Below are 72,089 nucleotides of genomic sequence, written 5' to 3'. Positions count from 1 at the left end.
TTGCTGCCGTGGTGCTCCTTCCCTGCGACCGAAGCCTCGCGCCAAGCTCCCCTGCATCGCGCGAGTCGCCGAGCCCCTGCCTCCTCCATCGCCCTGTCCCAGCCATCCTTCTCCTTCCCTCGCAACACCGCGGGCATCGAGCTCGTCGCCCCGCCTCCAGGGTCCTCCCCTGCCGCCACCTGGTCCCTACCGGAGCTCCTTGCCGCATCTCTGCCGCGCCGCCCTGTGGCTTCGCCTCCCGCAACCCTGCGACGTCGCCTCGCCCTTGTCCCCCGTTGCCTCACTGCCGCCTTTGTCGACTGCTGCTTTCACCTCCCCTGGATTCAACTCTTTTCCAATGAACAGCAACCGCGTATGTGCAGCACCACCAAGTTTTGCCTCTGTACACTCATTGGGGTTGACCGTGGACGTGTGACTGGTGTTACTTGGATTCGTCAAGGACGCCAAGACCCGAGGCCTTTCGGTGTTGCTTTGTTTTGGAACGCCAAGTACCTCGACGCTGAAGGCCCGTGTACAACTACTGACACCCGTGGATTTCACCAAGTACCTCTACAGACGACCTGAACATCTACGTAACATGTACAACTACCACCGCCGTGTACCACTACTTCCACTACCGCCGACATGTACGACTACGAAACGAGAACGACTACTTCCCGCGACGAACCGTGAACGTCTACTTCCACTACAGTCGCGAGAACGACTACCTTCACTACGGCCCGTGAACCACTACTTCCCTCGACGAACTCGCTCCGCCCGAAACGCATGCTTCAAAGGTATAACCACCGAGATGACCGACCGTGATCGAATGCATGTGTTGTATGAGATGCTCATGTTTGCACCGTGATCGAGTTGTCGCTTGCGATGCCCCTCTTTTGCCATGCCACCATCATGTGGGACACCCGGTAACCGGGATCACCCCACCACCTTTTGCATGACACTCATCCGCACACTTCTCTCTTGCATCGGTATCTCAATCGAGTTACCGGAACCGATATGTTGTTGTGGCATCATTTTCGGATATGTTGCCGTGGCACCATTTCCGTTTCACCGCCGTGGCACCTTTTTTTCTTTCCACCACGGTGACAAATGCCTCGTATCATGCTCATGTTAACGTTTTCATAAACTTGCATATAACTTGCATATGTCATCCGAATCATGTTAACAACATTTAAATGGTTAAATTGTGTTTGCATTAAATTGCTAAATAACATATGGGGATTTCCGGAATTGTTGTTTGTTGTTTCCGGCCTCACTTAAACTTGCCTAAATAGTTAGTTTAATTATGCTTCACCTCTTGCCATGTTTAATAACATTTAATATTGTTGAGTACATAACCGAGAGAGAACTAAATAATTGAGGTGGTGTTCCGTCAATATGCAACTCGTTGCATATTGAGCTTCACTTAATTTGTAGTATTGTTTGTTGCACTTTGCCATGCCATGCCTCATTAAACCGGACATGCATCATACTTGATTGTGCATCATGCCATGATTATGCTTGTGTGTTTACCATGTTGTTTGCTTCTTTCCGGGTTGCTTCTCTCGTTAGCTTTTGTTTCGTTCCGGAGTTGTGAGGATTCGTTCGACTACGTCTGTTTGTCTTCTTCATGGACTCGTTCTTCTTCCTTGCGGGATTTCAGGCAAGATGACTATTACCCTCGATATCACTTCTATCTTTGCTTGCTAGTTGCTCCGTTCTATCGCTATGTTGCGCTACCTATCACTTATTTACCGTGCCTCCTAAATTGCCATGTCAGCCTCTAACCTTTTCACCCTTCCTAGCAAACCGTTGTTTGGCTATGTTACCGCTTTTGCCTAGCCCATCTTATACCGTTGTTAGTTGCAGGTGAAGTTGAAGATTTCTCCATGATGGACAGGATTATTTTGGGATATCACAATATCTCTTATTTTAATTAATGCATCTATATACTTGGTAAAGGGTGGAAGTCTCGGCCTTATGCCTGGTGTTTTGTTCCACTCTTGCCGCCCTAGTTTCCGTCATACCGGTGTTATGTTCCTGGATTTGGCGTTCCTTACGCGGTTGGGTGATTTATAGGACCCCCTTGATAGTTCGCTTTGAATAAAACTCCTCCAGCAAGGCCCGACCTTGGTTTTAACATTTGCCACCTAAGCCTTTTTCCCTTGGGTTCTGCAGACTCAAGGGTCATCTTTATTTTACCCCCCCCCCCCCGGGCCAGTGCTCGTCGTGAGTGTTGGTCCAACCTGTCAGCCGCCGGTGGCCACCAGGGGCAACTCTGGGCTGGCCTACCGAAAGTTTGGACAATCCGGTGTGCCTTGAGAACGAGATATGTGCAGCTCCTATCGGGATTTGTCGGCACAGCGGGAGGCTTTGCTGGTCTTGTTTTACCATGGTCGAAATGTCTTGTAAACCGGGATTCCGAGTCTGATCGGGTCTTCCTGGGAGAAGGTATATCCTTCGTTGATCGCGAGAGCTTATCATGGTCTAAGTTGGGACACCCCTGCAGGGTATAAACTTTCGAAAGCCGTGCCTGCGGTTATAGGCAGATGGGAATTTGTTAATGTCCGGTTGTAGATAACTTGACACCAGATTCGATTTAAAACGCATCAACCGTGTGTGTAGCTGTGATGATCTCTTCTCGGCGGAGTCCGGGAAGTGAACATGGTTTTGGGTTATGTTTGACGTAAGTAGGAGTTCAGGATCACTTCTTGATCATTACTAGTTCGCGACCATTCCATTTGCTCTCTTCTCGCTCTTATTTGCGTATGTTAGCCACCATATATGCTTAGTCGCTGCTGCAACCTCACCACTTTACCACTTCCTACCCATAAGCTTAAATAGTCTTGATCTCGTGGGTTTTGAGATTGCTGAGTCCTCGTGACTCACCAGATACTATCACAACAGTTGCAGGTGTCGATGATACCAGTGCAGGTGATGCAACCGAGCTCAGATCAGAGCTCAACGAAGACCTTGGTCGTTGCTATGTTTCGTTTCATGTTGATCAATAGTGGAGCCCAGTTGGGACGATCGGGAATCTAGCAGTTGGGTTATCTTCTTTTCTTTTGGCTTCGTCCGCAGTCAGACTATGTGTGTGTACTCTGAATGATGTATGATTTATTTTATGTTCATTGTGTGAAGTGGCGATTGTAAGCCAACTCTTTATCCCATTCTTGTTCATTACATGGGATTGTGTGAAGATGACCCCTCTTGCGACAAAACCACAATGCGGTTATGCCTCTAAGTCATGCTTCGACACGTGGGAGATATAGCCACATCGTGGGTGTTACAAGTTGGTAATCAGAGCCATCCCCGACTTAGGAGCCCCCTGCTTGATTGTTTGCTGGCAATGTTGAGTCTAGAACAAAAAATGTTTTGAGTCTTAGGATTATATATATCGGAGAGTAGGATTCTTTTTACTCCTCAGTCCCTTCGTCGCTCTGGTGAGGTCTCCTGACGTAGATGTTTTGACTTTCCTCTCCTCAAATTTCACTAAATTTTTTTAGGATCACGCGGGTATCTTGGAATCGTTCCGATGGTTTTGTGACGAGAACATTGTTCTTGGTGCCTCCTGTCTATTATGTGGCATTGACCCGGGGAGTTGAGCTCTGAGGTGTTGTCATCACAATTTTATCATTGCAGTTCTGGAATACCTGAGTTTTGCCGACATCGAAAATCTCTTTTATGCAGTTGTTGGTGAGATAACCTCGTCGTCACCCAGTACTGGGGAGTTCGGGAGTATTGCCATAACTCGTATAACGGATGCTTTTCGAAGGTTGAGGTACACGATTTCCGAAGATTTCTTGGTTATGTGTTGACGGATGGATACAGCCTGGATGTAGGTATTGTTAGTTTGGGTGAGATATATTGCTTCCCCTGTATCCCCAACACCAGATTGCATAACCAGAAAGTTTCAGGAGTTTTACAGGTGGGAATTCAAGTAGCTCCTAGAATATCTTTTCGACAGATGCATGATATGAGATTGGGGTTCGACGTCTAGTGGTCCGCCTTTCCACGGTCATTTTTACAGTGGTCTCATTGTGTCTTAAAGAACCCTTGGCTATGCTGGTTTGGGGACACTTCGTATGTCATGTGCACTGCCTTGTACATGATGGTGCTGTACGATCGAGTTCGTGTGGGCCCCACCACGAAAACTTCAGACGAAATCTCTATCATATGTTTGTTCCGGCTTATTCTGCAGGCCAAATCCTTTGTTTTGTTTTATTTGTGGTATTCGAGTTGCTTCGAAGTCAAATGTTGAATCCATACCTTTCCTAAATGGTGTTCTCATATTGCTATGTGAATTCTAATCCTTCTTGATCATCGAGATTGTCATGTCAATTCTTTCCAACCGGTGCGCTTCTCTTCGAGATGATCCCATCATTCTCCCCATCCGCAAGATCAATTCTAAGTTTTCTCAACGGTATCCATTCCATCTATCCCAAGTTGCCTTTGTTTTCCCGCCCTCCCACCCTTTTTCTTCAAGGACTCAGATTTCTTGATCATGTATCCCTTTTATTTGTGAGAAGTCTCTTCATTTGTTTCTTTCAATGTTCTTATCCGGTGATTCTCAAGAAGATACTAACGGAGCTTCAAGTTTATCATTCTTCGTTCTCTTTTCTTCTCTGGTGGATTCAATTCGAGCTTTTGTCAATCATATCCTTTCCTCGTTTCAAATGTTTTCTCATACCGATGCACCTCGTAATTGTTCACCTCTTTCTATTCTTATTCGGAGTGCTCAAGATATCTCGGAAGATTCGTGTTTCCATTCTCAATCAGTTCAAACTATTTGGAGATTATTATCTCATTCAAGTCATTTAATTCAACCTGCGCAATCCCCCCTTTCAATCAATCGTTCAATATTGTTTTCCTTTTGAGTGGGCCCTAACCCACAGGTCTTTTCCCAGGATCTTTCCTAACTCTTCTAATTTTCCAGGAGTCATTCCCAAATTCTTTTCAAGTGTGACGTAAGAATGAATTTTCATCAGTAACATGCCTTCTCTAAGGTCGCTTTCAAATTCTTTTCAGCTTTGGCTCAACCTTTCCTCTTTTAATCCTTCCGGAGTGTCTCAACAATTTGGTGGTGTTTCTCATCATCATTCTCAACATTTAAAGACTGACGAAGAAGAGTTTCTCTTAAATCTTGTTCGTTCTATTGAAGATTCGTGGTTCTAGCTTCATACCATCCTCATAATTGTTTTCGATCGTGACAATTCTTTTCACCCATCCGGAGCATTTCATGAGTTGTTTCCATTTCTTTTCTCCGGAGCCAATCATCTCAGAATTATTCATTCTCAGCTTTCAACTCTTGTTCTTGAATTCTTACCGGTGAATCATTCAAATATCATCTAATCAGTTCATGATCTCTTCGTTCTCATGTATCTAAATCCCCTCAAGTATCTTCATTCGTTTTCCAACTCTTCTTGGTGAATTCTGCCTTTGCTACTTTCATTTTCAATTCTTACGGTGGTTTGTTCAAGATTTCTCTTCCTTCGTTATCGTATCAATTCATTCGTTCTTTTGCTGTTTCAATCCTACCGGTGGTTGTTGAAGACCTTCTCAAGTTCGCGCTATATCTCTCTTAATTCTTTCTACAAGAATAAGTAGTATGCCAAATCCGTTGCTTGTCATCAATTTAAATTAGTGAAGGATGCGCATAACGTAATTCTTATTATTGTTTCATCCAAGTGATCTAGTTTCCTCTTTCCAGAGTTGTTCATAATGTCATTTTTCTCGGTTCGAGATGCTTCATCTTTTCTTTTCTGGAGTTCCAAGTTTTCTGCATTATCTCGTCGCGAAGCTCCATCTAAATCATCGCAAGGCTTCACCTTGTGTTTTCAACTTCCCTTTCTTTCTATCATCCTTTTATTACCGGAGTTCTTCATGGAGGCTCTACATGGTGGTTCGTCAAGGATTCTTTTCATTCTTCAATTGTTCTTCAAGATTTCTCTCGAAGTTATGACCCTCCAAGCTATACTCAAAAATAAACATGGTGCTCAACACATGTTTTGTTTTGTGGAGTTCAAGTATTCTTCTTCTTGCATTTCAAAGTGATATTCTTTCTACCTTATCTTTTGAGGTGGTGTTATGTCACTCTTGACAATTTCCTTCATGTTTCATGATTCAAGTTGTCAAGATTGAGGTATTTTAAATCCATCAATCTCTTCGTTGGAGTTATCTTGGTATAGATTTCACCTAAAGCCTTCCCTAAGGAATGTTGTATTTTGGTGCTTCTCAATGATCCAAGTTTTCCTCCTATTCTCTCGGCAAAAGCAGTTTTCATCTCTTCGTTGATCTCAAGCAAGCAATTGTTGCCGTTAGTGGCCGGTTGTCACCTCATAGTTTTGAGATGTTTTCCATAAGCCCACTACAAGCTTATTTGTTTCGTTGTTGGTTTTCCAACAACTCCGTTATAACCTTCTTGGAAGGGTGCTTTCCAAGCTCATTTGTGGCAGAAGTTGGCATTTTCTTCTTCATTCTGCTATTCCAATGATCTATCTTCTATTCTTTCTTCCGGAGGCATTGTGATGTTGTGCTCTTCACCCATCACGTCGTTTTGTCAAGTTCATGTTATTTTCTTGCTTATCCATTTAACCTGAGTGTTGTGTTCTCATTCAATTTCTTTTTCATCTTATCAAGTCTTGCATCTCTTTTCTACCGGAGTGTTGTCCGAATTTGTTCTTCCTTGTTCCTTGTTTATCTCGTTTCAACCAGAGTGGTTCCAATTCCTTCTTGTCCATTGTACTCGTCATTCATAGCTTTGCAACCTCCAAGGTTCAAATGGTGTTCCTTGTTTCTATTTTTCTACCGCAGTTCTCTCAATTGTGTTCAACTCCGTTGTGTTCTTTCTTTCAACTTTTCAACCTCTCAAGGTTCTTTGGTTTCACTCATTGGTCGAAGAAGCAACCTTAGTTTTACCTCTTCTCTTCCTCTTCCGTGTCTCTCCGGTGCCATTCTAGATCTCGGGACGAGATCCTCTCGTAGTGGTGGAGTGTTGTGACGCCCCGAGACCGGAGCTTCAGAAGACTTCCAGTTATTTCGAGTTTTGTCGTGTGATTTGTTTCTGTTTGTGCATTCGTCATGCCATCTTTTGCATTGCATCATGTCATCATGTCATTTAATTTTTTAAACTCAACTAAATAAATTGTATGGATTTTTCGATCCATTTAAATCGAGGGAATTCACTTGTGATTTCTCTTTATAACATATTAAAGCCTCTCAATATTATTAGGGAGCTATAATAAAATTATTCCATTTATTTGGAATTAACCATAACCCACTTGCAAAATAATTTCGTTCCTTTTCTGCTTCAAGTTTGGTCTCCAACCTTGCCATATATTCTTTTATCATATTCTGGAGCTCCACCAAAAATCCAAACATTTTTGGACCTTCCTTTTATCAAGTCCTAGTTCAAACCCATTTGAATTAAATTCAAATGAGTTTGAATTTACATCTTTCAATCATGCCTCTTTCTATTTTCTTGGAACAAGTGTATTTTGCGAGTTCGGGAAAATAATCCCCATGCGTGAATCTTTCCCCTAACCTCTCTTTCTTTTCTTTCTTTTCTCTGTTCTGTTTTATTATTCATTAGTGAGAGAGAGAGAGCCCAGCCAGGCCTCTTAGGCCCGACCATCTAAGTCGGCCCAAGGCCCACCTAACCCTCCTAACCCTAGCCCCAACCGATCCAGCCCCCACGCAGCACTGCTCGATCTCATCTCTCCCTCTCGTTCCCTCGCGCCACCACCACGCTCCACATCGCAGCCAGGGACAGCGCCCGATCCCTCTCCTCGATCTTCCCCTTCCCCTCCGTCGCGCCGTCCCTCAAGCTTCTGTGCGCCCAACCTCCTCCCTCACCTGCGGCCTGCTCCTCGCCCTTCCTTTTCCCGCGCGCCACTGCCCGGCGACCGGCCGCGCCTCCGGCCACCCATTCCTCTGCCGCCGTGCCATCGTTCTGGCCGGCGAGCCCATCTCCTTCAGCGGCCCCATCGCCGTCACGCCCCTTGCCGCCTCCTCCGCTGGTGGTGACCACCAGGAGCTCCACCAGGAGCCCGGAGTCCCCTGCCTCCTCTTCACGAGCGCCCGTGCATGCTGGTCTCCTCTGCTGCCGTGGTGTTCCTTCCCTGCGACCGAAGCCTCGCGCCAAGCTCCCCTGCATCGCGCGAGTCACCGAGCCCCTGCCTCCTCCATCGCCCTGTCCCAGCCATCCTTCTCCTTCCCTCGCAACACCGCGGGCATCGAGCTCGTCGCCCCGCCTCCAGGGTCCTCCCGTGCCGCCGCCTTGGTCCCTACCGGAGCTCCTTGCCGCATCTCTGTCGCGTCGCCCTGTGGCTTTGCCTCCCGCAACCCTGCGACGTCGCCTCGCCCTTGTCCACCATCACCTCACTGCCGCCCTTGTCCGCTACTGCTTTGTCCTCCCCTGGATTCAACTCTTTTCCAATGAACAGCAACCGCGTATGTGCAGCACCACCAAGTTTTGCCTCTGTACACTCATTGGGGTTGACCGTGGACGTGTGCCTGGTGTTACTTGGATTCGTCAAGGACGCCAAGACCCGAGGCCTTTCGGTGTTGCTTTGTTTTGGAACGCCAAGTATCTCGACGCCGAAGACCCGTGTAAAACTACTGACACCCGTGGATTTCACCAAGTACCTCTACCGACGACCTGAACATCTACGTAACATGTACAACTACCGCCGCCGTGTACCACTACTTCCACTACAGCGAACATGTACGACTACGAAACGAGAACGACTACTTCCCACGACGAACTGTGAACGTCTACTTCTACTACCGTCGCGAGAACGACTACCTCCACTACGGCCCGTGAACCACTACTTCCCTCGACGAACTCGCTCCGCCCGAAACGCATGCTTCAAAGGTATAACCACCGAGATGACCGACCGTGATCGAATGCATGTGTTGTATGAGATGCTCGTGTTTGCATCGTGATCGAGTTGTCGCTTGCGATGCCCCTATTTTGCCATGCCACCGTCATGTGGGACACCCGGTAACCGGGATCACCCCACCACCTTTTGCATGACACACTCATCCGCACACTTCTCTCTTGCATCGGTATCTCAATCGAGTTACCGGAATAGATATGTTGCCGTGGCATCATTTTCGGATATGTTGCCGTGGCACCATTTCTGTTTCACCGCCGTGGCACCTTTTTTTCTTTCCACCACGGTGACAAATGCCTCGTATCATGCTCATGTTAACGTTTTCATAAACTTGCATATAACTTGCATATGTCATCCGCATCATGTTAACAACATTTAAATGGTTAAAATTGTGCTTTCATTAAATTGCTAAATAACATATGGGGATTTCCGGAATTGTTGTTTGTTGTTTCCGGCCTCACTTAAACTTGCCTAAATAGTTAGTTTAATTATGCTTCACCTCTTGCCATGTTTAATAACATTTAATATTGTTGAGTACATAACCGAGAGAGAACTAAATAATTGAGGTGGTGTCCCGTCAATATGCAACTCGTTGCATATTGAGCTCCACTTAATTTGTAGTATTGTTTGTTGCACTTTGCCATGCCATGCCTCATTAAACCGGACATGCATCATACTTGATTGTGCATCATGCCATGATTATGCTTGTGTGTTTACCATGTGGTTTGCTTCTTTCCGGGTTGCTTCTCTCGTTAGCTTTGGTTTCGTTCCGGAGTTGTGAGGATTCGTTCGACTGCGTCTGTTTGTCTTCTTCATGGACTCGTTCTTCTTCCTTGCGGGATTTCAGGCAAGATGACTATTACCCTCGATATCACTTCTATCTTTGCTTGCTAGTTGCTCCGTTCTATCTCTATGTTGCGCTACCTATCACTTGTTTACCGTGCCTCCCAAATTGCCATGTCAGTCTCTAACCTTTTCACCCTTCCTAGCAAACCGTTGCTTGGCTATGTTACCGCTTTTGCCCAGCCCATCTTATAGCATTGTTAGTTGCAGGTGAAGTTGAAGATTTCTCCATGATGGACAGGATTATTTTGGGATATCACAATATCTCTTATTTTAATTAATGCATCTATATACTTGGTAAAGGGTGGAAGACTCGGCCTTATGCCTGGTGTTTTGTTCCACTCTTGCCGCCCTAGTTTCCGTCATACCGGTGTTATGTTCCCGGATTTTGCGTTCCTTACGCGGTTGGGTGATTTATGGGACCCCCTTGACAGTTCGCTTTGAATAAAACTCCTCCAGCAAGGCCCAACCTTGGTTTTAACATTTGCCACCTAAGCCTTTTTCCCTTGGGTTCTGCAGACTCAAGGGTCATCTTTATTTTACCCCCCCCCCCGGGCCAGTGCTCGTCGTGAGTGTTGGTCCAACCTGTCAGCCGCCGGTGGCCACCAGGGGAAACTCTGGGCTGGCCTACCGGAAGTTTGGGCAATTCGGTGTGCCCTGAGAACGAGATATGTGCAGCTCCTATCGGGAATTGTCGGCCCAGCAGGAGGCTTTGCTGGTCTTGTTTTACCATTGTCGAAATGTCTTGTAAACCGGGATTCCGAGTCTGATCGGGTCTTCCTAGGAGAAGGTATATCCTTAGTTGATCGCGAGAGCTTATCATGGGCTAAGTTGGGACACCCCTGCAGGGTATAAACTTTCGAAAGCCATGCCTGCGGTTATAGGCAGATGGGAATTTGTTAATGTCCGGTTGTAGATAACTTGACACCAGATTCGATTTAAAACGCATCAACCATGTGTGTAGCCGTGATGGTCTCTTCTCGGTGGAGTCTGGGAAGTGAACACGGTTTTGGGTTATGTTTGACGTAAGTAGGAGTTCAGGATCACTTCTTGATCATTACTAGTTCGCGACCGTTCCATTTGCTCTCTTCTTGCTCTTATTTGCGTATGTTAGCCACCATATATGCTTATTCGCTGTTGCAACCTCACCACTTTACCACTTCCTACCCATAAGCTTAACCAGTCTTGATCTCGCGAGTTTTGAGATTGCTGAGTCCTTGTGACTCACCAGATACTATCACAACAGTTGCAGGTGCCGATGATACCAGTGCAGGTGATGCAACCGAGCTCAGATGGGAGCTCAACGAAGACCTTGGTCGTTGCTATGTTTCGTTTCATGTTGATCAGTAGTGGAGCCCAGTTGGGACGATCGGGGATCTAGCAGTTGGGTTATCTTCTTTTCTTTTGGCTTCGTCCGCAGTCGGACTATGTGTGTGTACTCTGAATGATGTATGATTTATTTTATGTTCATTGTGTGAATGGCGATTGTACGCCAACTCTTTATCCCATTCTTGTTCATTACATGGGATTGTGTGAAGATGACCCCTCTTGCGATAAAACCACAATGCGGTTATGCCTCTAAGTCGTGCTTCGACACGTGGGAGATATAGCCGCATCGTGGGTGTTACAAGCTCAATCGGATCTAACTGCTCGGCGAATTCCGAGCTGACACGAAGATCGCTTTTGATGACCTGAGAGGTCATTGTTGGAGCGGTGGCCGAACAGGCGGTCATAAGGAAACCACCTAGCCCAATAGTTTGGCCGGCGGCCAAAGCCCCCTTGACGATGGTGTCGTCTTTAAAGACGGGAAAAGGCATCCTTCCTGATCGCGGCGGCACAGAGGAACTCTCAATGAAAGCACCAATGTCGGTGTCAAAACCAGCGGATCTCGGGTAGGGGGTCCCGAACTGTGCGTCTAGGCGGATGGTAACAAGAGATGAGGGACACGATGTTTTACCCAGGTTCGGGCCCTCTTGATGGAGGTAAAACCCTACGTCCTGCTTGATTAATATTGATGATGTGTGTTACAACAGTAGATCTACCACGAGATCAAGGAGGCTAAACCCTAGAAGCTAGCCTATGGTATGATTGTTGTTCGTCCTACGGACTAAAGCCATCCGGTTTATATAGACACCGGAGAGGGCTAGGGTTACATAGAGTCGGTTACAATAGTAGGAGATCTACATATCCGTATCGCCAAGCTTGCCTTCCACGCCAAGGGAAGTCCCATCCGGACACGGGACGAAGTCTTCAATCTTGTATCTTCATAGTCTTGGAGTCCGGCCGATGATGATAGTTCGGCTATCCGGACACCCCCTAGTCCGGGACTCCCTCAGCTTCTTTAACAGAAGCTTATTTATACGGGCTTCATGCCCAACACATGTGTCACACTTCCGTATGTACCTTTTATTCACCACTATATGCATCGATATGACTTAAGTTTTGGCCAAGATGGGTTGCCTGGCTCCTGTGCTTACCCCTACATTCCCGACTGTTCGGCTAGGTGGTAAAGGGAGCACCTCTGCGATTGTTACTGCCGGGTCAGCCGGATGTGTACCTCAGACTGGGTGAAGCCGATAGTTAGCATTCTTAAGGGAATATTCGGTCGGTGAACTAAAAGACGATTTCTTACCTATTTTATTTATCTGCCCCCAGATGTTTTTTTGTTGTTTTCGCAGTCCGGACATGCACTTTAGGGCATTCCTCCCAGGCAAAGGAACCCCTAACGGAACTATTCTCCCTGGAAGATGTTTCTTACTAACCATGTAATATAACATAACTAGTTGGGCACTTGTCTGATAAAGCACTAATGACCCCTACGCCTGGTCTCCACGCATTCCCCGGTTCTTATGTAACCGCGAGGGTATTCGGACACACTCCGGACTATTGGGTCCCGAGGTTGAAGAGAAAAGGTCCGCTATGACAAACGATCTACAATCCGGCTAGAAGACATTTTACATGTCATCTTAAATTACATAGTCAATTCGACTGATTGTATTCCTCTTCAATGCCATCTAATAGGCTGTCTAGTTTATAGTCCTGCTGGGAATACTTTGCGGCCAACTCTACTTGGCCGTACACTAAGCTCACAGGGATCTCCTTCCCATCGGGCCCCGCAGGTCCGACCTTGCCCATGTGGTTTGGGTCAGCCTTCGTGTACCGCGTCTTCACCATGGCCCGGGCCTCCGTGGCGCCTTGACGGCAGGACGATATCTTCCAAAATCGGAAGGGCCGCCGCGCTCCCTGAAGCCTCTCTGCAAGCCCTCCAAGGCCTTCGGGCAGGGAGACAGATGGCCACAAGGCCTGGGCGACGCCTTTCATCATCTGCCACACTCGTTCGTGTAGTTGCAAGAGCTCGGGAAGAAGGTCACCCATAGAACCGGGCATTTCCTCTTCAGGACGGCCTGTGAGCATACCTATAGACATACCTCTGTTAGTCGACTTCCTCGCCGAACTCTTTTTCAAAGTTTGTTCATGCACTTACTAAAAATGCCGCATCGAAGCCACCGATTCTCCTTAACAGAGTCAGGCAGCTGGGCACGAACATCCTTTAGTTTCTCACCCAGCTGGGTGTTGGCATCTTGGAGATTATTTTTCTCTTGCCTCACCCTTGTAAGCACATTCTCGCCGGCCTTTAACCGGCGCATGAGCTGTTGCTTGTCCGGATCTATCCCGGTGCCATCTGCAGTATTATTGTCAGACTTATACAAACACCGCACTTCACAAATTACTTATCTTTTGAAGCATATATTACCAGAGGGGGTCTCTTTGGCTTCCCCCGCTGCGGCTAGTGCGGCCTCAAGTTGGGCTTTGCACTCTTCTAGCTCCTGGGACAGTTGGGTATTCTTTTCTGTAAGATCCTGCATAATAAATGATCCTTAAATCAGTTATTCTAACTATTTCAAGTCTCGGGGGCTACTGGCATATATAATTGTCAAATTTTCTCACCCGTATGTCTTTTACATACTGCTCCGTGGCTCTGGCTAGACCATTTTGAGCGGCACGGAGGTGCGCATCTCCCGAATTAAAGGCATCCAATGCCTCGAGGGAGAAACATGCGCCACGAAGAACTGTCCGGCGACGCCTGTGATTCATGGCACTCTCCACCTCGGAATTGGTGGCAGATAACCTGTCGGCATCCTCTGTCGGAGGAGCATCCGACGCAGGCCTCGTGTTCGCCTCCGCTTCTGGACCTAGCTTTGGAGCCTGGCGAGTGGAGGATTGATTGGCAATCTCTCCGGATACAGTCCGGCGAGCGCTCTTCTTCATGAAAAAGCACGAGCGTTAGTATGCCTCCCGGGAATAAAACCTGGGATTAAGATGACACGCCATACCGTTGCACCGGCGTTTCAATATGGACTGCACTTCTTTTTAGCCTGTTGGGCCTTGTTGTCCCTTGTTGGCTAGCCGTCACAGGCTCGGCCTTCCGCCTCAAGGACTTCCCCTGCGAAACACCATTGGTATACGGTGATCAAAAACAAGCACGGATGGGTCATTTTCAAAGTATTGGGACTTCAGTCTCAGTTACCTGCAAGGCTGGAACTATTCCGGGCTAATCGGCCGTAATGGCGACCAAGGCATTATCGATGCTCAGCTGGTGAAATACCCCAGCAATCGGCTCCACTGATATTTCCGGATCCTCTTGGGAGGTCGGATCAAGGAACCGTTCCGGATCCTCGGGTTGTGGAGGCAGGCTGTTTATGTCCTTTACGGCACGGCGCAGTTCCTGCACCGAAATCACAAAATGAGATACTTGACTATGGGAGTATGGATCATATAGGCAAGAATATATGTCCGCTTACCCAGCTTGGAGGATTGTACATATAAAATCCGTGCTGTGGATTGACGCGGAGAAATTCCTCCTCTTCTCCCTTGTACAATGCGGACAAGATCTTCATCAGATCGGCGACCGATCCCGACCCCTTACGGCCACAGCGGGTGGCATCATCCTCCCCATTGAAATCCCACATGGGGTGGCCTCTATACTGGAGCGGCTGCACCCCCCGCATAATGCATGTGGCCATGACCCCGTTCATGGTCAGTCCGGAATGAGCTAACAACCTTATTCGGCTCATCAGGTAAAGGACGTCCCTGTCATTTTCCTTCTGAGGGCTCCGTGGACGCCAGCTTAGGCGTTTCTTCAAGGCAGCGTTATTGAACTCAGGGAGGCCGATCCGAACAGGGTCCGGCAGGGGGACATCTTCTATATAAAACCATTCCGAAGGCCAGTCTTCGAACGCCTTCTTCGGGGTTCCGGATAGATATCCGGTCCCGGCGATGCGCCATAGTTCGGCTCCACCCACTTGATATATTGACCCCTCTTGAGAACGGGCCAGAAGGCAGAACAGCTTCTTCCACAGTGCAAAATGAGCCTCGATGCCCAAAAATAGCTCGCAAAGGGCCACGAAGCCCGCAATATGCAAAATGGAGGCAGGCGTAAGGTTGTGCAACTGGAGGCCGTAGAACTCCAGGAGCCCCCGGAGAAACGAATGAATTGGAAATCCGAGCCCTCTTATCAAATAAGAGACAAGGCATACCCGCTCTCCTTTGGAGGGGCTGGGGACGCTCTCCACTTGCTTTCCGCCCTTATAGGTGGCGAGTCCGGCTCGAATTGGAACCATGAAGGCTGGGGGAAGAAATCCCTTGGTTTGGAGCGTCACTAACTTGCTGTGCGGGACGGAGCATCTCTCTCAATCTCCAGGCTCAGGGCTGGGAGGGCGAGAGGAGGAGCCGCGTCGACTGTCCATGATGGAATGGATTTCTGTCAGATGCGCTCTAATGAATGCTCGCGAAGGGAGGATGGTGTGATTTGGATCTAGATCCTCGTCTCTTTTATAGGCAGCTCATTTGCGCAGCTAGGGGGGTAAATGTAAATATACCCTGGCTTTTTGCATTCGTTCAACACGTGGAAGATGGCCATTATTTGGCGTGGAAGCCGAGGATTGCAATATTTACAAGAAGCCGGACGCTATTCAACAGGTACACAGGATTTGGAGAAGAACCCGCCTTGCAATGCCGAAGACAATCTATGTGCCGGGCTCATCGCCATTGAAGCCTGGTTCAGGGGCTACTTAGGGAGTCCCGGATTAGGGGGTGTCCGGATAGCCGAACTATCACCTTTGGCCGGACTCCTGGACTATGAAGATACAAGATTGAAGACTTCGTCCCGTGTCCGGATGGGACTTTCCTTGGCGTGGAAGGCAAGCTTGGCGATACGGATATGTAGATCTCCTACTATTGTAACCGACTCTGTGTAACCCTAACCCTCTTTGGTGCCTATATAAACCGGAGGGTTTTAGTCCGTAGGACGAACAACAATCATACCATAGGCTAGCTTCTAGGGTTTAGCCTCTCTGATCTCGTGGTAGATCTACTCTTGTACTACCCATATCATCAATATTAATCAAGCAGCAGTAGGGTTTTACCTCCATCGAGAGGGCCCGAACCTGGGTAAAAACATCGTGTCCCTTGTCTCCTGTTACCATCCACCTAGACGCACAGTTCGGGACCCCCTACCCGAGATCCACCAGTTTTGACACCGACAGCGGGGCTTGGAGCGGCGCCAATGACGTCGGTGCCTAGATTGCTTCTCCAAGGGGTTATCTTCCGTTGCCTCATCGCCATTGCTTTCTTTGGGGGTGTCCACCATATATATATATCATATGATGAGTTGGTTGTCCAGCGCCCTATAGGAGGTGGTTCCTGTTCTTCTCCTGCACCATCATCCATTCCGTTGATGTCTTCGGAGTTGAAGTGAAGCACGTCAGTCAAGTCATCGACAGTGGCTATGAAGTGGGTGGTGGGAGGGAACGAATTTCTTCGTCGTCTGCTTCCCACTCGAGCCGGACATAGTTCGGCCAAGAGTCTCCTGACAAGGAAAGAAACTTTAACGAATTTAGCACATCACCCAAGGGAGAGTGCTGAAAAATATCCGTGGAGGTGAACTCCATGACCAGTGCCTAATCAGTTTCGATAGGCACGGGCGTACGCGGTTCAGATCCTGTAGCTGGAGGCGAGCCCGAGGGTCCGATGACGCCATCCTCATATGAGGTGGGATCAGTGTTCAGCTCCAACGCCAATGAGTGTGCGGCCTCCGTGGCGGGGTCCATCCACTCGTCCTCGAAAGGCGCAATCTGCTCCAGATTAATTCCCGGGGCCACCGCAGGTCCAATCTCCCGAACATTGTCTGATGGCAGATGCTCGTCATGACTGTTCAGCGTACCTGACATGGGATCGAATCCGTCGAAGATAAAGTGTCCGCGGATGTTAGCAGTATAGTTCAAGCTTCTAAACTTGACCTGATGGCCAGGGGCATAGCTGTCGATCTGCTCCAAGTGTCCAAGCGAGTTGGCCCGCAGTGCGAAGCCACCGAATACGAAGATCTGTCTGGGAAGGAAAACCTCCCCCTAGACTGCGTTGTTGAAGATGATTGAAGGAGCCATCAAGCCATCAAACACAGTGGAACTCTCAATGAAAGCACCAATGTTGGTGTCAAAACCGGCGGATCTCGGGTAGGGGGTCCCGAACTGTGCGTCTAAGGCTAATGGTAACAGGAGGCAGGGGATACGATATTTTACCCAGGTTCGGGCCCTCTCGATGGAGGTAATGCCCTACTTCCTGCTTGATTGATCTTGATGATATGAGTATTACAAGAGTTGGTCTACCACGAAATCGTAGAGGCTAAACCCTAGAAGCTAGCCTATGATTATGATTGTTGTTGTCCTACGGACTAAACCCTCCAGTTTATATAGAGATCGGAGGGGGCTAGGGTTACACAGAGTCGGTTACAAAGAAGGAGATCTACATATCCGAATTGCCAAGCTTGCCTTCCACGCAAAGGAGAGTCCCATCCGGACACGGGACGAAGTCTTCAATCTTGTATCTTCATAGTCCAACAGTCCGGCCGAAGTATATAGTCCGGCTGTCTGAGGACCCCTTAATCCAGGACTCCCTCAGCCGTTTTCATAGCATCACCAAATACAACCGATTAACGACGACCCGTTATGGTCGGCCCATGAACATATGATTCCAACTCTAGCCCATTTACGACCCATAATGTGGTCTGTTATTAGCCCATGTTTAGCCGATCGATCATACGGCTCGTAGAAGGCCCATTGATGCTACGACCTGTAGAAGGTCCGTTGTTTCTATGGCCCGTAGAAGGCCCATTGTTTCTATTGCCCGTAGAAGGTCCATTGTTTCTATGGCGCGTAGGAGGCCCATGGTCACTATAGTAAATATGTAGCCAATGGTTATTATGGCCTAGTTTTATAAAATAGGTTATTGCGGCCACTAGCAAACCGCCAAAAAAGAACTGCACTGACTACAAGCAAACTAATAAACAAGACAACAAGGAAATAAATAGGCAAACAACTTACGCTAGGCTATCACGGCTATTACACATATTACATCCACTGGGCATCAAAGTTTGCCACCAGTGCAAATATAGGGAACAAAGCAGCCTATCACATATAGTGGTTGTCAAAGTTGGCGACCACTGTAAGTAAATGCGGCAACAAAACATGTTCAGGACTGAAACCACTTAATAAGAGCTCAAGAAACAATATCCGGGGTACCGATAATGGAGGCAAGATGGTTAGCAAGCTTATTAACTTTCTCTTGTTTGGCGCTTAAATCCTCCAGCGCTTGCTGTTGCACCAGAAAGTAGGCGTTTGAATTCTGCAGGGATTTCCTCAGTCCTTTGGCTTCCTGTCGCAGCACAACTGATCGATGTCTTTGAGCTTGATGTTGAGACTCAAGAAGACGAACTGATTCAGGTAGCGAGTTCGAAGAGCTTGTGCCAGCAGTATTGGCCAGTAACTCGAACACTACATCAAGACAGGACTTTTGGGTTGTCTCAATGTCGCCAAGATAGTTTTTATTAGCTTTCTTGGAGACCAACAGGGATGTCTTTCTATCTTGATCCTTATTTGCATTACTTCCTTTACCATTGCATAACGGGCTACTCTTCTCCAATATTTTGTCTGCATTCTAAAACAGAAACAAGGAGACACATCACAAGTTTACCATGTTGTATATGAAACTCATTTTGGTATAGTTCAGTAGTAAAGTGGACAGGATAACAACATGAAACAAACATATATCTATGTACCATGGTCACTGTATGGTCTATATCATTCTAGTTTTTGTTGCCAAATCAAGATAGAGACACAGTTCAAATAATATATGTTTAAGAGAAAGTAGAATAGACAAAATATATGTGTGGGAAACTATAGAGCAATAACAACACTTGTAATGTGCATGACATGAGAACAAAATGTTTATTCAATTGAAACTGAAATCAACATAGATCAAGTTACAACAAAAAACTAGTTAAAGAAGAAGGTTTAAAACATACCTGTTGCGCCATTTGAGTTTCAATTCCATCCTTCAAATTTGAAAATAGTTGGTATGAGTAAATACAGTGATGCAAGAGCAAAGGAGAATGAACCATAGCTACAGAACCTGATGTGAGAACAATTCTTCTTGTGCTTTAAGCGTTTAGTTGGGATTCGGAGTGGTGGTCCTCATGCTTTGGGCACTATAGTTCCCTTACTAACTTCTCGTGTTTGGGTGCTCTGTGGTGGAGACAATGCTGTGTCAACTGGAACTGGGTTACTATCTGCCGGGGTTGGGGTCAGAAGGGGTGTAGCTGGTTCTCTGTCCAACTGGGTAGGGGTACAATCTGCGAGAGTCTGGGTTATGTGTGGTTGGGCTAGTTCTTGGGAAAGTATAATAGTGGTTCTATCTGCATCGATTGGTAGCACTATCTTTTCTGAAGACCATGTTGTTACTCCCTTAGATACTGCCATCACCCTCTCCAATTCAAATGGCTGATAAACAAGAAAAGTAATTGAATGTATAGACATTGTATGATAGATATGTGCAATTGATAGTGGGGAATAAAAGAGAGCATGAAATAATTCACATTTATGTTGTCTAACCAAACATGATAGCATGACACAATTTTGCATATATGATGGCTAACTAAACAGGATAGCATGACACAATTTCACATATATGATGGCTAACTTAAAAGGATGGAACGACATAGTTCAAAATATGCTGACTATGTAAACAGGATGACATGATATAACTATATAATGTATTTATTAAATAGGTTGGCATGCCATAAATCACATGCATGCCGCCTATGGAAACATGATAGCATGATATAATTCACAGATAGAATGACATAATTCAAAATATGATGACTGGAAACACTAAACAGGATGAGATGATATAACTTTATGATGTCTTTATTAAATGGGTTGGCATGCCATAATTTAGATAGATGCTGTCTATGTAAACATGATGGAATGATATAATTCAAATATATGATTTATATACTAAGCAAGTAAGCAGATGGCAATCGCATATATGATGTAAAAACAAAGCAATGCAAGACAACATGCATGACATGAGTAATATAACCCTGCCAAGTTTGAGCATAGACCTCAGGGGGGAAATAGGACTGGTCATCTGTCTCTAAATCCTCCTCTGAGGAGCTATCTGTAACCAGCAAGATTTCTGCTTCAGCAGGTAGCATTCTCTGCTCTGAATACCTTGTTTTCACTCCAGATACTTCCATCACCGCTTCAAATGGTTGATGCACATGAAGAGTAGTTGAATATACAAACATTGTCGACAAATGGAACACGTAATACAAAAAAGGATAGCATGATATAATTCACATATATGATGATTGGCTAAACATGATGGTATTGCATAATTCACATATATAATGTCTTGCAACAAGATAGCATTGCATAATTCACAAATATAATGTCTTGCAACAAGATGGCATTGCATGATTCACATATATGGTAATTAGACACTAAAAATGTGGCATTCACACAAAGCATGACTAAACTCAACAAATGACATAGCAATGCCAGGCACCATATGCATGAATGAGCAACATAACCGTGCCAAGTTAGAGCATACGCCTCGGGGGGGGGGGGAATAGGACTGGTCACCTGTCTCTGAATCCTCCTCTGAGGAGCTATCTGTAACAAGCGAGATATGCGCTTTGTCAGATAGCATAGTCTTCTCTGAAGACCTTGTTTTCACTCCAAAATTTTCCATCACCGTGTCTAATGGCTGATGCACACGAAGAGTAGTTGAATGTACTAACATTGTTGAAAAATGTAATATGTAATAAAAAAAGGATGTCATGAGATAATTCACATATAAGATGACTGGCTAACCAGGATGGCATTGCAAAATTCACATATATGATGCCTAGCTAAACAAGATGGCATTTCATAATTCACATATACGATAAAGAAACTAAACAGATGTCGTTAACACAAATCATGTCTAAACATAATTCACATATATTTGATGTATAAACTAAGCAATGCAAGGCACCATAAGCATGATATTACCAATATCAGCATGCCAAGTTAGAGGGAAGACCTCAGGGGGTAAATAGGAGTGGTCTTCTCCTTCTAAATCAACCTCAGAACAGTTATCTTCCTCTTGATTACAATCCGAAATGGGTGGAGGGGAGCTGCCTTTGCACCCACCATGGAGCGATGTCTGCATGAAATTTTATTGCCACACAAGGCTCGTCTCTTTTGTTCTACATATTCAGTTCCATTGTGTACAGTAACTGACATGCATAGGAATAAAACATAGTGAGATTATGTAAGGAGTGCATGCAGAAATCCAGAGTGATGGCAGCAACCTGTGGATAGACCCAAAACCAATGATAGCAGGTAGATAATGGCCCTAGTTAACAAATACAGATAATGCCTTCTTTACTATTTGTTTCACACCCAACAAGAAAATCATAGTAGACACCAGAGATTAACCAGATAGTAGACATATACTATTGATTACGGCCCCGATATGTACCCCACAACCATTTAAAAACTCAAGTTTGAGCATTAGTTTGGAGCTGACTCGGAGTCTAATTGGTGAACATGACGATAAAGTAACATATGCATAACATAAGAAGAAACAAAAGAGTGCGACCACTCTTGTGGACCCGTGTAGTCCTCAGGTTATCTGCTCGGTTGATGATGGTAATGCAGTTGCCATGGCTGCCGATAGCGGGGAAGAAGATCTGAGGCGGTGAAAGACAGTCTGGAGGGCGGATCCCTACTGTGGTGGACCCTTTCGTCATTGGAGCAGCTGAGCTGGGGTGGACAATGGCGAGGCAGGAGCAGGACAAACCACACAAGGTTTTCTTTGACAACAATCTGTAAGAGAAGTAATTCTGTAAGGGCTCATTTGAATTGGAGGATTCTAACAACGTAGGGATAGGAAATACACAGGAATAGGATAGGAATGCACGTGCAAACCAGAGAATTTAAAATCACAGGATTTCTGCCAATCTGGGTGTTTGGTTCACAAGAATTAGAAGATCACAGGGCGCAAAGAAGCATGGTGAGATTAAGTCAAACCACAAGAAAATGTACGGTTATAATTCTATTATGCTACTATCTCTTAGCCTTGTGCTTCCTGAATAGGAATTTGAAAAGGAGGACAAGTGGATATTAAAATTCCTATGGTTTTCTTTAAAGGAGACACTAAAGGAACAAATCCTACAGTTTTCCTTTGCTCCATTCCTTTGAATCAAATGCATGAATAGTAGTACCATAGGAAACTATCTAATTCCTATGCATTCCCCTTCACTTTTACTTTCAAGAACTGGCAATTCTAGTTGGCAGGCTTGAGCAGGGAAAAGCCTACACTCAAAAAATGTTTTTGTGCTACTTCTACTACTTTGGACCCAGTCCACTACCCTACTAGCTCAACTCCCAGGCCCATCTACAAATGCACAGCTCAAACAAGCAGAGATAAATAATGATGGCATTCAAGAGAGTCCATCACAGATAGCTAAGTTGCCTAGTACCTCACTGCTTGTCATATAGTAGGAGAAACTAATCATATTTCCCATTAGTACATGTGCTCAGTGGACAATATATATAACATGTAGAGTAACATAGAGATGCAACAAGTGTACAACCTCTTTGGCGAAGCCATGTCGATCTAAGCGTGGTTGGGTTGGTCGGCGAGGATGCTCCGACTGATTTGGCTGTCGGAGGAGGGTAAGAAGATCTTAGGCATCTGGAGATGGAGCCCGGGGTACTGCTCTGCTGTGATGGAGGGTTTCATCATTGAAGCAGGAGAAGAGAGACAACGTTAACCTGAGTGGAATTCTAATAGCATCTCCAATTGATGACGTAAAATACATAACCACAAAGTGCTAGATGTAAAATACTTCAGCCGCTCATCTCTGAACTTAACTGTCGAAATTGAATTTAACTGTCGAAACTAAATTTAACTGTCGAAACTAAATTTTGCTGTCGAAAGTGAATTTTACTGTCGAAACGGAATGCACAAGTAGCAAAAAAGCAGTAGCAGCGGTAGCGCATGCGAGAGTCAGGGCAGCTGGTCATGTAGCAGCATCTCGGGTAGCAGCTGCAGGGGCCCGAGGGAGAGCAGGATCTGCTGCTCGTGTAGCAGCAGCACGCGCAAGAGTAGAGCAGCAGTGCAAGCAAGAGCAAGAGCGAGAGAAACAGCGCGAGCAAGAGCAAGAGCAAGAGCAAGAGTTGACCAGGCAGGGGACCGAGAGCAAGAGCAGAGCAGTAGCGCGAGCGAGAGCCAAAGGAGTAGCAGCTCCTCCAGACGTGGACGTCGCCGCCGAGGGAGCGACACCATGGAGGAAGTGGTCGGCGGCGCCACTGTGGATGGAGCCACGCCATGTCGGATCAGGATCGAGCACCAGCAACGCCGCGAGATCAAATCAAGATGAAAATGTGGTGATTAGTGTAGAACCTCTTTGGTGGCGCCAATTAGGCCTCAGCTTCATCCGAGTAATCGATGATGATGATGCTCGTCCAATGGTGTAGGTGAAGACGGCGGTGTGGGAACGGAGGTGGCACGAAAGATGAGGGGAACATCGGGCCAGCTCCTTGGAGGTGGATGACGGGGTGGCTAAACCGGTGGGATGAAGAGATCAACGACAGATCCTCATCCGGTGCGGTGGATGAGGGATGTCGAGGTGTTGCTGTGGACGACGTTGTCGAGGAAGAGGCTCCGGCTGGGTGGCAGACGAAGGAGGGTGTAGGGATTCACGGGTTTTCGCGGCCTCGGTGTATGAATGGGTGGGGCATGGGATGGGAGGGGGGAACCATGGCTTAGGGACGCGCTTGTCCAAAACTGTGGGGTAAGTTACGAAAGTTCCCGCACTGATTTGAGCTAGGCGGTTCTTTCAGTTCAGGGGTATCACGGGCATTTTGTGTGTTGGGATTTCGCAGGAGGTGGGAGTTTTCGCGCGCGTTGTCATTTTGGGATAGCAACGCGCGGGTTGAGATGGAGGGAGTTTTTGGAGCACAACGAGAGAAAGATATATCTTAAATATTTCAAGGTAACAAGGCGCGGGTTGAAATTTCCGGACAAGCCTAACGTGTACTGTACCAAATCAATTCGCACTTCCCTCGACAAAAAAACAAAAATAAATCAACTCGCACCACACAAGAGAGTTTAGTCCCGTTTACTGTACCAAATCAATTGCACTACAAATACCATTCAAAACTTTGAATTTATGTTATGTTCAATAAAATATTTCGCTACGTGTATAATGCATGCAACCTGCTACTCAAATGAATGTTTTAGTGCATTCCAAACATATATACTATCGCTTCAATACGAACAAAAATTGAATTCCTTTCTTTATTTGAAGAAGATCTACAATCATGATTGTTGTCAAGTTAAAGCATTTGAATTTGTTTCTCCTATTTTAATATGATCTACAATCATCATTATTGTCAAGTTAAACCATTGCTTGTATATTATCTTCACAACACACCACATGATTACCGTCGAGTAGATATGAACTATGTGTACTATATGACCTCGAACTCGATTTTTGAATCCACTTTATGTTTGTTTCAAATCACAGTACATTTCGAGCTCTAGCTAGATCTTCATAATCTAAACCATGTCTCATATGTATAATGTGTTTATCACATAATGTATGGTGCCCCATCCCCTATGCCTACAAGTGTTTAGATGTGAGTTTTAAACGCAACACATTATCACAAATTCAAATAAAATGTGAGATTGTTTGATATATAGTATGGTTTAGATTGTTCGATATTTAGTTGTGAGTTGCAAACGCCACGCATTATCACAAATTCAAATAAAATGTGAGATTGTTCGATGTATAGTATGGTTTAGATTGTTCGATATTTAGCTGTGAGTTGCAAATGGCACAGATTATCACATTATGGTATAACATGTCCAAAACCACACCAGGCGTATCACCGCTAGATTCATGCATGCATATGTTTATAACACTATGATCTCCTATTCAAATATATGAATCCACTTTCATATAGAATTATGATCTTTGTTAGTCTCTTACACCCACAACATCCTCTAACCTTTGTAGCTAGCACTAACTTTCTCTCGTGCATGCACACGCCCTCCTTACCCTCCCCTCCCTCAACTTTCTCTCATTCACATTGAGGGAGTCCTGGATTAAGGGGTCCTCCGGCGTCCGGACTATGGTACGTGGGCGGACTGATGGGCTGTGAAGATACAAGACCGAAGACTCTCTCCCGTGTCCGGATGGGACTCTCCTTGGCGTGGAAGGCAAGCTTGGTGCCCTGATATGAAGATTCCTTTCTCTCTAACCGACTTTGTATAACCCTAGTCCCCTGTGGTGTCTATATCAACCGGAGGGCTTAGTCCATAGAGGCGATCATAATCATAAGTCATACAAGCTAGACTTTTAGGGTTTAGCCATTACGATCTTGAGGTAGATCAACTCTTATAATACTCATATTCATCAAGATCAATTAAGCAGGAAGTAGGGTATTACCTCCATAGAGAGGGCCCAAACCTGGGTAAACATCGTGTCCCCCGTCTCCTGTTACCATCGACCTTAGACGCACAGTTCGGGACCCCCTACCCGAGATCCACCGGTTTTGACACCGACATTGGTGCTTTCATTGAGAGTTCTGCTGTGTCGTCGCCAGGAGGTTCGATGGACCCGTCAGTCGCCTACAGCAATGTTGTCCAGGGAGAAGTCTTCCTCCCCGGACAGATCTTCGTATTCGGTGGCTTGACACTGCGGGCCAACTCGGTTGGCCATCTAGATCAGATCGACAGCTACGCCCCTGGCCACCAGGTCAGATTTGGAAGCTTGAAATACATCGTGGATATCCGTAGAGACTTGATCTTCGACGGATTCGAGACCACGGCGGCCGCTCCCTGTCACCGCGATGAACATGACCTAAAACTGCTCTGGCCCTAGACAGGGAGCAGATCACACCATCCAAGGCGGGAGGATCAACCCCTCCATGGAAGCCGCAGACTCAGCAGGGTCGGAGTCGTACACAGACCCAACCTCGAGTGGGATCTGTGTCACCGGAACCTCGGACTCGTATCCGACTACAGGTTCTAAACCATTTGCGTTCGCGCACGTCAAGCGTGATCAGGCATTGATTGTCGAGTTCAGCTCCGCGGACATCTTCCGGTACTCGCCTTGAGGCGATGTGCTAAACTCATTAAAAACACTATCCTTAGCGGGGGACTCACAGCCGAATTACATCCTGTTTGAACTGGAGGCTGATGATGGGGAATTTTGCTTCCCACCCGCCGCCCACTTCATAGCCACTGTCGAAGACTTAACTGGCACGCTTGATCACGAATCCGAAGATATCGATGGAATAGACGACGATGTTGAAGAGGATCAAGGCCAAAACTCGCCATTTACCGGGCATGGGATGGCCACTTCTTCGTACGATGTGTACATGGTAGACACACCTAAAGAGAACAATGGCAATAATGAGGAAGATCCAGTCGAGAATGAATCTCCCAAGATACAACCAAAACACTGACATCAGCGGTGCCGCTCTAAATCACGCCACAAAAAAATAGCAATACCAGCACAGGCGAAGATAACACTCTGGACGGTGCCGAAGACGGAGAAGCCCCCGATGACCAAACCGCCGAACAGGATGATCGGGAAGATGGGAAAGTTAGCCCTGATGAACATGCCATAAACAAAGACTCGAGGACAACAATTATCTGCCACTCTCCGAGGATGAGGTGAGCCTCGGCGATGAAGACTTCATCGTACTCGAGGAACCTCTCGAGCAGGAACGCTTTAAGCGCCGGCTAATCGCCACTGCGAGAAGCCTAAAAAAGAGGCAGCAGCAGCTTCAAGCTGATTAGGATCTGCTCAATGACAGGTGGACTAACGTCCTGACAACCGATGAATATGGCCTCAAGCGCTCAACCAAAAGTTATCCGAAGTGCAAATTGCTACCTCAGTTCGATAACAAGACGCTGAAGCCCATACCATCACCGCGCAATACGGCTGACTGACCACCACGTGGTCAGGACCAAGCGGCAACACAAGCCGAACACCAGCCCGCTCTACCACACCATAAAGGCAGAGATAAAACAGCTCGGGGACATACATATGACGTGCGGCAGGACATGGACAGTAGAGCAGGTCAGAACAGATCGATCTATGGATCACGGGGACATGCACTGACACGCGACAATGGCTACCTAGCTGGACGCAACAATCATAATCACGCCTGGGCCGAGAACCGCAGATGGACTCCATTCGACCTATGTCACGACGTCGCCCGATATAGAGGCGCCGCACACCCACTTTGCTTCACTAACGAAGTAATTGAGCACGAATTCCCAAAAGGGTTTAAACCCATGAATATCGAATCATACGATGGAACAACAGATCTGGCGGTATGGATTGAGGACTTTCTTCTCCATATCCACATGGGCCGCGGTGATGATCTCCACGCCATCAAATACCTCCCACTAAACCTAAAAGGACCAGTGCGGCACTGGCTAAACAGCCTTCTAGAGAACTCCGTTGGCAGCTGGGAAGACCTGGAAGACGCCTTTCGCAATAACTTCCAAGGTACATATGTCCGGCCTCCAGATGCCGATGACTTAAGTCACATCATCCAGCAGCCCGGAGAGTCAGCCAGGAAGCTCTGGACTAGGTTCTTAATTAAAAAGAACCAAATTGTCGATTGTCCGGACACCGAAGCCCTCACGACCTTCAAACACAACGTCTGGGATGAGTGGCTCGCTCGCCACCTCTGTCAAGAAAAACCAAAATCCATGGCAGCCCTTACCGCTATAATGACCCACTTTTGCACGGGAGAAGACAACTGGCTCGCTCGTAGAAGAAACAGCGCCAGCGATCCGGACACTTCCGAAGTCCGAGACGGCAACGGCAAGCCATGACACAATAAACACAAGAGTCGCAATAATAACAAAATAACGCAAGACACAGCGGTCAACACCGGATTCAGCGGCTCCAAACCCAGTCAACGGAAAAAGCCATTCAAGGCAAATAGAGATGGACCATCCAATCTAGACAAGATACTGGATTGGCCCTTCTAGATTCATGGCACCCCCGATAAGCTAGCTACTCACACTAACAGAAGTTGTTGGGTCTTCAGACAGGCCGACAAGCTTAATGCCGAACACAAGGGGAAGGGGCCGCCCAGTGACAGCGATGATGAAGAGACTTGCCAACCGAATACCGGGGTTCAGAAGCAATTTCCCCCCGAAGTGAAAATCGTAAACATGGTATACGTGATGCACACCCCTATAGGGGAGTGCATGCGCGCACCACATTACGCATACGCCATAGAGCTGGTCACCCCAAAATTTAGTCATATCCATCCGTAAGGTTTGGCAGCTCTGATCATCGATCCAATTAACGATGGGTTCCATCTCACGAAAGTCCTTATGGACGGCGGCAGTAGCCTTAATCTACTCTACCAAGACACTGTCCGCAAAATAAGCATTGATCCTTTAAGAATCAAGCCCACCACAACTATCCTCAAGGGAGCAGTACCCCGCGTAGAAGCTCACTGCACGGGCTCCATCACACCGGAAGTCGTTTTCGGTTCGCCGAACAACTTCCGAAGCGAGGGCTTGACCTTAGATATCACCATGTTCCACAGTAGCTACCATGCACTTCTAGGGCATACCTCTTTTGGTGTTTTTAATGCGATCCCACTCTACACCCGTGCAAAACTTAAAATGCCCGGTCCACGCGGCGTCATAAAAATAAGTGGAAACACGGAACACTCCCTCCGTAAAGAGGACCATACTACGACTATTACAGTCGAAGTACAAAGCGGACTCATGAAGCCGCCGGTCTCTATTAACCGATCAATCTCAGAGCTTGATTAGCAGTTCGGCCTCCGTCGTTCGCCTCACACACATGTGAAGTTTATACCACACATGCATAATTATGTACTTAAAATACCATGGTCATCATCAGAGGCACAATACGGACAAGCCTACAAGCACTCCCATTTCCTCCTTTTCTTTTCTAACCACTTTTTATCTTTTATCACAGGTGGCTCAAACACTGATCATCTCACGGACTCTTTTGGAGTTCGGCTTCATACACTTACCTCAAGGTTATTCCTGTTAAAGAATCCTTTCCGGCGCAGACGTGCGACAGGAGGTCCAAATAATTTTGTATAGACCACACTCTCTATTTCGAGCCTGTAAAGTGCCTTCTCCCTCAGCCTTCAACCACCGGCATGTAAAATAGCCTGGGTCGTGGTGTTATTATTTGTAAAATGGCAATTGACATATCAATCAGGTTCTAGTGAACATAATGTGTATCCAGTATTCGCTTTTTCTAAAGAGCTGAATTTTTTCCGGTTGTTTCACACTCGCACCTTGGCACAGATTTGCAGGGGCTCGATATGGGAATAAATGAGTTGATGACAAAGTCCGAACAACTTTATAGCACACTTCAGCATCACGAGTTTGGCCTTATATGCACCAGTATGAATCATGTCTTTGGTCAATAGTTGGGTTGTCCGACTCCTGTGCTTACTACCTTACGTTCCGCTATATCGGCTAGGGTAGTAAAGGGAGAACTACTGCGATTGTGTCCTGGTTTATCTGGATGAGCACCTCAGTAGAAAAAGCCAAAAACTGACTGTCTTGATGCGGCCAGAGCTGGTCAACCACTCGATGACTTACTAGAATCTTTCGCGATTCCTTTCGTATTACACGAAGGGCCGTTCTTAAGGTCACTCATGTAACGCACCGTATTAGAATAACTACATACATACCAGGGGCTATATCGTAGACCCACTGTCGAACTCCTATGGCTAAGTGAAAGTGTTAAAGCCCTATAGTACAATTGCCTAGTTCGCCGCATTGACACCTCCTTCACGGACCAAGACGTTGGGTCAAGAGTGATCAAGTGCTTTTCCGAACACCCCCGTATTTTATGCTAGGGGACTGAAGCCGACGACTAGAAAACTTCCATATTATACAAAAACGGCTGCACAGGAGGAGCCAAAACTGTTAAGCATAGCCTTAAAAATATCAAAATATTGTTTTTACAATTTCAATACATTTCACTCGAATATGATATCTTTCGAGCACTAACCCTCTATCAAGAGGGCACCCTCTAAGACACCCTAGAAATAATGCTCTGCCGTGTGATGCTCCTTGCCCTTGGGTGGACTTTTCGCTGCAATATCGGTGGCCTTCATCTTCATCCAGTATGTCTTGACGTGGGCAAAGGCCATTCGTGCACCTTCAATCCACGTTGACTGCTTAACTGCCTCGATACGCGGCATCGCATCAACAAGTCGATGCACCAAACCGAAATAACTATTCGGAATTGGCTCAGTCGGCCACAGCCGGACCACGATGTCCTTCATGGCAGAACCGGATATCTTGTGGAGCTCAGCCCACTGGGCCATCTATTCGTTCAGCAACAGCGGGCGCTTTGGCGTGCCGAATTGTGACCAGAAAAGCTTCTCCATTGCATACCCTTCTTGCGCTTCATAAAACTGCGCCGCATCAAAGGCGCTCTTCGGCAATTCCAAGAATGCGTCTACAGAGCTCCACATTTTATTAAGCGGGGAATACTTAGGATCGCCGAATTTAGTCTGTAATAAGAAAGGCTTACCGGCCGCTATCTCCCTAGCTTGCCGAATCTCTTCCCGAGCCACTCTAGACTCAGATCATGCTTCTCTCGCCTCTTGTAAGGCCTTGTCGAGATCGACCACTTTGGCTTTGTTATCCCTCTTGAGGAATTAGCACCGGATAGTGGCTTCCTTTAGCTCGCGCGCTATAGTAGACATTCTCTCCTCACATTGGCGCTGAGCAGCCTGTCCGGCTTTTAACTCATCAGTTGCCTTTTTGGCAGCCACATTACTCATCCGGGCTTGCTCCTTGGCTCGGGCAAGTTCAGCCCGAAGGGTCTCCACCGTGGCAGCACTATCTGAAGATACGCATGTCTTAGAATATAATTCTAGCTTTGTGCTCATGTTATTATACATACATACACTGACCACCCAAAAACATACCTTGCGCCTCATCGAGTCGCCTGTTAATAAGCGTGATGGCGTCATCCGCCACATCAAGTTTTTGCCTCATACCTGCATCCTCTGTAGCGTGGGCAGTCATCATGGAGTTAACAGCTTGTGTTCCAATTAATTAGATTATTTCCCGGGCAAATGTTTTTCGATCCTCTGATTGCCTCCCTTTGGATGCAAACCAGAGTCTCAGGGACTACTATCTATACACAGGTGCATTTTTCGTGTAGAGCACAATCGAAAATATAACATTACATACCTCGAAGCCTCTTAGCAGGCACATGAAAGCTTCACTCAATCCGCTTTTTGTGGACAGAATCCTCTCAACCACCGTACCCATCAAGGTATGATGTTCCTCTAAGACGGATGAATATCGCAACATGTCCATCAATGTATCCGGCGCCTCCGGATTCCTGGAAACAGCTGTGGGAGTATGGACTCCCTTTGAAAGGATATGCTTGCTCGACCCTAGAGTCGTCTCTGGCTATAAACCAGATAATCTGGGGACTTTATTGTTGGTCCCCATAAGGATTGCACATCTCGGACCCTGGGCGGCCGAGGTCTCACCTTGGGGCGTTGTCTTTGTTATCCTCTGTTGATCGGGAGAGATCCTCTGGGACGACACCTCGAAGTCATCCGCCCTATTGGGCGAGGAAGCTTGTGGAGGCGTCTTGCTTTCCATCATCTCCGGAAGAAGATCCCCCGAGGAAGAGGATTGTTGAGGAAGACTATGCGCCGGACTGCAAAACATATATTCTAGATGTTACCCTTGTAACAAGAAAAGGAACAGGGTATGCTTAAAACACCTTGTTCACTTACGATTCGGCTAAAGGCTTGTCCGTACGGAGGAACTGTGCGACAACGTCGCCTTCCGAGCCCGAACCGCCTGACAGGGGCGTCTTACCTCGCTTAGGAGCCTTCACCTCCCAAGCTTCGGAGGCGGCCCTTTTCTTACCATGGGGAGAAATGGTGTCAGCCTCTCCTTCTATTTTTTCTTCGGAAGAGGGAGCCTTAATCTCCCCGGACACGGTGTTTGGTGTACCTTCGGAATGGAGGCTGCCTTTGGCCTTCCTGCTCTCCTCATTGTCCTCTTTCACCGACACCTGGTATGGCGCTGGGGCCAACATCCTTGTTAGCACAGGACTAGCTGAGTCTTCGGGAAAAGGGGCCGAACACCTAATTCGCTCCGCCTTCTTTATCCAGCCCTAGCAGAAGATGGTTTTCTCAGTATCTTGTCACGGGATATTTAACTAAGCTATGTTCAAGAGTCAAGTGCTTCCTGAGGATATGGGTGGTTGCAGTCGAGGCCGATGTCCTCGGTGGTGTCCGGCCAGTGTTTTCGTGTCCCAAAAAATAACTTCCACATTCCCCTGTGCGTCGCTCCTAAGAAGTGTCGAAGGGTTTGTGGTCCTTCTGGATTGAACTCCCACACACGGAGGGGTCGTCGTTGGCACGGGAGGACCCGACGGACTAACATTACTTGAACCACGTCGATGAGTTCGGTGTTCTTCTCAAGGAGACTCCGGATGCGGCTCTGTAGAGTATGCACTTCGTCGATTGATCCCCAGTCCAACCCCTTATCGACCCATGATGCAAGCTGAATTGGAGGGCCATATTAGAATGCAGGTGTAGTTGCCCACTTGGTACCACAGGGTTCAATGATGTAAAACCACTCCCACTGCCATAAGTCAGAAGATTCTGTGAAGTATCCTTTTAGCCAAGGAGCGTTGATGAGTTCGCTCACTGTAGCACCACTGCACTCCGCTTGTTTCCCATCAACTACCTTCGGCTTCACATTAAAGGTCTTGAGACACAAGACGAAGTGTGGGGGAATACGGAGGAAGGCCTCGCACATGATAATGAACGCCGATATGTGAATAAAGGAGTCTAGAGTTAGATTGTGAAAATCTAGCCCGTAATAGAACACGAGCCCTCAAACAAAGGGGTGGAGAGCGAATCCTAGCCCTCGGAGGAAGTGGGAGATGAATATGACCCTCTCGCTAGATCTGGGAGTAGGAATAACCTGCCCTTGAGCAGGAAGCCTGTGGGGGACTTCCACGGTCAGGTATCTTGCTGCCCAGAGCTTCGCGATATCTTCCTCTATGACAGAGGAAGCCACCCACCAACCTTGAGGGCTGGGTCTGGACATGACTGGGAAGCTCGAAGCAATTAAATTGAACCTTGGGTGCTAGAGCTCGAGGTTGGAGAGGTTCAGGAAAGGGTTGGTGTAAAGAAGCAAAACGGGTCTTAGTCCCTTTATAAAAGCAAGGAATATCGAATGCCTCCTCCTAAGCAGGAAGTAGGGTATTCATCAAGATCAATCAAGCAGGAAGTAGGGTATTACCTCCATAGAGAGGACCTGAACCTGGGTAAACATCATGTTCCCCGTTTCCTGTTACCATCGACCTTAGACGCACAGTTCGGGACCCCCTACCCGAGATCCGCCGGTTTTGACACCGAAACACATTCATTTTTTTCTTTAGGTCGTTCTCCCACGGTCTCCACAACTCCTTTCCGACACACACAGATCGATAAACCTCTCCAGTGATGTCTGCCTACCACATACACACGCACCTTCCATCTCCTCCTTTCTGTGTCCATGCCTCGTGTCTCTCATACATTCCTGAACACGTGTAAGCTCTCACCCCTCTTTTCATTGATCTCACAATCGCACACTCCTCCCCCTATTTAGTGAGTAGGCCTCTTGCACCACCTCCTAGCTCCATTCTCTGTCTATCTGTCTCGCTGGGCCTTATTTGCCTCTAACAAATGGATGTACACCGAATGATATCCCGCTATACATATAGCTAGCTAGGTTGTTATAACTCGTTTTCCCCATGCGGTGATCGATCTACCTCATTAGTTATGTCTCTCCCTTCCTCCGGCACACAACAATTGATCTACCGATCTAGTTAGGTCTATTTACCAAACACATGGTCCCCCTTCATCATCCATGCATGCGTCCTGACACATCTATCACGCACACGCACACATAGAAACACATCCCCACTCTTATTGATAATATTGGAGTTCTACCCTCAGTTTGTCTAGTAGGCCTCTCCCACCATCTTCGAGAAGCAACTCCACCACCCATCCAGAACTCTATCTCTCTCTCTCTCTCTCTCTCCCCTAAACCTATTTCTTGTCCTTCACTTATGTATGCATGTCGACTGATCTCCCTTAAGACATAGCTGGGTCTCTCCTTCTCAACACATATACAAGTCGACCTACCTATCTAGTTAGGTCTCTGCCTCCCCCCTCTCCCCCCACACACACTGATACATCGAGCGCTCTAGTCATGTCTCCCTGCCACACACAAACTAGCCCTGTGCCCTCTGACGTTCCGGTAGGTCTGTCACCCTATATCTTTGACTTGCACACACACAATTTCGATGGCTCTCTTCATCGATCTCGCACCCACCCACTTGATCCTCTCTTTGACTCTATTGATATCTATGACCCCTCCCTCTCTCTCGTGGATCGCCCCCTCTATATATGATATAGACATGCCTCTATTTCACACACATTGCATGTGTCAACTTTTTGTTTGAGATATCATCAACACATATTCCCACAAAAACATTCACGAAATCACCCCAACAGAAAACACTCACGAATTCACACGCCATCTGTCTAGGTTTGTATCTCTCTCACACACACCCACATAGGTGGGGGACGTGCACGAAGAGAAGAGGTGCATGCACGGCACACATACTCCCGTCTCTTTCCCAACCACACCCGCGCAGGTACACGGTGGAGCTCATTTTTGTATGAATAGGCACCCACGTGGTAATTTGACACATGTACTGGTTGTCCACTTGATGGAGGATCATGTACCATGGGTTAACAAAAAAATTGCAACTTGATGCGTTATGTTAAAAAGAGGCAAACCATGTGGGGCCTACCTTAGAGGCAAGGCTCTATACACTGGAGATGCTTTGTACTTATTACTTTTGATGTGTCCCGTCAAGTTGCAGAACAAGGAGAAGCTTCCTTAGTATGCCTTCTCCCTCGCCCATGGGCGCGGTGGCTCACAGAGTTGCAGGACGAGGAGAAGCTAGCTTACTACGCCTACGCCCGCTCCCTCGCCCACGCGCGCAGTGGCTCGCAGGACGAGGAGAAAATTTTACTACTCCCTTTGTTACTCCTCGTCCCTACCTTGGTTAGAGAGATTATCATATTGTTTTAAATATATGTCTTTTACTAGTAGATTTCAATATGTACTACTAGTACATACTCCAAACACTGATGTATATAGACGTATCTTAGAGTGTAGATTCATAAGTTTTACTCCGTATGTAGGCCATATTAAAACAGACGTACAAGTACGCACTCTCCCTCGCCCCTCGCCCCTCGCTCATCCCTCGCCCATGTGGTGGACGTGCAACAATTCATTCGGTCTCAGATAGCCAAAATGATATACTGTAGTACCATTATTGCTGGACTTCCTGAAGAGGCGAAGAGCCAAGCACAAGGTTAATTTGAGATGGCAAGCACAAAGTTTATAGGAGAATGAGTAGTAGTAGTACTAGTAGCTAGTACGTACCAGTGGTACATACTGTATGAGGAAGAAGGCAACAAGATGTATGTTTTGCATGACAGTCTCTTCTTACAGGACATGCTAGACCTAGTGGACCTCATTCTTGCAATGGGAGTACTATCATAGATGGCACGATTCAGAGTGGTGGGCAGCGGGAATAATTTGGAGCTGCTTAGTCTTAAGCCCCATGAAGAAGTCCCATCGTAAGGAATAAGTATCCTCTACACGTGCTCCTATGTAAAATGAGTAAATGAGACAAAAAGAAAAAGAGATAAAGTAAAAAAATCACCAGCCTTAGAGCCAACCCTATTGTATCAGTGAATGATATTTCTACGTGGGGATTGACACGCATGGCTATATTATTAACCATGTTACGGAGGTAGAAGTGAATTTTTATTAATTTGTGGAGGTAGCAGTGGATAGATATCCAACGAGGAGTGAAGTGATGGATGCTTCCTCTCTCAAACATAGAGAAAGGTGGGACTCGTGATTTGACGGCTTATTAGTCATTATTACTGCCTATACTGTTTTCCCATATAGTAACCGCATGGTAGAGTAGCGGGCTATACTTTTAATAACAATGCTCGAAGAGAAGAGGTGAACGCACCCACACACGTAGTACTAGTAGCACTCTTTGCGTCTTTTGTGTCTTTTGCATCTTCCCCAACCACACACATGACATGGTGCAGCTCATTTCCGTATGATGATGCAGCCCACGTGATAATTTGGCGCATCTAGTAATAGTTACTCACTTATAAATAATGGAGGGTCGGGAAGCACGCATGAACAGTGTCGCGTCATTTATAAATAAAGTTTTTTCCTTCAGTGACACGTACGCAATATAAATAGGTTCATATGGAGAGAAAAAGAAACCACTCCACTATACATAGCCAGGACAAGCCTAAACGGTTGCTTGCTGGGGTTGCTCTCTTCACACTCTATCGCACAAAACGACTGTGGCCACATCTCTAACATCTAGGCGGATCACGTCCACCGGGGGAAGGGGTGGATGCTTTGTGTAGATGCGGTAGCCGTCGCCGATGGCAAAAAAACCACTGTCGGCATGTCCCGATTAGGGGTCCCCGCTGTTCTCTCTCACAAAGCCGATGCAGTTGCCTTCGTCCCTTGCTTACTGCCGAGACGTGGGCAATTGCCACCTCCCGCTGCCCTCCTCTAGGTTGAGCTACGTCCCAACATCCCTCAGGTACAACTTCCTTTATAGCTAGCTTGCACCACTGCTCCAGCTGCCCACATCACTCCATGTGGATATTTCTCTACTTCTTTTCCCTGCTCGTACCTCTACGGGCTTCTACTGTATTTGTGATGAGTTTATGTCTCATCAACTAGTCCTAGTAATCTTATTCTAATCACGCTTCTTTAATTTCTTTGCCATAGGGATGCTCATTTTGATTTTAGTGAAGCTGCACAAAATGATCCGATGGTCAAAGGGTTGCAAAATTCATTTCTTCGAAAAGTTCAACGTTGCTAGCAAATTAAATCGTGATTAGTGTCTAGGGTTCAAGGTCTAGGGACTGCATGGATCGTTTTTTTCTTTAGTTGTCTTTGTTCCAAAATAAGTGTTAGCTTTAGTAGTAGTACAACTTTGTACTAAAGTTTACATAAAGTTGAGACACTTATTTTGGAACGGAGGGAGTACATATTAGCTACGATCTTTCAATCATTGAGATGCAACATCATGCATGTTAGTCTCATTTGTATTTGATAAAATATTGCAACGGGGCAACCTTGGACGCAAGATACATGAAACATAAGTTGGAAGTTTCATAGCATTGTACAAATTTACCTCACTGAGAAGTTACAGTACGTAGTATACTGCTATGTAAAGAGTTAGGTGTCGCACGGCAGAAAATATGGTGATAGTGTGATGTGGGCCATCTATACACTGAGCTTGCGTGTTTTCACTGCTTTCGCACTCCTCCAGTGTAAGAATGGAGCAAATTGTAATCTACCTCCTTTCGCTGAAACATGGTACATCCAGAAGTCGTACCACCTCAGTAATAATGACCAATGAGCCGTCAAGTCACATAGACCCAACAGTAAGTTGGACGGATGAAGCAACCATCACTCTTGAATCCGCTTCTCCCTTCAACGCAGGCGCCAGTGAGAGGTCGCGTCCGCTGTGCCCGGGCATGAATGCGGCACCGATTCTCTGGAGCGGCGCTGACCGTTCCGGGCGGGAAGCGCGCGTGGGCGATGGAGGGGCTTTGGGTGGGTCAGGCTGGATAAGAGCGGGCGTGGCAGCTGTCCGATTGGACGCCTAGAAATGAGAGGATGCACCGACTCTCGCGGCTAAATTGTACACTACACACCATCTCTCTATATAAGTAGGTCGATGTGTTGCTCTCTCTAACGCACACACGCTGTTAAAACACACACACACACACACACACAGGTTCACATAATAGGAATATCGTGCGAGTGGGAAGCCACAGGAAGTGAGATAAATGGAGTACGTACAATAAGATAAGAGGTGACGAATATTCCATTAAACCTGGACTGAGGAGTAGTACTCCCTCCGTCTAGGTCTTAAGTCATCTTACGAAAATCAGATATTCCCAAAATGTTTAGGCATCATCCATTAACTTCACATCTCAATCCCCTCCTAGCCTCGTTGCTAGTGAGCATTGTTACTTACTTTGCCGTGTTATCTCCCCCGGAAACCCAATGCATGGAGCGCAACTATGCGTTGATCAGTCAAGGAATCAAATTCGGCTTGCATGCGAGTTAATACGTGGCCCTGCATGGTAGCTAAAATGACATCTCTTAATTGTTGCGTTTAGAGACAGAAATCAGAGATTTGATTGGAGGATGGACCTGTCAAGTTTCTCCTTCTCCTCCAATCTGCTTGCACCTTGGTCCTGCTGCACCTTCTAACGTGACTTGCACCTAGACAGAGGGAGTAGTACGAGATACGGTGGCACACTGACTTAGGTCGAATACAAGTGCCCAAAATTATTGGAAGAGAGCAAAGTGTACAAACTAAATAATTAAAATTGAATTTCTTGTTTTTCTTAAACGGAGGCAAAAGATTTGCCTGAGTTTCACAGTTTGCAAGTGACCCTACACATAAATGGCATGGAAATTACTCTCAATACGCACTAGTTTCTTAGCACCTGCTGTAACCCTTAATATATATGGTGGCACACTAACTTAGGTTGAATACAAGTGCCCAAAATATTTAAAATTGGAGGATCGTGCAGCCCACCTTTCTGATATTTTGACCGTGTGTGGTTCAGTTGTTGTTCAGTTCGGAGGGTCATGTACCACACATGAAAGTTAGTAAGTGTGACCGGGAGGCGTGCATTGTTAGTTGCGAGTTAACTCCTTCGAGCGTCAATTTTTCTTCATGTACTAGCATTGCCCCTAGTATTTTTCTTCACTATGTTAAATAAAGAGTACCATTTCGTGCACAATTTAAAACAATTTTTATGGGGAGAAAAAGAAACCACTACATCTATATACGATGCAGCCTCAACGTTTCTTTTCTAGGGTTTGCTCTCTTCACACTCTCTCCCCACTATATATACACGATGGAGCCTCAACACTTGTAGTTGCTCTCTTCACACTCTCTCACCCTCTCCAGACCTAAATAAGACTTCATTGGCCTCTCTCCCCCCCCTCAATGCTCGTCAAAGAGCCGACAGGATCCGTCCGTTGGGAAGGGAAGGAGGCTTAACGATGTCGCCGTCCGCGAGGGAGGGCATCCACTACGGGCACAGCCGTTCTCTTTCACCCTGCGGCAGCACGAGAGGGCCTCCGACCCCTTCTTCCTTGCTGCCATACATAGTGTGGGCAGATCGGCCTCCGACCGCCCACTGAGCCACACCCCGAGAAACTTAAGGTATAGTTTACTTATTCCACATGCATTGCTCTAGCTGCATATGAGCTTTTTCCACTTCTTCACTCGAATCTAGGTGTTGGATCAAATAGGAAAGTAGTGGGGAAAGTTGTATAGCATGAATCTAGGACGTGGTTCAAAGAGGAAAGGAAGGGGGGAAAGTAGTACAGACTAGCCATCCAACACCTACGTTGGTCGAAAAGGGAAAATAATGACAAACTAAGTACACACATCTGTAATGAACTGATCTTTCTGTTTTGGGGGACAAGGTTGTAGAGCTTGAGCATGACTAGATTTGCTGCCCTCACATAGGGAAAGGTGTCTAAAGATAACAAAAATGGGACCAACACAAATATTCTCCTTGGTTGTTTTTTCTTTGTTGCAACAGACTGTGCATCAGCCCTTTATACATCGGTAGATGGACATGGTGCTAGTGCATCCACTATCCCATACAACTTTTTAGCTGTTGTTAATCTAAGGCACTGTTTTGTTAAAAAGTGCTAGGACTTTTTCTAGTCCCAATGAAAAGTCCCTAGTCCCTACCTGTTTGGTTACAGGGACTAAACACGGACTAGAGGTTGTTAAATGACATGCTAAAAGACCATGTTACCCCTAGTAATGAACTAGCAAAGGTAAGGTGCGATGCAGGGCAGGGGCAACTGTTGGAAAAAGTCCCCAAAAGACTCTCCCTCAGGGTCTTCTTTGTTTAGTCCCAAATGCCCACTTTTAGTCCCTGAATGTCCCTTCTATTTGGTTTAGATGGGACTAAAATGGACTTTTTAGTCCCTAAACCCAAAAGTCCCTGTATACAAACACCCTCTAATAATGCCACTGGAATATTGGAGAAATGCCGTAGTTAAAAGAAAATTACATGTTTAACGAATTTTATTGTTGATATAATCTTTCTGTTAATATGAATCAATGCCACTGTTTGAGAAATGCTACTGTCTTGCTATCTTTCCCATTTAGATAAGTTAGATCCTTCTTTTTGTGGGCTTCTGTGTCATCCACCATTATTGACCAGTAGTTGTTTCCTTTGCACCTCTATGTAAAAGGGTTATCTACTTCACCTTGTTGCTATTGCGACCTTTTGTTGCATTGTACAAAACACTTTTGTTTTAAGAGTGTTTTGTGCAGTTCAACCAAAATGTCACACTGACAGTGTTGCTTGATTGCTTGATCTTAGTGGAACTGCATAAGAGGAGAGCTGACTTCGTGTTGGCAAATTTGTTTTAGATCGTATTCTTGTGAGTTGTTTGAGTTTCGCATCATGAGAGATCAGTACTAGCCTTCTTTCACATGATTGTGCAGTGTGCTATCATATGTTGTGCTACTTATACGGTAATGTTGCTTTATTTTAGTCAACTGCACAAATGGAGACAAGACTTCCAATCTATATGTCCACCGTAATATCCTATTGAGGTAAGATAATGATATTTCACAACTATTGGCCTGTATTTTGCTACTGTCATCAGAAAATTAATGTCGTTGTTTAGTGCTATACTTGTGCTCCCTAATTGGCATGCCAAATCTTACATTGAAGGCAAAGCTTGTCTGTTATTGAACCAAGTGATGAAGGGGAAGAACACGCGGAAGAAAAACAAAAATCAACTCCTGGTGTTGTGATGAAGCACTAGAACTGTGATGACACAAGTAATGATATAGTTTTGCATCTCAATTTATTGCTATGGCTGGAACGAGCAATTGTTTTGCCACTGATTTGATGCCACTCTTATTGTAATATGTAATTATCTCTACTTATGCAAACAGGGATCTTCTTTGAATATATCATATATTTTAGTAGAACTGCACAAGAAGATGTTGGAAACATTAAACTAATCGAGGAGTATATAGTAAGGATGGCAACCACAGTAGATACCAATAGATGGTTCCAGAGAAGTGCTTCATCTGTCACTACTACAGGATGCTGCTAACGCGACACTATGATCAGAGACCCTTCAATGAAACTGTGTGTGATGCAATAATCGCAAACGATGGTGTAAAATAACCATCAAAAAAGGCGCAACACATTTGCGATGGCAGGTACATCAAACACGGTTCAGATTTTAGTTGCGCGTGCAATTGTGGGCATACGGTTGATCCATACGAACTGTTTGCGATCAGATAGAACAACTGAAATGGGCAGCCATATCAATATGTGTGCGATATACAGCATACAGTTTGCTCTGATGAACTATTTGCGATGATCAAGGTGAACACAAACGATTCGGCGTAACAAGATGTGTGTGATACCCGGCAAACAGGTCGGTAATCAGAATTGTATTTGATCATTATAGACAGTCCATACGGTCTTTTTTGTGAATTGTGTGCTCGTCAAGGCACACAGTTCCACAAACCAACCTGTGGGCGATAAAGTAGAAGATCTCTGCCGAATACGTATTACTAACCATCTGCGATGAGATTGACAGGATAAACAAAGATAACAAATTAATATGAGCAAACAGAAACAGAGATATGTACAGTCTGCTTAATTTAGTCCTTCTTCTTCTTCTTATCGTTGTTGGATGGCCCCGCGACATTGTCTTGGCGAGGATTCTTCTTGCCGCTGACGGTAGGCTTTTCATCACAACCGCTATCGTCATCGTCATTGCTATCATCGTCGTCCTCCTCCTTGTTCGACCATTCCTCCTCCTCATCATCGTCATCCTCTTCTCTGTCCTCTCGTCCATCTAGTTGTTGTCTGACGACACCGAAGGAGGCATCCCTTCCATGTTTCAGATATAATCAAGGTCTGGGCTCGACATCAGACTCATGGAAGATGAGCGAGATGATTCCGATGTTCACCTATCATCGGCCGCCAGACTGCTGGCCAAACTATCGTCCTCGCTGTCACTCGACATGGTTGCAGAGTGTGTGCTAGTGTGTAGCACGGCCTGCCGGCGACGATGAAGATGGTGGACACTTAAGCGGCGTATGCAGAGAAGAGGAAATGCCAATTGAAGCAGGGGTTGACGTATTATCTTACCGCTGGTATAATCAACCGCAATTATTTGTACGTAGTCGCTCCAAATTCCCGGGGTTGCACGGGACTCCTATTGGCTAGTTTATTTTTTCAGGACAAAAAGAAGGAACGAGTTTTGGGATTATGCACCGGTATCGGTACGAACGGAGTAGGACAGTTGGCAAGCAATACATTGAGCTCTTCTTATTGATAAAGCCAAAAACACAAAGGAAAATATCTGCATGAATCTTCGCGTAACATCAATGGCATGTAGCGACCCGACCTCAGACGATCAAGTCTCTGTGCTCAGTGTCATCCCTGGATCAGTAATGCTGACACCACACAGTACTTGGAGGGTTTATAACAGAGTAGCAATCACACACTTATTACATCGAATGTCTCAAAAGAGAACTTATTGAAAAAAATATGGCTTAAGGCCATCTAAAAACGATAACAGCGGAAGGCTTAGAAGATAAGCGAGTCCATCAACTCCAACGGCCTAAAAGCACCTTACTCGTCGTCTGAAAAGTCTGCAACATGAAACGTTGCAGCCCGAAAACGAGTCAGCACATGGAATATGCTGGCAATGTAACACATAGAGAATAACATTGGAATAAGCTACACTACATGCAATTTGGCTGGTGTAAAAGCTCTATGGTTACAGTTTTGCATAAAGCCAATTTTTCCCTACTGCAAAGGAATAATTTTAATTAACTATCATGGTGGTTGTTAAACATTGAGAATGGTTGACAGCATTCTCAATCCCAATTAAAAGTACTCATCAAACCCAACAATATTAGATTAAAGTAACATGATGAGATTCACATGATATCCAGGTACTAGATACTCAAAACGTCCGGGTATTCTATCGCAGACAAACAAAGTGTTACTTGCCTTGCTGATGATCCGCAAAACCTAGAGACTCGAAGTAACAGGTGGCGCACTCCGGGTATTCTATCGCAGACAAACAAACAAGCATACAATAAGTACTCATCTAATGCACAGGTAAATCTCAAATATATCTAACTAGATAGTTCAACTTAAGAACTCCGGTTTGCAAAAAGAACCAAATCAAACAAAGCAACGAAAGTCAAACGACGAAAGAAAACAGCTTCGTTTTACTATTCTGGATCTAAGTCAAATTTTACAGAAGCAAAAACTTGTTTAAGTAGATTATTCGGAAAGAGGGTTTCGAGATGAAACTCCAGGCGCTTGAATCGCCTGATTCCGATAAACGAGCGAAAAGTTATACTAGAACGAAAATCGGATCTGGAATCGCGATCAGAAAAATCGCGGATTAAATCCAAGAAAAAGAAAAAAACAACGAATGGATTAACGAACTTAACGAATCTGACGAAGGCGTTCGTTAAAACGAACTAACGGACGAACGTCTGCTAATTAACCTAAACCAAAAAAAACCGAAACTAAAAAACAAAAAAAAACCGTAATGAAAACCGCCCGGTTTTTAAGAAAACCAGCGGCACGCGGTTCGAGGCGGGTCCGGCGACGGTGGGCGGCGGCGGTGGCGGCGGCGGATCTGGCTGGTGGCGGCGGCAGGCGTAGGCTAGGGTTAGGGTTCGGCGCGGGTGTGGGCCGGCGGCGGCTGGCGGGCTGGCGGGGCGGGGCGGCTGGGCCTGGGGGGGCGCCGGGGCGACGCTATATATAGTGCCCCGCAAGCGGAGTCCCGCTCGGGTATGGCCCAGTAAGGCGGTTCGTTTTTTTTATAAAACATTACGCGAACAAAAAGAATCAAAAGAAGTACCTAACGGACTCCAAACGCAAGTGTTCCTTATGTTCCACTTCATTCTTCGAGAAAACCAAAATATCATCAATGAACACCACGAAGAACTTATCCAAAAACTCCATAAACACCTTGTTCATCATGTTCATAAAATAGGCTAGGGCGTTAGTCAGACCAAATGACATAACGGTATACTCATACAGCCCATACCTAGTGGTAAAAGCCGTCTTCGGTATATCTTGCTCCCGAATCTTCAACTGATGGTATCCTGATCGCAAATCAATCTTGGAAAACACCTTAGCTCCTTGCAACCGATCAAACAAATCATTGATCATTGGTGTGGGTACTTGTTCTTGATTGTTACTTCATTCAATCCGCGATAATCGACAACCATTCTTAACGATCCATCCTTCTTTTCCACCAGAAGTACTGGCGATCCCCAAGGCGAAGAACTTGGGCGAATAAAACCTTTATCCAACAACTCCTTGATCTGCTTCTTAATTTCCTCCAAATCTTGGGCTGGCATCCTGTATGGTCTCTTGGATATAGGTCCAGTGCCTGGCAGTAGTTCAATTAAGAACTCAATGTCCCTATCCGGTGGCATGCCTGGCAACTCTTCCGGAAATACATCGGGGAAATCCCTTACCACTGGTACTTCCTCCTGCACAACTCCTGATAAGGAATTTACATGTGCTCTTCTTGGCTCATGCCGTGATACATACTTGATTTTTCTTCCTTCTGGTGTCGTAAGCAAAATCGACTTACTAGCGCAATCAATGTTCCCTCCATACATTGACAGCCAATCCATACCAAGAATTACATCCAAACCTTGGGATTCCAATATAATTAAATCCGTTGGGAAAACATGCCTTCCTATACTTAATGGCACCTGAAAGCATCCTTGACTGACCATAAACTCAGCTCCCGGTGAACTCACTAGCATAGGTGTCTTAAGAGTCTTAGTGGGCAGGCTAAACTTATCCACAAATCCCCTTGATATGTATGAATGCGATGCACCAGTATCAAAAAGAACAACTGCAGTAAATGCCTTAACTAACAACTTACCTATTACTGCGCCTGGCTGAGCTTCAACCTCCTCCACGGTAACGTGGTTCACTTGCCCCCTGTTGAGAGGGTTCGGCTTCTTTCCTGAGCTTCCATTGCCATTTCCATTTTGAGCTTCTGGGCAATCATTTGCATAATGCCCAGTCTTACGGCATTTATAACAAGTGATATGACTCAGGTCTGCCTTGGATGGTGTTGACGGGTTGGTGCGGCTTTGTCTATTGCTTCCTCCATTCCCGTTTCCATTCTTTGCACCATTATGATTGTGCGAGCTACCTCCTCCATGAGTATGCTGAAAATATTCCCCTGACTTTGGGGTAAAACGTGGCTTCTGCTGAGCTCCAGAATTGTACTTCCCCTGTGCATACTTCCTCTTACGATTGTCAATCTGCTGTTGGTTCCCCTCAATCATAAGAGCACGATCTACTAACTCCTGGTAGTTATTCAAAGTGGCTACCATCAACTGCATGCTCAGCTCATCATTCAATCCTTCTAGAAACTTCTCCTGCTTAGCTGCATCTGTAGCAACGTCATCTGGGGCATAACGTGCTAGCTTACTAAAATCATCCACATACTGGCCAACTGTCCGTCCTCCTTGGCGTAAGTTGCGAAACTCACGCTTCTTCATGGCCATAGCTCCTGCTGAAACATGGGCAGTATGAAAGGCTTGCTGAAACTGATTCCATGTGACAGTGTCTACAGGGTAAGTGGCTGTAAAATTCTCCCACTATGCTGCTGCGGGTCCTTCAAGCTGATGTGCAGCAAACTTCACCCTTTCTCCATTTGTACATCCTGCAGTGGTCAACTCCCTCCCTATCTTACGGAGCCAATCATCTGCTACTATCGGCTCGGTGCTACTGGAAAACACCGGCGGATTCAGCCTTAAGAAATGGGTCAAATGGTCAACACGTGGTGGTGGTGGTGGGTTGTTGTTGTTGCCTTGGTTCTGTACCAATGTTTGAATCAAGGTATTCTGCTGCTGAATCAACTGAGTGATCTCTGGCGGGAAAACAAATCCGGGGTGGCGTCTCGGAGGCATCTCAGGGTTTAAAGGGGAGAGTTTAGAATAAATGAGGTCTAGTGGGAATACACTACCCATATGCACATGTGACAAAACACACAATTTCATTCCAATCAAATCAAACAAGGGCATACAACGGTCTAACTATCGTTACAAAAGTGCTTGGACTAAAACTAGTTAAATGGTGGAAAATTCTACTACCGTTATGGTGGTCAACTAGAAAAATTGCTCCGATGAAGATTCCATGATATCTGCTCCAGCTTCATCAACATAGTCATCATCGCTGTCGTCGGGATCCGAGTCGGTGTCGTTGATGATGATATAATTATCTGGGCCAGTAGGTTCATCCTCTTCCTCTCTGGGTGCTGAACCTCCCATGAATACTCCAATCTTCTCCTTAAGGTCACCGTTCTGTCTTACTAGAGCGATGATTTCTTCCATATAATCCTTACGTGTAGCCTTGAGTTCTGCTTCTAGCTCCTTGATCCTGATCATAGCCTTCTGTAGCTCCTCCATATCTGCGCACATCTGATTCTCCTTGCGTCGGATGTGTTGGTTTAACTCCTGAATATAAGCTGCGATCGATCTGTCCCTCCTGGTGGTGATCATCTCCCAATGCTCATCTCGGCGCCCACAAATCTGGTAGATAGTATTCTTGAGGTCGTTGTGGTAAACTTCTCCAATTCGTCCCATGGCGATGTGAGCTGCCATGCTCTTTCCTAGGCTCCATGTTGGCACATCAAAGGTAAACTCTATTGGCGCTGTGATTGGTGCAAATGTCCTTCCTGGAATGTAGACTTGAATCCTCCAGCGCTCCTCTTCGGGTAAAGTGGCGTTGAAAGTTCCAGTGAAGCTTGGTACTCCTATGTTCAGGTATCTAGCGGCTTCCTTCAAGTGACATCCAAAAGGTGAATTCTCATCTGGTTGTGCGAACTTGATCCTTGCATCCGCCATCCTAAGGAATAGAAAAGATGAGGAATCAGAAATGAGAAGAAAGAGTAGTGATCTAGGGCTTTAGCTTAGTGGTCGTGTCCTACAGTCAGCGTGTGCTCTGATACCACCTTGTAGCGACCTGACCTCAAACGGTCAAGTCTCTGTGCTCAATGTCATCCCTGGATCAGTAATGCTGACACCACACAGTACTTGGAGGATTTATAACAGAGTAGCAATCACACACTTATTACATCGAATGTCTCAAAAGAGAACTTATTGAAATAAATATGGCTTAAGGCCATCTAAAAACGATAACAGCGGAAGGCTTAGAAGATAAGCGAGTCCATCAACTCCAACGGCATCACTGAGTATAGAACCACGACCTAAAAGCACCTTACTCGTCATCTGAAAAGTCTGCAACATGAAACGTTGCAGCCCGAAAACGGGTCAGCACATGGAATATGCTGGCAATGTAACACATAGGGAATAACATTGGAATAAGCTACACTACATGCAATTTGGCTGGTGTAAAAGCTCTATGGTTACAGTTTTGCATAAAGCCAATTTTTCTCTACTGCAAAGGAATAATTTTAATTAACTATCATGGTGGTTGTTAAACATTGAGAATGGTTGACAACATTCTCAATCCCAATTAAAAGTACTCATCAAACTCAACAATATTAGATTAAAGTAACATGATGAGATTCACATGATATCCAGGTACTAGATACTAAAAACGTCCATAACCGGGGACACGGCTAATCATGATTAGTTTGTACACTCTGCAGAGGATTGCGCACTTTTCCCCACAAGAGTATCGCCTCCGTTTGATTTCTCGCACTACATGATGTTTGAGAAACGGATGACCGAGACATAGTCTTTCGGAAGCACTAGCACCTTACATGTGGATAGATCGGTACACCTACTTTCCCCTACACCTGCTAGTCTACCCGTAAGAGTTCGCACGACTTAGTCAACTATGCCAGAGCCCATAATGGCTTGTGGCTGCACACGTAAGTTTCTAGTTTGAATAATCTCATGATCCCTTTGAGCCTGGGTGGCGGTCCGAAGAAATACAGGCAAGTCCTGATAGAAACCAGGTGCCTCAATCCACCCAGATGTGTGTTTAAGTTGCCACCTTAAATAAACCATTGATTAACAATCTCACATCTGTCATGGATACACTCACCCAATCCACGTCTACTAGCATAGCATGGCATAATAAGCAAACGTAGAAGTAACTCCCAAAGGTTTGATCATAAAACAGGTAATAGGTACTACCTCAACTACTTCCCATCCCACAATTTAATTAGATCCTAATCATGCAATGTTTGAGGATAGATCTAGTGCATAAAACTGGGTATGAGAAAAGGTATGATCAAAGTGTTACTTGCCTTGCTGATGATCCGCAAAACCTAGAGACTAAAAGTAACAGGCGGCGCACTCCGGGTATTCTATCGCAGACAAACAAACAAGCATACAATAAGTACTCATCTAATGCACAGGTAAATCTCAAATAGATCTAACCAGATAGTTCAACTTAAGAACTCTGGTTTGCAAAAAGAACCAAATCAAACAAAGCAACGAAAATCAAACGGCGAAAGAAAATAGCTTCATTTTACTAATCTGGATCTAAGTCAAATTTTACAGAAGCAAAAACTTGTTTAAGTAGGTTATTCGGAAAGAGGGTTTCGAGATGAAACTCCAGGCGCTTGAATCGCCTGATTCCAATAAACGAGCGAAAAGTTATACTAGAACGAAAATCGGATCTGGAATCGCGATTAGAAAAATCGCGGATTAAATCCGAGAAAAAGAAAAAAACGACAAACGGATTAACGAACGAACATTCGTTAATTTAACGAATCTGACGAAGGCGTTCGTTAAAACGAACTAACGGAAGAACGTCCGCTAATTAACCTAAACCGAAAAAAAACCGAAACTAAAAACCGAAAAAAAACCGTAATGAAAACCGCTCGATTTTTAAGAAAACCGGCGGCACACGGTCCGAGGCGGCGGCGAACCTCGGCGGCGGCGGCGACGAATTCCGGCGGGGCTCCGGCGGGTCCGGCGACGGCGGGCGGCGGCGCTGGCGGCGGCGGATCTGGCTGGCGGCCGCGGGCGCTGGCTAGGGTTAGGGTTTGGCACGGGTGTGGACCGGCGGCGGCTGGCGGGCTAGCGGGGCGGGGCGGCTGGGCCTGGGGGGCCGCCGGGGCGGTGCTATATATAGTGACCCCCGAGCGGAGTCCCGCTCGGGTACGGCCCGGTAAGGCGGTTCGTTTTTTTATAAAACATTACGCGAAGAAAAAGAATCAAAAGAAGTACCTAACGGACTCCAAAAATCCCGAAATAAATTTTCCCCGGCTTCTAAAATCAAGCCGGATTTAATGAACAATTATTTGGGGCCTAAATGCAAATTTGAAAAACGTGCATTTTTCCTAAATTCAAATAAAAGGCGAAAAACTCCAAAATAAAACTTATTTGATTTTTTATTAAATCTTCCTTATTTCTTTATTTTGGTAAAGTCATTTTATTCCCTCTCTGAATTTTTGGTAGTACAAATAATTGAAGATAAAATAAATAAAATCAAAGATCCCATTTTCAAAATTTGAGAAAAACTCAAATAAGAAAATAACGAAATCCCCAACTCTCTCCGAGGGTCCTTGAGTTGCGTAGAATTTCTACGATCGAGCCAAAGATGCAACAAAATATGATATGCAATGATGATCTATGTATAACATTCCAAATTGAAAATTTGGGATGTTACATGGCATAGGACCTAGATGCATTACTTAGAGCACATCTAGATGCGCTTTAGGAATAATGTCAAACAAAGCCACTAACCATCATTGCAAATAGTGCATAGAACATGACTAATGCAACAACCACAACTACACATGCTAGTTCCTTCTTGTCTCTTGCTTTCATCTATTGCCTGTGATTGATTCTTTCTTGCTTCACCGTACTGATTGTACATTCCACATCAACCGGTTTCCTCTTCAGCTTTACGTTACCTTCTACGAGCTTAGTGATAACACTCCGAGCCTTGCCATGCCATTCTTCATCCAGCCAGTTAACAAAGGCACAAGCCTCATATCCCTACCAATGTTAAATAGTATTCAGGATGAGCGGTGGCATTAACTGAAGTAAAATGATGAACTTAGCACTAGCCTCTAAGGGGAAACTAAGAAAATGCCTGCGAATGTCGAATCCCTCCATGCATACATGTCGAGTGGGAGTGTGCCCGTGCACACAACTCAGCTTTTAATACTTCTCGGTGGTGCAAAACTTGGAATCGAACTCATGTTGCGGGAGTCTGGAGTCATGCTCCGGATCTAGCGACAAGTCGCTTTCCTTGGGGGGGTCATTCAGGATGGATTCCGCAAGGAGCTATACTTTGAACATGCTCAAAAAGATTGGCATAGATTGGAACCTGACAGGACGATTCAGATCCATAGTACACCTGCCTTCTGATGACCTGAGGCAAGTGCTTGGCCGCGACCGCCGTCGTGGCGATACGAGTAGGAGAAGCCGCACCGAAACCATCAGCACCACTCGTCCACATTCCCCCAATGTAAGCGCCACAAGAGGGAATTTGGAGGATATGTATGGATTTGGGGGAAATGGGTAAACTGTGGGGATAAGCTAACGGTCGGGAACTACTTATGGCACTATATGTTGTATACGGCACACTGTTTATACATGTCATTTGTGTTAGGTATTACAACGTCACACACGATTTCCGCACCAAACCGTGTGAGAAGACAATGTAGGTTAGGCACGATTGCCATTACATAATTGTATGTGATGTACTACCCTGCCCATACAATTGAGTTACAGTGATACCGTGTAAACAGCCGCTCTACGGATATCCATCAAAAAAACAGGCGCTCTGCATATAGAGATGGCGGCGGCGGCCTAGGTAGTGGCTACCGGAGAAGAGGTCAATCCTCGGTCGGTGGGCAGTGGCGGCTATTGGTGTCAAAACCAGTGGATCTCGGGTAAGGGGTCCCGAACTGTGCGTCTAAGGCTAATGGTAATAGGAGGCGAGGGACACAATGTTTACCCAGGTTCGGGCCCTCTCGATGGAGGTAATACCCTACTTCCTACTTGATTGGTCTTGATGATATGAGTATTACAAGAGTTGATCTACCACGAGATCGTAGAGGCTAAACCCTAGAAGCTAGCCTATGATTATGATTGTTGTTGTCCTACGGACTAAACCCTCTAGTATATATAGACACCGGAGGGGGCTAGGGTTACACAGAGTCGGTTACAGAGAAGGAGATCTACATATCCAAATTGCCAAGCTTGCCTTCCACGTAAAGGAGAGTCCCACCCCGACACGGGACGAAGGCTTCAATCTTGTATCTCATAGTCCAACAGTCCGGCCAAAGTATGTAGTCCGGCTGTCCGAGGACCCCCTAATCCAGAGTTTCCTGAGCAGCCCGTGAACCAGGCTTCAATGACGATGAGTCTAGCATGCAGATAGTTTTCGGCATTGCAAGGCGGGTTCCTTCTCCGAATACTCCATAGAAGATCTTGAATATGAGGATCGTGTCCGGCTCTGCAAAATAATTTCCACATACCCCCGTAGAGAGCACAATATTCCACAAATCTAATCTGCTGACAACTTTTCACAGCGTGACATCACACCACGGCTCGGTCATTATGAACCGTTTTTCCCAGCCCGCCACGGCACGTGTTGCGAGGCGGTTCTATTGGCACGTCTTGTCGAAGCAAAGATCATGTTCCCCTTATCATGTGATTCTCATCAATACGGGTGTGGGTAACCCAACCTTGCTTGTTAGTATGACTCCTTGATTTTAGGCAAGTTCCAAACAGCTGCGCGGAGGACGCTTGATATTCACCCTCTTTATAAAGGAGCCAAGTCCTATCCTTTTCTTTCCACGCTCGATCCTTCCCTTCCCCCACCTCGAGTTCCAACACCAGAGGCTCAGGCTAAGCGCTTCGGACCTTCAACCATGTCCGGATCCAACCTTAAAGGCCGGTGGATGGTGATAGAGGAGGACATCAAGAAGCTTAGGGAGGCCAGGTACCTGACCTCCAAAATCCCGCACAGGCTGCCTGCTCAACGGAAGGTCATCCCCACTCCCGAACCCAACGAGAGTGTCGTATTTGTTTCCCACTTCCTCCGAGGGCTAGGTTTTAGTCTTGATCCCTTCGTTAGAGGGCTTATGTTCTATTACGGGCTAGATTTCCATGATCTAGCTCCAGATTCCATCCTTCACATCTCATCCTTTATCATCGTGTGTGAGGCCTTCCTCTGCATCACCCCACACTTTGGCTTATGGCTCAAGACCTTCAATGTGAAGCCGAAGATGATTGACGGGTGGCACGTGGAGTGCGGAGGCGCTATAATAAGCAAAGGCGCCGATGACCCATGGCCAAAGGGTTCCTTCCCGGAGGTGTCCGACTTATGGCAACGGGAGTGGTTTTACATCACAGCTCCCCGAGGCACAAAGCGGGCGCCCCCCCCCCCCGCCTTCCGCCAGGGCTCTCCGCCCCAACTAGCGTCATGGGTCAATAAGGGGATCGACTGGGGGGGGCAGTTAATGACATGCTGACATTGCAAAGCCACATCCAAGATCTCCTCAAGAGGGATGCCAGTCTTGTCAAGGTAATGTAAGTAATGCTAGTTCGTCGGGTCCTGCCATGCCAACGTCGATCTTTCTGTATGTGGGAGTTCAACCCAGAAGGACCGTGAACTATTCAACAATTCTTCGGTGTGACGCTCGAAGGGCTGTATGGATTGTTCTTCGGATCACGAATAAAGTGTCCGGACACCACCGAGGATGCGGGTCTCAACTGCAACCATCCAGATACCCAAGTAAGTAATTCCTTGACTAAACATGCCGTCTTTATATTTGTCGCAACATAATTCTGAAAAAATGCTTTTGGCCAGGACTGGACAAGAAAGGCGGAGAGGATCAGGTGTTCGGCCCCCCTTCCCGAAGGCTCGCCGGATCCTGTACTAACCAGGATGCTTGAGCGTGCACCCCATCAAGTGCCATCAGGAGAAGATGAAGCGAGGAATAGAGAAGCCGAAAGCAAGCTTCATACATTACACATCCAAACCAGGGGAATTAGTGTCTCCGCGAAGGAGGATAATCGGGGAGGTGAATCTAGAATCCCCTCTCCTCACGGGAAGAAAAGGGCCGCCTCTGAAGACTGGGAAACGGAGGTTTCCAAATGAGGAAAGAAACCTTCGCCAAGGGGCCCTGCCCCGGAGGGCGTCCTTACTCCTCAGCACCCGCAAGGGGGCCAGCCATCAACCGAGCTGTAAGTGAACAAAAGTACTTCGGTAAATATATCTTGATTTTTCTCTGAGAACAATAACCGAGACATATATTTTGCAGTCCGGCTTGCAGCCCTTCTCGACAAAGTTCGTCTTCGGGGGATCTTCTTCCGGAGATGATGGAGAGCAAAACGCCTCCAACTACCTCCCCGCCTCATGGGGCGGACGACCCCGAGGTGTCGTCATGGAGGATTTCTCCTAATCCACAATGGCCAGAAGGTTACTCTTCGGCTCCTAAGGAGAGCAACAGAAAGAGTCCAGGATTGTCCGGTGCACAACCAGACACACTGATGGGTCTTATGGAGCAAGTGGCTATCTCAGAGGCGCATTGTACCTTAATGGGTATGGTGGTTGAGAGGATTTCATCCGCCAAAAGCGGGTTGAATGAAGCTTTTACGAGCCTGCTAAGAGGCTTTGAGGTACGCAAAGTAATATATATGTATTTTTTACAGTACCGCACATGCTAGGTGTGCTCTCTACAGATAGTAGCCCCTGAGACTTTGGTTGCCGTCTAGAGGCGGCAAACAGAGTATCATAGTCCCAGGTAATGATCGCGCTGCTTTCATGTGCAGGCGGCTGAGGGTACGGCGGCTGGCCGGACTGCTGATTTTGCCGAACTGAGGCGGCAGCTTGACGTGGCGGATGCCGACATCGCGCTTGTGAACAAGTGGCTTGACGAGGCTCGGGGTATGTATTTTCGGGTGGTCAGCAAATATTAAGAGGAGCATGATGCTAGTATCTATAATATGTTGTAACTGCAGATGGAGCTGCCGCCGTGGAGACCCTTCGAGCAGAACTTGCCCGAGCCATGGAACAAGCCAGGAGAAGTGATGCAGCCTCCCTAAAGGCGGCCGAAGAGTTAAGAGCCGAACAGGCTGCTCATTGCCAGAGCGAGGACAAAATAGCCAAGATGGCTGTTGAGCTGAAAGATGCCGCCGGCCGATATAAGCTCCTCGAAAAGGAAAGCCAAGCGAAAGCGGCTGACCTAAAGAAGGCCTTGGAAGCAGCCAAGGAAACTCGCTCTGAAATCAGAGCGGCAAAGGAGGAGCTTCATCAAGCCGGAGATATCACGGCTGGGAAGCCCTTTTTGTTGCGGACGAAGTTCCGAGATCTGAAGTATGCACCTATGGATAAATTATGGAGTGTTGTAGACGCATACTTGGACTTGGCAAAGAGTGTTGCTGATGCGACTGAATATTTCAAAGATCAGAAAGATCATGAGGTGGAAAGGTTGTTCTGGTCATAGTTTAGTGCTCCAAAGCGTCCGCTGCTATTAAATGAACAAATGGCTGAGTGGGCCGAGCTCCATAGGTTGTCCGGGCTTGCCATGAGGTCTGTCATGGATCATCTTTGGCCGAAGGGACCAAGGCCGGATAGTTATTTTGGTTTAGTGTATCGATTCCTTCGTGCTGTGCCGCATATCGACGCTGTAAACACTACAAAAAAATACACATCCGTGACATTTTGGGTCGAACGAATTTTTTCTGTCATACATATGACACTTCTATGACGATAATTGTGACAAAACCCGGTATCATCATAGATGTGGTGGGCTCCTACTACTATGACAGAAGTCCATGACATAAAATGGGCTTTTCGTCCTGGGCGGGCCGGAGATGCAGCTGCATGACATTCTTTGGGCCATCCATGACAGAAAAAACCGTGGTAGAAGTGAGGGGGGAGGAAAATTTCGGGGAGTTGCCGATTACGGTGGGAGCTCGGGGGCGGAGCGATGCGCGTTTCTCTCGTACGTACGCGTGTGTGTGCGAGGCATTGGCTCTAACTGAACCCGAGCAAGGGGTTGGGCTCTAACTAAACCCGAGCGATTGCACTGCAGGCTACGCGTTACTGAACCCGAGGGATCGATCGATGGCTGTTAACTGAACCCGATGGAGCGATTTCTTTGCTACTGCTGCTAACTGAAGCCGATCGATGCTGCCTCTGGGATGAACAGTGAGTGTTGCGAGGGGGTTTGGATGAATAGTGAGCAGTGGCGTTGCCTCTGGATGAACAGGAACCCGTGGTGTTGAGGGCTGGATGAACAGTAGATGGTGGAGGGGTGGTTGAACAGGACCCCGTGGTGTGGAGGGCTGGATGAACAGTAGACGGTGGAGGGGTGCTCTTGGAGGAGTGGTTGAACAGTAGCCGGTGGAGTAGCGCGCGGTGGAGGCTGGATGAACAGGAGCCCGTGGAGGCTGGAGGAGGTGGACGGTAGCCCGTGGAGGCTGGAGGAGGTCGACGGTGGAGATGAACAGTATCCCGTGGAGTCCCGTTTTGCGGTACGCCACACCCCTCCCCCCCCCCCGTTTCGACCGTAGCGCTCCAACACAAGTCCGTTTCGTCCGTTTTGCGGTACGCCACACCCCTCCCGATCTACAGGACCCTCGTTTCGACCGTAGGAGGTCCGTTTCGTCCGTTTTGCGGTACGCCACACCCCTCCCGATCAAAAGGACCCCCATTTCGACCGTAGGAGGTCCATTTCCTCCGTTCTGCGGTACGCCACACCCCTCCCGATCAATAGGACACCCGTTTTGACCGTAGGAGGTTCGTTTCCTCCGTTTTGCGGTACGCCATGCCCCTCCCGATCAATAGGACCCCATTTCGAACATGGCCGGTCAAACATAAGGTCGTTTCCTCCGTTGTGCGGTACGCCAGGCCTCGTTTCCATCGTCTGTTCCGTCCAAGCCCTCCCGATGAACACGTCACGCATTCTGTTCCGACCCAGCCGGTTGCCTCCCCATGAACACGACGACGATGCTGTTTCTCCGTTCCGACCCAGCCATGTACGTATGCGCGATAGGCGTTAGAGACCCTGCCCGTATGTATGTACATGGCCGTATTTTCTTTCTTGCACCGTCGCCGATGTACGTACGTGTACATGCTACGTGTGCGCCTCTATATGACACGTGCGCGCCTCTACATCCACCAGTATATATGTACGTACACATTCGCGACCAAAATGACAACGGTACGTACGCTTCGACCAGGTGGGTCCCGACTGTCAGGCACTTCCTTGCCTGCGTAGATGTAGCTGGTGGGTCCCAGCAGTCAGGGGGGGGCGAATCGTTTTGTTTTTGTTTTTTTTTGCCCGGACGCACTTCCTTGCGTGCGAAGATGTAGCTGGTGGGTCCCAGCAGTCATGGGGGCGAATCGTTTTTTTTTGCCCGGACGCACTTCCTTGCGTGCGAAGATGTAGCTGGTGGGTCCCAGCAGTCAGGGGGGCGAATCTTTTTTTTGCCCGGACACACTTCCTTGCGTGCGAAGGTGCAGCTGGTGGGTCCCAGCAGTCAGGGGGGAAACATTTTTTTGTGAAATACTATGGCCCGTCCGGTGGGTCCCCGCTGTCATGTGGAGGACTGATTATTTTCCGCGTAATATGGAGGCACTTCCTTGCTGCGGCCGTGGACCCAGCTGTTAGCCTCTCCACATACAGTCCACGTCCGATGGAAGTCGTTCCTTGACCACGTTGACCGCGCGGCGCTGACAGCACCAGGGCGGTGGACGATAGCGAGGCCTAGGAAGGGGACGACGGGGAGCCGGGGAAGACGCGGTAGTGGAAGCCCGCGCGGAGAGGAGTACGAGTGTTCACTGGTTCGGCTGCGATGTGAGGCCGCCGTCGCCGCAGGGCCTGGCCAGCGGTGGGAATAGTAGGGGGCGGTGAGGCCTCCGTGGCAGCACATCCGGCCACGGGAAGCAGGAGCATGCGGCACGTTCGGCGCTGCTTTGGGCGGCTGGAGCAAGAAGACCAGAGGTTGAAGAAGCACTACGGCCGTTGGATGGACATCCCACGGTCACTAGAGCTAGAATCGTTTATATTGACTAAGTTGACAAAGCCCTTCGTCCCCGTCAACTTAGTAGGCCCACAAGTCAGCCTCCCACCAAGGTGGGTCCCAGCTAGCAGGGGGGTATTCATTTTTTTGTGCGTAATAAGGAGGCACTTCCGATTGGTCCGAGGTGACAGTAGGGGGAATGTTTTTTTCGTGAAATATGGTGGCCCGTTGGGTGGGTCCCAGCGGTCAGGGGAAAACATTGTTTTCACGAAATACTGGTGGCCCGTCCGGTGGGCCCCTGCTGTCAGGTGGAGGAATAATTATTTTCCGCGTAATAAGGAGGCACTTCCTTGCGGCTGCCGTGGACCCATCTGTCAGCCTCTTCACGTACAGTATTCTTCCGATGGAATTCGGTCGTTTACCACATTGACCACGCCGCACCGAGAGCACCACGGCGGTGGACAACGGTGAGGCCTAGGAAGGGGACGACGTGGAGCCGGGGAAGACGCGGCAGTGGATGCCCACGTGGAGAGGAGTACGAGGGTTCACTGGTTCGGCTGCGTTGTCGTTGCCGCAGAATAACAGGGGGTGTGGGTGAGTGGAGTGGAGGGATGGCCTGGCCAGCGGTGGGAGTAGTATGGAGGCGGTGAGGCCTCCGCGGCAGCACAACCGGCCACGGGAGGCAGGAGCAGGAGGCACGACCGGCGCTGCTTTGGGTGGCTGGAGCAAGAAGACTAGAGGTTGAAGAAGCACTACGGCCGTTGTATGGATATCGTACGGTCACTAGAGCTAGAATCGTTCAGATTGACTAAGTTGACAAAGCCCTCCATCCCCATCAACTTAGTAGGCCCACAAGTCAGCTTCCCACCAAGGTGAATCCCAGCTAGCAGGGGGAGTATTCATTTTTTTGTGCGTAATAAAGAGGCACTTCCGGTGGGTCCGAGCTAACAGCGGGGGGAACATTTTTTTTCGCGAAATACGGTGGCCCGTCCGGTAGGTACCATCAGTCAGGGGGGAAACGTTTTTTTCGCGAAATAAGGTGGCCCGTCCGGCGGGTCCCTGCTGTCAGGTGGAGGAATAATTATTTTGCACGTAATAAGGAGGCACTTCCTTGCGGCCGTCGTGGACCCAGTTGTCAGCCTCTCCTTGCGGAAGTCGGTTGTTGACCATGTTGACCATGCCGCGCCGAGAGCACCAGGGCGGTGGACAAAGGCGACGCCTAGGAAGGGGACGACGCGGAGCCGGGGAAGACGCAGCAGAGGAAGCCCGCGCGGAGAGGAGTACGAGGGTTCACTGGTTCGGCTGCGGTGTGAGGATGTCATCGCCGCAAAATAATAGGGGGTGTGGGTGAGTGGAGGGATGGCCTAGCCAGCGGTGGGAGTAGTATGGGGGCGGTGAGGCCTCCGCGGCAGCACAACCGGCCACGGGAGGCAGGAGCAGGCGGCACGACCGGCGCTGCTTTGGGCGGCTAGACCAAGAATTCCAGAGGTTGAAGAAGCACTACGACCGTTGGATGGACATCGTACGGTCACTGCAGCTAGAATCATTTATATTGACTAAGTTGACAAAGCCCTTGGTACGCTCCAACTTAGTAGGCCCGCAGGTCAGCCTCCGAAATGGTGCGCTCCAGATGTCAGGGGAGGAATCATTTTTTGGGCGGCCGAAGCTAAGAATATCCAAGATTGAAGAAGAAGCACGACATCCGTTGGATAGACATCCAACGGCCACTACTATTAGAACCGTGTGTTGACTATAATAAGTTGACAAAGCCTTGCATGCGCGTCAACTTAGTAGGCCCACAAGTGTGTGGCAGAGAACTTATAGCTCATTTGCGTTTTGTAAGAATGTACAACCTATTTTTGAATTCTAATGGAATTTACAAGCGCCCATTTACAGTTTGTTAAAAGTACATCCCATTTTCTAGCTAGGACAACGATTAATAATTTCAACCAACCGTGGAAGACAGAATTCAATAAAATTTCCCACATTATGATGGGATCCGAAATATTTTTATCCCGAAATTTCTATTCAGATTAAATATAAATTTGTATTACGTAAAAATCCAACGAAACATTGCGCGCGCAATAATGAAAATTTAAGATTTTCAAAATCCATAAATAATATTTTATAAACTAATTTCGTGTTTGGTGCATTTTTTTATAGTTACTGCCCAGTTTTTATAATTACATCCCATTTATTATTTTTAAAGCCCATTTGCCTGTTATGCCTAATGCATCCCTCCTAGGAAAGATTTGCAGCACAGCCGGGCGGAGAATAACAAGTTGACCTTGCCTGGGTATTCCTCCAAAAGACGTATAGCTGGGCTAGCCATTTTCATCTTGAAAAAAGTAGTATCTGGGCTGGATATCTGGCCTGGGCTAGACAGGCCACAGCCCGCCCAGTTAATATCCTGCTCTCCTCTGAACAATAACAAAGTCATCGCCAAGAAGAACTCTGCAGTACTCACGCCTCAAAAAACACAAATACAGCTCGAGCTGCTTGGTCCCAGCTGTCGGCCGCACCTTGTGCAATTCTCTCATTTATATTGACTACATAGGTTGACAATGGTGTGGGACCGTGATGTCAGGAAACCAGGAGAAAGCAAAAAGAAATATAGTTGTACATAATAAGGAGGCACTTGCGTACGTACGGTTATGGCCCTAGTGGGTCCCCTGTGTCATCCAGTCAAAATAAAGTCATCTCCTGAATCCTCATGTTCGTTGACCATGTTAACAATGCTCGGTGCCACGGCGAGCGCAACAACTCGAAGGACAATGAAGAGGGCCTCGCGGGCCCTACGGAGGTCTGATACAGCGCCTGCTGCTCATTCTGGAAGCCAGGATCATCGGACACCTATGAGCACCTTCGAGAAACTGAGATGGCATGAAACGGTTAGGCCGCGCTTCAGAGCTCTGGTTTATTTTAAACCTATATTAACATACAAGTGTAATTTACTCATCATCGGAAGGCCTGAGGTCTGTAAGTAAAACCGGTGGGTTACGCGTGTAATTTGAGAGACCAGTGTATATTTCACGAGCATTGCTATATGGACGACATTACCAGACGATACATGCACGACGTGCGTATCATGCCATCCATGGGCAAGGCTGAAACAGCAGCTAAAGGCTGGATTAGCAATCGTCCGAGTGTCGTTCAGCGTTTTTATCGTGTGTGAAGTACTTCCGATATTTTACTAGTCGAAATCGACAAACCAAGCGCCTTCGCCCGAGACCATCTGCTTTAATTTACAAGTGTTAGTTATACAAGCGGTTTTGGTTGGAAAACGACGATCTAATCACGGCCTAATACAAGAGGATGATCTTCTTAACAAGCAAATCACTAGCAGTAGATCAACATGCAAAACACTACGAAGCATTATTCTCAGGAGGCACGGTGAACAGCTCGTGATGCCGCATGCCACAACATTCCAAGCTCAACTTTGCAATCAAATACAAGGCCTAGCATTACATAGACAATATTCATAACAAACTCTTAACACAAGAATATCTCAGCAGAGTAACTATTTACTTCTAAACTGAACACAGGAATAGGAAAAAACACTCAACGCTGCTCACAGCAAGGGCGTCCCACTCAAAAATATCAAATGCATGTCTTCTAGCTAACATCAATGAGCAAATTTTGACAAGGTTTTCCAATTCCAATATATTAAACTAATGTCTTCTTGCTAACATCAATGAGCAAATTTGACAAGGTTTTCCAATTCCAATATATTAAACTAACGTCTTCTTGCTAACATCAATGATTAAACTTTGACAAGCTTTTCCCATTCAAAATATGTAATGCCTATGATTGTGTCCTGTCTTAGCTTCTTGTACTTGTTTGGACACTTTTTGCCCAGGGCACTCCACATGTTGTTAAATTGCCAATAGTCTCTGCAGACTAGTCATGTCGCCGGTGTCTAATAATACTCTGTAAAGCTTCTCGGTCATTCCTTCTGCAATGTACCGCATCCAGTGACTGCTTCTTTCTGCAAAGTGGAACGACCAACTGGACCCAGTAACGCAGCAGATTGCCTTGGACACATTGGCTCCTTTTGTGCAGTTCAACTAAAATCGAAGTCGGAATAAAACCGAGCTTTAATTTTGATATCCCTGTAAGCAACAATAGGTATAAGGGAAACAATTGCTGAGAAATAACGGTTGATGACTTGTCCTAATGGGAAACAAAGCAGGAGAGGAGCAATTCTCCCTTAGTGTGATTCATTCATATTGACTGAGACATTATCTTAACAATGCCTTGGTTCAACATGTATAAAGAACGACAAAGCAGAAAAGTACCATTCCTAAAACAATGTAACTGATTCATTTTTAAAGAGACATTATCTTAACAATACCTTGGTTAAACATGTAGAAAGAACTACAAAGCAGGATAGTGCCATTCGTAACAAGTGTTGCAGTTTTGAACTAAGATTCAGTAGTTAATTAATCCTGAGAGTGGCATTGCTGAATTTACTAGCGACATTAGACTAATGAAAAGCATAAACAGTTCCAGGGGAGAGTGGGCGCAACAACAATATGTTCTTCCATCTACTTATAAAGGGGTGATGCAGAGTTTGTTGTAACAAAGCAACAAGCATCATGTCTGGGTTGGTCCCATTTTTGTTCACTACTTAATGGGAAAAGGCAGCAATACAATAGCTTCAATTCAACATTTATTTAAAATAGTACCAATACAAGTAGCACAACATCTCAAAGCACATTGCACAATCATGTGGATGAAGGCCTGTACTAACCTTTCATGAGAACACCAGGATAAATTACGAATCTACTAACACGAATAGGAAATCCAATCTCATTTTGTGCAGTTGCACTGAAATCAAGCAAAGTGTTTCGCGTAGCGAAGCAAAATGTCGCAATAGCAACAAGTTGAATAGATATCATGTGGTAGAGACCAAGATTGGAAACAACTCGACTGGAACACTGGAAACAAATCTCGATCTCCTTTTGTGCAGTTCCACCAAAATTAAGCAAAGTCACAGGTGTGACATTCAAGTTGAACTACACAAAACACTCTTAAAACATAAGTGTTTCGAGTAGCGAAGCAAAATGTCACAATAGCAACAAGCTGAATCGATACCCCTGTTTTAACAGAGGCAAAAAAGGAAACAATTACTTGCCTATAAAGGAGGATGAAACAAACGGTGACAGAAAGAAGCATCTAACTTATCTTGGATGGAAAAAAAGTAGGATAGTAGCATTTCTAAAATGGTAGCATTGATTCATATTAACAGAGACACTCTCTTGAAACAACATTCGTTAAAAAATGTAATTTACTTTTAACAGTGGCATTGCTTCAATTTTCCGGCGGCATTCTTAGATTAACAACAGCAAAATAGCTGTATGGGACATGCTAGCACCATGTGCGTCCACCCGTATAAATGGGTGATGCAGAGTATGTAGCCAAGCAGCATATCTGTGTTGGTCCCATATTTTTTCTCTTTGAACTTTTTTCCTATGTGAGGGCAGCAAATTTAGTCCTGCACAAACTACCCTACCCCCCTAGTTTCTTTCCCTTTTCAACAAAGAGATTGGTTCCTTACAGATGTGTGTATTGTGTTACCCCCTTTTTCCCTTTTCAACCAACAAAGCGGCTGGATAGCCAGTCTATACTACTTTTCCTCCCTCCTTTCCTCATTGAACCACGTCCTAGATTCATGCTCCACCCCACCGCACCTTTCTTTCCTCTTTGAACCAAGACCTAGATTCGACTACAGATCAAAAAAGATCCACATGCAGCTAGAGAAATGATGGTTTCAAAGAAACTTATACCTTAGGGTCGTCGGGATGTGGCAAGGCATGCGGTGGGAGGCCGGATCTGCCCACACTACATATGGCAGTGAGGAAGAAGGGGTCGGTGGCCCTCCCGCACAGGCGCTGGGTGAAAGAGAATAGCACAGCCGGCAGTGGATTGCCTCCCTCGCCGAAGGCGATAGAGTTAACGCTGCACCTCCTCCCCTTCCCGGTGCGACGGGATACAGACGCCTCCTTCACCAGCTGTGAGGGGGGAGAGACAAGAGGCCAATGCAGTCTTGTTTAGATCTGGTGAAGAGAGGGTGAGAGACTGTGAATATAGCAAACCCTAGCAAATGAACGCTGAGCCTCCAGTGTGTAACATATATGTATTGCGGCGAGCGTGTGGAGAGTGCAAACCCTAGCGAACAAGCGCTGAGGCTCCCGCTTATATATATACACTCTACTAATGTAGTACAGACTGAGCTCTGGCGCCTTCACTCCATCTGCTTTTGGCTGTATGCCAGGTGAGCCAGCCACATTTTGGGCCCACCTGTCATAAACCCAAAGGCAGGTGCACTAAGTCAATGAAGTTGCGTCCATATAATACTCTCGTGTGTATATGACTAGTATATAGTGGAGTGGTTTTCTTATTCTCTCCATAACAATTGTTTTAAATTGTGTAAGTACGAAATGAAACTCTTTATTGAATGTACAGAGGGAGTACTACTTCCGATGAACTAACGATCCACGCCCACGCGTCCTGGTCGCACTTCCTGTCCTTCACGTGTGGTACACTACCCTCCCTTAAGTGAACAACCACACATGCACCAAATTATCGGAAACCTGTGAGAATGTGTACAAATAAAGAATTTTAATTTCAATTATCAGAAAGGTTTGAGAGTATTACAAAGTTTGACATCAGTCAAATCTAATATGCGGAGTAAATAAAAATGGAGGGCTACTACGTCCATCCGAGTTTTTAGTCCACACCATTTTTTAAATCAAAGTTAATAGCTGGACAAATAAAATTACAGGGGAGCTGGAGACAAAGTTGTGAGAAGGCTTAGAAATCAATAAAAAACTTATGCTCTTAGTACCAACGTCGATCCTTCTTCGAGGAAACATTTGGTTCATAGCCAATTGTGTGATAAAATTGCACCAACGTGAAAGACGACTGCGTCTCCAACGCAACCAAGGTGAACTGACGAAGGATATCATCTTTGTGCGTCAAAGAGCACTGATGGAAGACAACTTGTTTTTCATTGAAAATCGATCAGCTTCACCAGCCGACGCAACCATCGATAGGTCATCGTGGTGATGCATCATCCATTTGGCATCAAGTTTGGGTGAGGCACCTATGAAGTTCGACAAATCCTCACTGTGGTCTGTTTCTTCAAGATCGACGAAGGAAGAACTACGTGGCAGAGGATAGTGAGGCGGAACAACAATGGCCATCCAATTTTGTGCAGTTCCACTAAAATTGAGGCAGACATGCCCGGGTATGGAGACACGCATCGCTGTTTCCAAAAATATAAAAAAGGGTTAATGAAAAGTACACCAACAAACAGAAGCATCATAATTATATCTTGATGGGAACTAAACCAGGATACCCGAGAAAAAAAGCATTTCTTCATTTAACCAGTGATAGTACTACCACCATATGGACAATGACCGCACAACCACCATGTACTTTTTGTCGAAACAACATGTATACCTCCACCGAGGCATAAATCAAGACAACTTTTCGAGTGGCATTTCCTCTATAATAGTACTAGTAGGTGATGTTGGACCAGCCGACGAACCCTAGCTACTATGCATGGGGAGCTGGGGAGTAGTCGCATAGAAGAAAACCCACATGCAGCGACCTGGGGAGCTGGACCAGTACAAGAAGTTATACCTCAGGTCGGCGAGATGTCGTTTATGCGGGCGGGCGGGATCTGCCCACACAACGGCAGCGAACAAGGGTGTGGAGGATCTTCATCCGCGCCAGCGCCAGCTCCGAGAGGACGGTGCACATCGGCTACCCCCCGTCGCCGATGGCGACAACGTCAACGCTGCACCTCACCTCCCGCAGCGGACGGGATTCGTCCGGATCTGTGACCACCGGTGAGGAGAGAGATAGACTGGACACTGTCATCTTGTTTTGATATGGAGAGGGTGAGAGAGCGAGACGCGGGAAACTCTATCAAACAAGAGGCTATAATGGAGTAAAAAAAATCTCTCCATAGAAGTGGTTTTAAATAGAATACGCGCGTTCCCGGAAAGAAGAAACGAAAACTGGCAGACAATTTTTTAAGGGTCTGTCTAGGACACATCTAGATGTGACATAGTTATGTCACATCTAAGTTGATGTCCACTCTGTTTGTGGTCAATTTTTTTTGTCCTAGTTTTTTTGTTTCTTGTTGCTACATTATATACTTGTGGGAGCTTAGATGTGATATCCTTAAATAACATCTAGATGTGAATTGGACAAACTGATTTTCTAACGTACCAAGAAAGAAAACTCGATCAAAAACACGCCCCCGCTTCCAGGTCGCGAGAGTCGTCGCGCACACACACATAGACATAGACATGCATATCCGGGTTTACGTAAAATTCCATTTCCATCTCCATATCCAATCATATTTGTCCATCTCCATCAGCAATATTAACGTACAACATCTCTTGTTTGCGCACGTCTGGACCGCTGCCACGGCTGGTCCTGACCAACCTGAACCCTCTTCATCACCCGCGCGTGCTTCCCGCCCGAAACGGTCAGTGCCGCATTCATGTCCGGCCAGAGCGGACGCGACCTCTCACTGGCGCCGGCATTGAAGCGGCGCGCCGGCCGAGAGAGCGTCGCCCACGCCGCTTCCGGGTGCATGCGGCTGCTCCGTGTTCAAAGGTTGCAATAGCCAGCTACAACATGCATGTAAAAAGTTTTTGGGAGTCCGTGCTATAGCTAGCTGTCCTCCCCCAACTCGTTAATCTCTTCCAGTAGTGCTAGTAGTACTCCACGGTGCGATCCATCAACAAGCAGGCGGGCAAAGTTATCATATACTCGGTTTGCGGTGAGTGGCATGCCGAGCGACCGTGTGGGGTCGAGCCGTGGAGGAGGGTGAGACAGGAACACGACAGACATGATTTAAACGTTGGTTTTGCTCGATGGCACGAGCCAACGAAACGAAACATTGGTTTCTCCCCATTTCCATTTTTTCTCCGGAAAAACGGAAACTTTTCACTCCATTTTCATTCCTATTCCAAGGTTGCCCCGTTACAACATTCCATCAAATACAAAGGAAAACTAACACGCCTGCTGATGCATCTCAATGATTCACAGATCATAGCCAATATTTACTTCACAACTAAAGAAAAAAGTTGTGAGAGCGTGTACGAAAGAAAAAGTGCTGATGGGGTCACTACGACTTAAACCCTAAACCCTAAACATCATTTAATTCCCTGGCCAGGTAGAACCTGTCGAAGGAAAGACGGCGGGCACCCTCGGATCATACGATGCTTTTGTGTAGTTCCACTAAAATCGACCTGAGCATCCCTGATGGCAAATATATTGAAGAAGTGTGATTAGAATAATAGTACTGGCACTAGTTCATGAGACATAAACTCATCACAAGTAGAAGCCGGTGGAAGTAGAGCAAGATCGACATGGAGATGGAGCTACGGCAGTGGAGCAAGCCGGCTCCAAAAGGAAGATGGACTACCTGGGACGTCGGGCTGTAGCTAGAAGGGCGGTTGGGACGCGGCATCGGCCCAAACCGCGGTGACCCCCGATTGGGACGCACCGACTGTGGGTTTTCTCCCTCGCCGATGTCGACCGCGTCTACGCAGAACATTGTTCCCTTCCCCCAGCGACCTTAGCAAGCAGGCATGTCGGCCCAAACCGCGGTGACCCCCGATTAGGCCCGTCGTTCTATGCTTGTGAAGAGAGCAACCTTAGCAAGCAGGCATGTAGATTAGGCTCCTGCTAGTGTATATATAGTGGTTTTCTTTTTCTCTCCATATCAACCATTTTATATTGCGTACGTGTCGTTCAAGAGTGAAATGATGGTTGCTTCTTCTGACTAACTTACTATGTGATTTGACTGCTCCTTAGTGGCCCCTACACCTACTCCCCCTACGTGTATGCAACAGTCACACGTACACATGGACGCAAAAATGCGCGCGACGCCCTAATGCATGCATGTCCGAGCACACGACGGAACACACACGGTCACGCTAAGTGCTCAACCTAGACATGCATGCACACACATACTCAGTCAGGGTGAGCTAGTGACCGTATAAACACCGGAAAATATATATATTGAACGCAATGAGCGTATTATGAAGTCCACTGACCGTATTTTTACAAATATACAGTGACAGACAGTGTATTTATCTCGTTTGAAACTAATCCATATTAACCGGAGAGGAGGCAGTATGGACTAGCATTACTTGCGCGTGGTGGCTCGCAGGACAAGGAGAAACTTTTGACTAATGCAAGCTCTCCCTCGCTCAGGCGGTGGGCGTGCAACAGTTAATTTGGTGTCAGATTGCCAGAAGCATACACTATACTACTAGTGCGACTATTGTTCGACTTCCCGAATAGGCGAACAGCCAAGCGCAAAGTTTACTAATATAGTCTATAAAGGTACATACTATACTAGTACTAGGAACCGGTTGGAGGAGCGTCTGCACTCTTATTATAATTTTAAAATGTGATAAAGCAATCTTCAACACATTTGGTTATCTTCGAGGGTTCTCGCATGTGATAATGGAAGTTGATAGCTTGGAACACTCGCCACAATTCTCGCTTAATTCTGGCTCATATCCTGTTACAAATAGTAGCGCTCGGTAATATTTCCTCTTTTTTTGTCATTCAGCATGTAAACAGGTCAGCAAACCTTGCGGCGCATCTTCGTGCGAACCGTGCTTGCTGCACTTTGAATGTGGCCGGGAGCTGGCTTGATGAAACACCTCGCTTCCTACTTCTTTTTTTGCGGGGTACCTCGCTTCCTAGTGACCAGTGTCTTGGCTGATCGTCCTAAGAATGCTTATATATGAATAAAGCTCTCTCATTTACCCGCAAAAAGGATTGAGCCATATTAACCAGAAAGGAGGGAGTATGGACTAGCACTACTTTTTGGTGTGTCCCGTCAACTCGCAGAACGAGGACAAGCTTGCAGGACAAGGTGAAGCTCTCTTACGCCTTTTGACTAATGCAACCTACCCTCAGTGGACATGCATCAGTCCATTCGGTGTTAGATTGTCAGAGGCATACACTGTAGTACCCAACATGCGGAGTACCATCATTGTTCGACTTCATGAAGAGGCGAAGAGCCAAGCGCAGTAGTACGAGTAGTACTACTACTAGAACTGCATGGTGGAGTGTTTGTACTCTTATTTCTTGTTATCTTTGATAAAGTACACGTTTATTCCGAAGAAGGGCGGAAAACGGTAGCCCAACATGTAATGAATGATATCGATCAACCAACCATGCTCGAATATATCTTGGCCTCCATGCGAACCCATCTGTGTGTTCTCGCTCCTCGTCTCTCTCAAGGAATGGTGGGTTGGCTCTTTGCCGTCAATTGAGATCGGTTTCCTCACACTCCTGTCCCACATGTCAGTGATACGCCAAGAGGAGGTGCGTTGACCGACTGGCCATACGCGTACTTGGTTTTGAACCTTCATACTACTCCTCCCTCCGTCATAGTTTACAGGGCGCGCTTCATTATGATGCATTTCTCTCAATGCATTTCCACCACCAGAGAGACTTTAGACGCGTTTGGTTTAACGCTCAATTAATTAGGGTGTGGTAACCGCAATCAAGTCCACAATTTTCTCTCCATGTAACTACGGAATGGAGTAAGTGCATGCATGTGTGTACCCGGGGTGGAAGCACTGCATGCATGTGTGTATGCATTATTCCCTCTACTAGTAATAGACGCCGTGTTATAACTACCAATGCTATTTTTCGGGCCGATCGCTAGTCGCCTTGGTCCCACAGATCTTTTTTCTTTTTTCTAAAGCGCGCTGTATAAACAGTGACGGATGGAGTAGTATGAGAGGATTCAAAGAAGAGCGTATTGATATCTGCTTCTTCAGAGCAACTTACAGTGGGAAAGGTGGGGCTTACGATTTGACTGCTCATTACTCACTATTAATGCGGCGCAACGACTGGGCTGAGTCTCCCATGCGGTTGTGCACTACCTCCTCGGTTCTTAAATATACTCCGGAGTATATTTGTCTTTCTAGATATTTCAACGAGTGACTACTCAAATATTTGTCTTTTTTAGAGATTTTAAATGGGCTGGCACATACGGATGTATATACATATTTTAGAGTGTAGATTCTCTCATTTTTCTCCGTATGTAGTCACTTGTTGAAATCTCTAGAAAGACGAATAGAATATTTAGGAACGGAGGGAGTACACATACGAAGCAAAATGAGTGAATCTACACTCTAAAATATGCCCGTTTGAAATTTGTAAAAAGACAAATATTTAGGAAGGGAGTATAATTTTCCATCATTTGTGCTATCAAGCTTCCATCATTTGTTTATATAATTGACGTACTATACAAATAATTTTCCAGCGGGACATGAAATTGTACAATGGTGTGAGCTTTAAGCTTCTGTTTCGCGTGTCTTGCCATCGATGCTCTTTCCGAAACACTAAAAAACTAACTTCCTTGCTAATGCATGTCAATTATTAGCAGATCAGAGCTAATAATTACATCACAACTGAAGACAGAGTTGTGAGAAGGTGTTAAATTAAAATTGATCCATGCTTTCATTGGTAGCAACGTCCCCCCAGCTCTGTCTAAATCAACAAGGCATGTTGGGGAAAAAAGTAGCTGTCTGGAGCATGCAACATTCCGATCATTTTGTGCAGTTCCGCTAAAATAGAGCTGAGCGTCCCTGTTCCAAAGATATTAAGTGTGATTACGATAATAGAGGACTACTGATGAAACAATAAACACATAAATAGAAGCCGGTCACCTTTGCAGTCTCTTTTAAGACTAACTAGTTGGAGAAGATTAGGCTCGGAGTTGGATGAGGAGGATAGAGCAAAACCAATCTCCCTTTGTGCAGTCGCACTGAAATGTAGAGACGTTGCCCATGTGACATTTTAGTACAACTGCACAAAACACTCTTAAGAAAAAAGTGATTTGTGCAGTTCACCAAAAGGTTGCAATAGCAACGAGGTGAAATGGATAGCCCTGTTTGCAAAAAAGAGGTAGAAATGAAATAATTACTGGCCCGTAACAGTTGATGACACATGTGACGACAAAAAAGAAGCATATTCCTTGCCCTAAGGAAAGATAACAACACGGTTTGTCTAAAATGGTGTGATGACGAGAATGCAATATGGAAAGTACGCTGGACGAGCTACGTTTTGGGCAAAGAACTATGGAAGATCCGCATGCAGCGACGTGGGAAGACGGGCAGTGGAGCAAGGCCAGAGGGGATACCTGGAGGTCATCGGGATGTAACTAGGTGAGCGGCGGCGGGCGGAATCTACGAGCAGCTGGCGTAGGCCCTGCCACGCTGGAGCTTGGTCAGAGAGAACGGCGTGTACCGCAAATCGGGACGTGCTACCTCGGTGCCGTCGAACGGAGAAACGATGCACTTCCGCCCTTTCCCCCGGCGGACGGGATGCGGCTGGATTAGTGACCAATGGTGAGAGAGAGAGAGGCCACCGCACTCCCTTTCCCCCGGCGGATGGGATGCGGTCGGATCAGTGACCAACGGTGAGAGAGAGAGAGGCCACCACAGCCTTGTGTGAGATACTCTGAAGAGCGACAAACCAGGCACGCAAGGCTTCATTGTACATAGTGAGCGGACTACCTTTTTCTCCATAAAAATTGTTTTATATTCTGTGTACGTGCCATTGAGCGCTATAACTTTATTTAAAAATAACGCGGCAATGCGTCAAGTCGAACTTTGTTTCATGCAGGCGTGGTACACGACCTCCCTTGGCAAACAACCGCTACAGGCGTTCAAATTAGCACGTGGGCTGCCATTTCGTAAAGAAATGAGCTCCACCGTGTACCCGCGCATAGTGGCTGGGCATGAAGTGTGAGTACATGCACGGTGCACCTATTCTCTTCTTATATACATACACCACCTACGTGGGGTTGTGTGAGAGAGATACAAACCTAGAGATTTCTTTTGGGGGGGGGGTTCAATCAAAAAATGTAACATATGCAATGTGTGTGAAATAGAGTCCTGGATATAACATATATATAGAGGGGGCGATCCATGAGAAGAGAGTGGAGGTATCACCGGCTTGAGGTGTCCATAGAATCGAAAACAGGGATGATGTGTGTGTGTGTGTGCGCGCGCGCGATCAATAAAGAGTGCCATCAAATTTGTGTGTGCCTACGTCAAAGATATAGAGTGGCTGGCCTACTGGAACGTGAGATGGGACATGTGCAGTTTGTCTCTGTGGCATGGATACCTACCTGCAGCGCTCGACTATCGGTGTGTGGTAGGGGAAGAGGGAGGCCCAATTAACTATAGAGGTATAATGGCTGGTATATGTGTGGAGGAGGAGAGAGGCCTACCTCATGTATTAAGGATATCTATCTGCCTCATGTATTAAGGGAGATCGATCGGCATCCATCCATATGTGCATGAGAGGAATAAGGTTGGGAGAGACAGAGCTAGAGTGTTGGAGGGGGTGGTAGTGGAGTTGCTTCTAACAAATGGTGGGATAGGCTTGCTAGACAAACGGAGGGCACGCCCGCAATATCAATAAGAGAGGAGATGGTTGCTTGTTGTCTGTGCATGTGCGTGTGAGAGACGGGTCAGGAGGCATGCACGAATGATGAGGGGGGATGATGTGGCTGTGGTAAGTAGACATAACTACATAGGAAGATCAATAGCCCTTTGTTAGAGAAAGGAGAGACATAACTTGTGAGGTACGTCGATCGATGGGGGGTAGTTAAAGTCGATCCAGGTATATGTTGGGAGATCGATCGGTATACATGCATGTGTGTGTTAGAAGCAAATGAGGCACGAGGAGAAGGATAGAGATAGAGGGATGCATGTAGGAGGTGG

Source organism: Triticum aestivum, chromosome 2B (assembly GCF_018294505.1).
Source record: "Triticum aestivum cultivar Chinese Spring chromosome 2B, IWGSC CS RefSeq v2.1, whole genome shotgun sequence".
NCBI classification, from domain to species: domain Eukaryota; kingdom Viridiplantae; phylum Streptophyta; class Magnoliopsida; order Poales; family Poaceae; genus Triticum; species Triticum aestivum.
This window is presented reverse-complemented; position numbering follows the sequence as displayed.